This window comes from Cotesia glomerata, linkage group LG4, assembly GCF_020080835.1.
Source record: "Cotesia glomerata isolate CgM1 linkage group LG4, MPM_Cglom_v2.3, whole genome shotgun sequence".
NCBI classification, from domain to species: Eukaryota; Metazoa; Arthropoda; class Insecta; order Hymenoptera; family Braconidae; genus Cotesia; species Cotesia glomerata.
This window is the reverse complement of record NC_058161.1, coordinates 27,489,754-27,553,478: the sequence shown is the minus strand read 5'-3', so window position 1 is coordinate 27,553,478 and position 63,725 is coordinate 27,489,754. Positions and strand designations below refer to the sequence as shown.

Below are 63,725 nucleotides of genomic sequence, written 5' to 3'. Positions count from 1 at the left end.
CCCATTTACTTGTGTACTTAGGATTTTAATCTTCAAAGAACTTAAGTCTGCCCAATGACGGGAAATTTTTCGGCGAGACCGGACGAGATACTTAATGCGTTTCTCATTATCAGTGTCTGCTGTAAATTTTATTTCTTTTAAAAATATATTTTAAAAGAATAAAATTATATTATTCAGACAAATAAAATAATGTTAAAATAAGACCACGATGTAACAACATACCTGTTTGTTACACAAAGGTGGTGATCCTAGATTTTTGTACTCCCTCATACTCATTAACGTTAAATCGCTACCAGTGTCTACTAATGCTAAAATCTTACTGTCTTTAATCTTAATTTCCTTCTGGTATTTTTCCTTAGCAGGACGCGACACTAAATACACTTCCTTCGACTTCGGTGGACTCTCGGAGGCTATATGCCCAAATTCTCCGCACTTAAAACACTTTTTCCCTTTTTCTTTTTCGGGACACATCACACTCACGTGGTCTTCTCCGCCGCAGTTGTAACACTTTGTACTCGTCTTCTTTCCTGAGGTTGAAACTGCACCTCCTGGACTTCCTTTTCTTCCTTGGTTGTAGCTCTGCGGTCGTCCTGTCTTCTCCAACTTCTTCTCCGGTGGTCGTGCTTTTGATTTGGACATCTCTTGTTTCATTTTCTCATACTGTCCAAATTTCTCTTTAAGCTGTTTAAAATCTTTAGCTCCATATAGCACAGCTTTATTTACGACATCATCAGGAATACCTTCTATTATGTATTGTATCACATCTTGTATCTCTAGCTTCGCTGGTGATGCAATCTGCAACATTTTATATGCGTATTCCTGCAGAGTTTCCTCACTCTTCTTCTTTCTCTTGCTCAGCTCTCGATGAATTTTCAAACAATCGACAGCTTCCTCGAACTCTTCTTTCATAGATTCTTTCAGCTTCTTCCACGTTTTCGCACACTTTTCGTAGTTCACGACATTTTTGCTGATCCGTCTAATAACCTTTTGGCGTATGTAATCTTCAGGGTTTCGTCCCACTTGCAAAGCTCTGCCATTTCTTCAAAATCATCCAACCACTGCTGGACATTTGTGTGGTCATCCCCACTGAATTTCTCTAACGCACCTTCAACGTCTTTAAAGGTAAGTAATCTTTGTGATTCTTCACGTCTATTTGCGCCATCGTCGTCTTCGTCGTTGTATCCTCGGCCATCATTCACAGGATTTCGTATACGTATATCATGGTTTCCTCTTCCTGGGAGTCCCTCAACATTGACAGCTCGAGCGTCTTCAAAGTCGTCTTCTTCTTCGTCGTCTACAAGGTCTGCAATATTTTCTTCATCATCGTCGGCTACATGATCCCGTTCCACCAACAGTGCAGCTCTTAGCCTCGCTAACAACTCTGGTTTTCGACCTGTCACCCGGAGGTTCCGGCGCCTTAGCTCCTCTCTGAGCTGTGGGACTCTCAGTCGCGGAAGTTGGTCGTCTTCCAAATCCGCCGCGGCAACACCTGTTGCAACCTGGTCAATTAAATCGTCCATGGCTTACTAACTCGCGCACTTATATGAACTTTCACACAACACCGACACGTCTCTTACACACTTTTTATTTTCCGATTTTCCGTGGTCCCGGACGAGCCCCCAAATGTGGTATCGGGTTTTATAGGATAGGATACTAAATGTTTATTAAGTTGTTATTATTAAGGTATCACGGGGCGGTTAATTTAAAGTGAGTATTTATTAGAAAAAATTGACAGAGTTAAAGGACAGAGGTCTGTCGTACATCGAAGTTAAGTAGGAACTGCCTCTTCGAGTCCCATACAATTAGATCTTACTTACTACCTGGGTTTCTCACCCCCGCATCAGTCATACTTCGTTCTTACACTCTCGGTACTTATAATGTACATTTTTGCCACGAGACAAATCTATACTTCCGTTCCCACGCATACAAATATTTTCTAAACTATCTTAACTAAACATCTGTTATTTGGGAATTTTTCTTAATCCCTTTATTTACAACCTTTTAAAAAAAATACTTACTGCTAAGTACAAAGGTGCAATAAAACAATAAAATAGAAAAACTTAAATCTAAAAATGACCATTCCACATCTATGTTCTCACTGCTGATGCTGAGAAAATGTATCGACAGGTACGTGTCAATACTGAAGATACTCCATATCAAAAAATTCTTTATCGGCGAAATACCTCTGAACCTATTCAGATATATACACTTGAAACTACCACGTATGGTACATCTTCCGCTTCGTATTTAGCAATCAAAATATTATATAAACTTGCCGATGATGAGGAGGAGAATTTTCCAATTGCAGCCCAAATACTATGTAGAGATTTTTATGTCGATGATGTGCTCACAGGTGCACAAACAATCTCTGAAGCAATTATCCTACGTGATCAACTTATATCTTTATTAAAAAAGGGTGGATTCTGTTTAAGAAAATGGGCTGCGAATCATCCATCTCTGCTTATTGAGGATCAAGAGCATCCTGATAGTGCACATATGTCGTTAGATCCTGACTCATCTATAAAAATATTAGGTATTCGATGGAATTCCCGTGAAGATTATTTCTTTTATGTTGTAAATCTTTCGGTATCCAAGTCCATTACAAAAAGGACTGTTTTATCTCAAATTGCAAAATTATTTGATCCTCTTGATCTCCTAGGTCCAATCATCGTGCACGCAAAAATTATCATGCAGCTCCTGTGGAAAGCCGGGGTAGCGTGGGATGAACCTATTCCTGTTGAGATTCATTCGTCTTGGTCCGCTTATTTGGACCAGCTATCATTAATCGAAAATTTACGCTTTCCTCGTGGAATTACCATACCTGATTCTGTTAAAGTACAATTACATGGTTTTTGCGACTCTAGTGAAAAGGCCTATGGCGCCTGTTTGTACTTGCGTTCAGTTAATTGTCAGGGTCAGGTATATATACGCCTTATTTCCTCTAAGTCTCGAGTGGCTCCTGTCAAACCATTGACATTACCAAGATTAGAGCTCTGCGCTGCAATACTACTTGCTCGTCTTTATCATATTGTAAAGCCAACTATTTTGACAAACATTCATGAATCATATCTTTGGTCTGATTCTACGATTGTTTTACATTGGATAAATACGCCAGCTCATCGCTTAAAAACTTTCGTATCGAATCGCGTGTCAGAAATTCAAACTATCACTGAGTCTTGCCATTGGCGGCACGTTTTATCACAAGATAATCCTGCAGATCTTATATTTCGAGAACAGCTTCCGTCAGATTTTATTGAAAGTTCCATTTGGATTGATGGGCCTTCATGGTTGACTCAGGAAAGCTCAGCATGGCCGAAAGGAGTTCTTACTCCTATAGATATTCCTGATTTAAAACCTCTTATTCCTAAAATTGCATGTTTGAAAATTGAGATAAAAGAGTATAACATCATCGAAAGATTTAGTTCTTTTAGTAGGATGCAGCGAGTTATAGCATGCATTCTACGTTTTATTCACAATGTTAAAAAACCCAGTAGTGAACGTAAATTTGGTCCACTACTTAGTACAGAATTAGCAATATCTCATGACTTGATTATACGTTTAGTTCAATCCAGTTGCTTTAAAAAAGAAATAGAATCAATTAAAGCTGGGGAATCACTTCCTTCATGTAGCAAATTAATTCCATTAAATCCGATCATAAACGAAGACGACATTTTACGTGTTGGAGGTAGACTTGCTCATTCTTCTATTGCTGAAGAACAATGTCACCCAATCTTATTACCTGCTCAGCATCACGTGACTAAATTAATTATCAAAGCCGAACATTTTCGACTTAAACATGCAGGTATGCAAGCAACGCTATACTCAGTTCGCCAAAATTATTGGACGTTAAATGGACGCAGCGTCACACGTAGCTGATTCGTAAATGCATACCTTGTTTTCGCGCAAAACCGCGTCTTGCTAATCACCCGATGGGAACTCTTCCCACTCAGCGGGTCACATCTTCGCGTCCTTTCTTACGCGTAGGAGTTGATTATTGTGGACCCTTTTATATAAAAGAAAAACGTCATCGTAATCGCGACCGCGTAAAGGTTTACGTGGCAGTATACATTTGCATGTGCACAAAGGCTGTTCATTTGGAACTTGTCAGTGACCTTACCATGAAACACTAAATTTTTGGTTAATTTAAAAATTTAATTATTTAGATCATTAAACCTCGCGGATAAGAAATAATCGCCTAAACTTCTAAAAATTAGGATTCGCTGCTCTGGGATATTCCGCTCCCGTGAACCAATGAGTGTCTTTGTCTTTAGATGATTTTATTAGTTTGAGACAGAAGTTCTCACGCGTGCCAGTTAATTTATTTTACTTACTTACAAATTTTAACTGCAACGATGACCCTTCGTCTTTGATTGACCCTTTGGCAGGTTGTAGATAGATAGTCGTAGTAAATAGATAGGTGAATAGTGGTAGTTTAGTAATAGTGTATAGCGGTGATAACAATAAACTTAACTTTATTACACAAAATAAGCACTTTTAATATAAACTTGTGGTATTTCGGTTACTACGTAATTTAACCGAAATATTTATAGGGATAGAATAATTAAACTTAGTGTTATAAATAATTGAACAATAGTAATAAACGTGGTGAATAATCACCTAATGCAAAAATAATAAAATTAATAGAAGTAATATAAAATATTTCTGATAATTAGTATTAAACTATTAATAGAATTTTAGTAGGTTTTAGTAGTAAGTTTTATAAATTTTGGTGAGTAATCACCTAATAGTGATAATAGTGGTATAGTAGTAAATTGACTAAGAAATATCAAACGTGGTGGTTGACACCGGGGGATAGATCGAAGTGTCGATCAATGCTCAAGGTTTGAGGTTCGTAACCGTTTTTTCCCCTCCTCGTGTCGTCCTGTGACGTCACGGGAGCTACACATTAATTTAGCGAGCGTCGGTAACGAAAATTTCGGGTGGTAGTTCGCCAGGCTGATAAAATCGGAACATTTGTAGTGTCTCAACCACTGAAGCATTTTTAGCCAGCCTCAAGCGACTTTTTTCAAGACGAGGAAAAGCAATAGAAATTCACTCCGATAACGCTACTAACTTTGTCGGAGCTAAAAACGAGCTAAATGAGCTCTATGATTTATTTAATTCGAAAGCGCATCAAAATATAATAACTGAATTTTGTAACGCAGAAAAGATTGATTGGCACTATCCCCCCTAGAGCTCCGCACTTTGGTGGAATCTGGGAAGTCGCGGTGAAATCATTTAAGCATCATTTAATTAGAACCGTGGGTGATACCTTACTTACTTTTGAGCAATTAGAAACATATATCATTGAGATAGAAGCTATCCTAAATTTAAGGCCAATTTCTCCTATGTCATCCGATCCTAATGACCTTCTTCCCTTGACTCCATCTCACTTCCTCATAGGTAGTCCGTTGACCGCTTTTTCACAGGTTGATTTCACAGATACTCCAATCAACTGCCTATCTGCTTGGCAACATACTCAACAGCTCAAGCAGCATTTTTGGATACGCTGGCACAAGGAATATCTTCATCAACTGATTAAATTTAGTGGATCTCCGTGCAAATCAGTTAATATCAAGGTTGGAACCTTGGTACTTATCTTTGAAGAAAATTTGCCTCCTTTACAATGGGTCCTCGGGCGCATCACCGCTGTTCATCCTGGAAAGGATGGCATCGTCAGAGTGGTCACCCTTAGGACAAAAACGGGCACATACGACCGTTGCGTTAAGAAGCTTTGTCCACTTCCCATCGATGAAGAGGATGACGACTTCACCGAATCTGCTTGAACTAGATGGTTCAAGGGGAGCGGCATGTTCCGTCGTACGATTAGTTTTATTAGAAAATTTTAAATTTTTTAAATAATTTTATATTTTTTATTTGTATATTCGAAAATTATTATTTAAATCTGTAAATAATATAAATACTATATTTTATTTTAAATTCAAACCCATATTTTTAAGTATTTCATGTTATCTAGAAAAAGATTTATTCATTTGTTTAATTTTATTTATGGCTGTAAATTTCCCAGCCTAGGTATTGCAATAGCAGTCTAGACAATTTTTTTTTGCTTTTTTATATTTTAGTTATTTTCTAGATTTAGAATAGAAAATGAATTTTTAATGGTAATTTTTAGGATATTTTCTTAAATAGTTTTTAATCTGCTTATGGTCATAAATTTGATACCTGGGTTATATTACTTTGATTTTTTACTTTGGTAAATTTCGTATTTTTAATCTTTTAATTGCTAACTAAGTTTAGAAATATTTTTGTTAACGTATCGCCTATCCAGGTAAAAATCTTAGCATCCGTATTCCCTTTCCTGCTTATTTTTCCAAACTGCATAGCTTGCAATTATCCCGCCTCCAAATTATTTCCTGGTTAACTATTCGTTGCCAAATATTCCTACTCCTAATTTTTCCTGCTTGTAATTGTAACGCCTAGTTCTTACTTACCTTGTAACAATTTTTGTATTTTCTCTAAATTAGTTATTCTTACATACTTTGTAGCGCACAGTCGCATTTCTTTACTTTAAATAAATTAAAGTTAAACTCAACCTCATGGTTTTTACTTAGTGCAGCATCTATTATTAGTCTTGCATTTATTAATTGTGAACTAAACGTTTTATTCACAATTTATTTGAGTAACTCATTTACTTGGTATAAAATATAAGCTTTAATTTTATACGTAAAATTTTATATACTTGCGGTAAACCAATCGCGAGTCAAAACAAGTAGATGACATATGTTTAATACCAAAACCAAATAGAATACCACTACGACTGATCTCCTTAGCTTCATTCATGCTTAAGGTATTCGACAGAGTCTTCCTCAACCTCATGGAATACTTCATGGAGACAGAAGAACTCATTCCAAACACACAATATGGATTTCGAAAAGGTAAATCATCCAAGACAATATAGCCATGCTAATAACAGAAGCTTACAACGCATTCGCTAAAAAGAAAATGATAGGTCTACTGCTCATAGACTTCGAAGAAGCATATATGACAACGTAAATCCACAGGTACTGATCGACATTATAGGAAAACTGAGATTATCTCTAAAAATAGTGAAACTAATTTCCAACCAACAGGTGAAAGAATAGTAAACTTCTACCGAAATGGAAAATTAATAGATAAAAAGAAAATAAAAAAAGGAATAGCGCAAGGAAGAGCATCAAGCCTCATAATTTTCAACACCTATATGATAGACATCGATAATCATCACATATGACAAAAATGCAACATAGGCATGTACGCGGATGACGCAGGTCTCTTCACTGTTGCAGATAACGAACTAGAATGCATCAACAACTTGGAAGATGTTATCAGACACCTTCAACCTTGTTTAGAAAAAATGAACCCCATAATATCGAAAATAAAAACGAAATTTATAATTCTGAGTAAAAAGAAAAGACTCCAAAGCGATTTAAAGTTAAAATCGACAATGTAGCAATAGGAAGGTCTGACACGGCAAGGTTTTTAGGAGTAACACTAGATACTAAGATAAAGTGGAAACCTTTCATTCAAGAAGTAAAACGTAATATCAATAGGAGTATCGACATAATGAAAGCTCTAACCAGGAAAGCATGGGGAGCACACCCATCTGATCTACTACAAGTATATAAAGGACTCACTAAAGCAAGAGCAGACTGGGCATACTTTTGTACTCAAACCGCATGTCACACACTTAGGAAGGAAGTAGAAAGAAGCCAGAATGCAGCACTCAGAGTTGTCTTAGGCTGCTACCCAGCAACACCAAACGTAGTTCTACGTGATCTAGTCAACCAAACATCTCCTGAAACTAGAGGAAAAATCCTGACAAGCAGATACCTAGCTAGAACATATTGCTCTAAATCACACCCTTTAAATCAAAAACTACAAGAAGCTGAAAACCTCAGAGAAAGAAAACTTATGACAAAAACTGGCATATCCTTCCTCCACACAGTCTGGAATGAAGAAAAAACAAAACATATACAGTCTCGAAAGATACGACAAACTACCTTGCTTCAAAGTACCACTGAAACCCTAACTAGAACACATAGAACAGAACATAGAAATAGGCAAAAAAATAAAGAAGGAGAGACCTCCAGGAGAGTTTACAAGAGAAATAACCAAAAACAGATCAAACTGGACTGTAATCTGCACCGACACATCCAAATCAAAAGAAAACACCCATATTGGCATCGTCTTCACTTGCGAAGACTCGAGAATGAATAAAAAACTCAAAGTATCAGACAAATTTAGGATAGCAGAAGGTAAAATCCCATAGATTCCAATAAAAAAAAAGCGTGTGGGAACCTGATGTGTATTTGTCGCTGCAAATCAATATACATACTCATGCAAGTTAATAACTGAAAAATTCCGATAAAGTTTATTGTAATTTATCTGTTATAGGGAACTTATTTGGATTTACAATAATTTACTTAACCTAGTAGTTTGTATGAGCATATTCACATACATAGCGTTAAGGCAACAGTAGTATTCTACTGGCATATCCAATCGGGATTCGGGATTAACAAGATTCACCGTTGTAAGGAACTTAATTGTGAATCCAGATTAAATTAACATTGTTTTTAATAGTTATTCATTCGGAATAACCGTTAGTAATACAATAGTAGCAGTACGTGTTTATATTGGATTATCCAGCCTCATGAAAAAAGTCATTTTACACGTTTTTATTTGTAAACAACTATTAAGACTATATTGAAAAAATATGGAATCAAATCGAATGTCCAGATCAAACATGATGAGAAATCTTACGGTATTTAGCTGGAAGTTCGCAAATAAAACGCTATTTTAGCAGTAGTTTTTTATTGGAGTATCCAGCTGAAGTACTAAACTAATTCTATCTGTTTTTATCTGTAAATAACTTTAGAAACCACCTACATATATTATGGAATAAAACTGAATATCCGGATCAAATATTATCTTATATTTAATAGTCTGTAGCTGGAAGATCGCAGATAAAACGCCATTTTCGCAGTAGTTTTCTATTGGAGTATCCAGTTGAAGGACTAAACTAATTCTATCTTTTTTTATCTGTAAATAACTCTAGAAACTACTTACATACAATATGAATTAAAACTGAATATCCAGATCAAATATTATCTTAGATTTAATAGTCTGTAGCTGGAAGTTCGCAGATAAAACGCCATTTTCGCAGTAGTTTTCTATTGGAGTATCCAGTTGAAGGACTAAATTAATTCTATCTTTTTTTATCTGTAAATAACTCTAGAAACTACTTACATACAATATGAATTAAAACTGAATGTCCAGATCAAATATTATCTTAGATTTAATAGTCTGTAGCTGGAAGTTCGCAGGTAAAACGCCATTTTAGCAGTAGTTTTCATTTGGAGTATCCGGCTGATGGACTAAACAAATCCTATTTGTTTTTATTTGTAAATAAGTATCAAGTATCTTAAATTCGTATCGAACTAAACAGAATGCCTAGATAAAATAAAATCGTAGATTTAATGATATTTACCTGGTAATTTCCAAGTAAAATATCATGGTAGCAGTAGGTTTATAGTAGAGTAACCAGCGACAAATAGAATATAAATTCATATATTTTTAGTTGAGAATAATATTTAAATGTTCTTCAAAGCAGTGAACTTCAACTGACAGTAATTATATAGAGTAAAAAGTAAGTTTTGATTAAGTCGATATATAAAGTTTACAGTTATTATAAGAGTTAACACAAGTTAAATTTAAAGAAATTAAGTTTTTTTTAGAATTAAGTATTAAACTGTTTTAAACACTTGGAGTTGTATTATCTTTTTTTTGGTTTGACGGTTTGATGGTTCTTCTTCACTGTCGTCGCTGCAGCTGCCGTTGCCGCTGTCGCTGCCACTGTCGCTGCCGCTGTCGCTGCCACTGCCGCTACCGCTGCTGCTAGATTGAGTTTTATTATCCTTTCCTATAAAAAATGATATAAACTTCAAGATTCTTTATGAGACTTATGAAACTGCGTCGAATGCCGCCAACCACGTGAAAATTGGTTCATTCATTCAAAAGTTATTGTGGTTTGAAAATTCTAACAAGTGTTTTATTAAACTTCTATCAAACTTTTGAGCTTGGAGAGCTCAAAATGACACGAAAATTATATTTTTGAGCTCGAAGAGCTCAAAAACGTAGTAAGTGCAACTTTGAGCTTAAGTATAGAATTAGCGGGAAGTTGCAGGGATGGCCTTTTGGGTCAACTGTCTTTCTAATTTTTTTTTTTTTTCATAGTCAATGATAGGTAATATTCATTTGCTAAAAATGAAGAGTCAAAGCAGCATTTTCTTAATGTCATTCCATTCAAATCACTTGAATTCAATAATAATATTGAATTGACCGCTAACGTAGGTTTAAAAAATATTTTAAATAATATTGAAAAACATTTTTCACAGTCATTCAAATATATTGAAACTGTATGTTTATTGATAAAAATATCACAATTTCCGCGAGATGTTATTCAAGGTTGGTAGGTAACCTTACTAAAATAATGAATTGAATATTTGTTCTGTGTATAAGGTGAATGATACGGGCGCTCAGGAATATTTAAAGAAATCAAGGATAGCAATAAACAAATAGCGAGTAACATACTATGAATTGTAGAAAAAATACTATTTTTATCTTAATTCTTTAATTAAACTATTATTTTCTTAATGAATGTATCTACTGCATAAAATAATCTTATAAAATCTAGTATGATCAGATATGACAACATTTTTAGTATGAACTGTTCAGTGGTTGATAAAAATGTACAATCAATACACAAATTCAATCATAAAGTTATAAAAGGTTATATCGGTTGGGAAATTTCAAACATAATTATTAAATAGATGTGAGTGTGTGTACGTGCATAAAGCAATGAATTTTTAATTTTAAATAACCATAAAATAAAGTTGGAAGCTGATTGTTGATTGACAAACATGAAGATGAAATAAATATATCGAGTTTGCATCTCATTGTTATAAAATAGAATTTGAAAAAAGTAGAAAATTCTACTACGTACTATATATTTAAGGAAAAATAAATCTTACCAGTAACTCTTTTTGCTTCGCTGCTAATTTTTCCTGGAGAATAGTCTGGACGCCACTATCTCCAATATTTTTTTGATCAATATTTTTCTTAATCTTGTCTACGTCACTTTCTTCCGTACAAGATATTAATAAAGACGATGGAGGAACTTTAGTTCGTTGACTATTTATTATTTCTACCAGTTCTCTGGTTTCTGTAAATGAACGAAAGATAATTATGATAAGAATTATTAATTTATGTACATTCCCGAGTCGAAATTTAAATCCGAAATAGAGCTTCCTAGTCCGGAATAGAACCCATTTAGAGCCCAGTAGTCCGAATAGCACCGACATTGGACCCACAGGTCCGACATTTAAATCGAGAGGTCCGATTTTAAACCCCGAAGTCCGATACAGAATTGAAATCATTATTTTTACCATTTATTTATTTATCAGTGAACTTGTTAAATAATTTTTTTTTTTATTTAGACAACATATACGAGAGAATTTTTTTAAGTTGTGTCGTAAAGGAGAATCTAATCAATCGTAATTTATTTATTTATTAAGATTTGTACCCGTTAATTAATGAAAATTCGTATTTTCAAACTGACAGCTCTCAGAGGTATATCAGCGAATAAATTCATTACTTATATTTTTCCAGAGACGTACATAAAATTTTTAGAAATTACATATGAAAATTTGTCATTGAAAAAAAAAAATTTATTTTCAAATTAATATTATTAATTTTAATAATATTAATAATTTTTGTATTTTTTAGTATAGGCGATCCAGTCCATAAACAAATTACTAATGAATATTATACAACACTCATGATCCTGCTGCGATAGTTGTATGCAAACCTTACAACGTTATACTTGAAAGTAAAGAGATTTTAGAAAATTTTTTAAATATTTTGTAAAATTCTTTATAAAGCTTTTTAAAATGTTGAAAATTTAGTAATTATATAGAAGTGGGGCTCGCATGTTTTTTGAGGATAAAAAATCGAAAAATTAATATTTTTCGGAATTTTTTTTTCTTCAAATTGTTTATCTCCGCGGCGGATTTATGATAAAAATTTAACTTTAGCTCAAAATCATCCCTTAAGCTAAGGTAATTGCATTTGAAAAGTAAAAAATAAAAATTTTGACTTTTGATCAAGAATTTGATGGTCAAACACTAAAATTTCGTTGAATTTGAACTTTGCATCTTGTTACGCATTAAAAACTAAACAATTAAAAAAAAAATTTCCAAAAATAATAATTTCATTTTTTTTTTAAATTATTCCATTTTCGATGAAATTTAAGAAAAAAAATAAATCATTTGGTTGAAAACAATTTTTCATAGTGATTGCATAATTTGAAAAAACCTGAGTCCCACTTCTATATAATTACGGAAAATTTTTGAAAATTCTTTAAAGTATTTAAAAATTTTTAAAAATTCTTTAAAGCTCTTTAAAATTTAAGAAAATATTTTTAAATCTTATTTAAAATTTTTTACAGCTTTTTAAAATGTTTAAAAATTTTTGAAAATTCTTTAAACATTTTAAAAAGCCGAAAAGGTGCATTTGGATTTTGTAAAAATTAATAAATAATTATTTCAATTTTTACGAAATATTTTTAACTTCTCGATTTTCGAAAATTTTCAATTTTCTTAGCGGGAAGTTAAAAAAAATTCTTTTGAATTTAATTAATTATAGTACGTAGCTTTACTAGTATAGTAGTAATGATGATTGACAACATTTCTAACTTGTCACCTATATTTCAATACAGTCAATAATTCATATTCAAACAAAATTAATTCACGTACTATCGTTCGTAGTAGCGTAATCGGTCAAGCATCAGCTTCGCGTCTGTAGGGTCGTTTGTTCTGAATTGTTAGGGCGTATTTAATTTATTTCTTCTGGCTAGGTAGGCGAGTGTTTAAGTTTAGACTAACGTATGTTATATCTGGTAAATTTCTGAGTCCAAAATGCACTTTGAACTAAAAACTATAAAAGTTCTCTTCTATTAATTTTTTATTCAAAATATTTTTATAGTTAATAACAAAAATTGTGGATCATAGGGGCCTGGTGTGCGCAAAATAAATTTTGCATGCGTTATAGTAATCCTGTCGGACTTCTGGGCTCTAAGTAGGTTCTGTGCACGTCTTAAATTAGGTTCGACTTTAGACACTAAAGTGGTAAAACGGAAATTTGTACCACTTTGGGGTCTAAAGTTGAACTTAATTTAACATGAGAATAGATCCGACTTAGAGCCCAGAGGTCCGACCGGAGTCCCACCTTAGGAGGCTCTATTTGGGCTCTAAACTTCGACTCGGGTTATCAACAAAATTAGTTTAAATAAGCTATTCTTGCGATTTAGTTTAGAATTACAGAATGGCATATTGTACACTGTTCAAACTATTGCATCTATTAGTAAATATTATGATTATAAATTTTATAAAGAATAACTTACCCGCAGTGTAAATAATAAAAGCCTTTTTGATAATGTTATTGTCACATTGGACTTTAAACTTCTTCGTTTTAGAGAAGGGAAATTTAAATTTCGCTATTTGCGTTGTAGCCACAATAGAAAAATTATTGTCTGGAGAGGTAAACTTGACGTATGCAAACATCGATATTTTTATGAAAAATATGAGCGAACAAGTTTAAACAAAATCTCTGTAACAAACATATAAATTTGAATGAAGTGAAATGACAGTAAATTACTAAAAAATAAGATAAAAAAAAAAAGCGGAAAAGAGGCGTGTAAAATAAAGTTCCGAAATTATAAAAATACATAAGCATCAAATTCAACAGTAGTCCTACCAAAACTGTATATTACGATTTTCCATAAAAACTAAAAAAAATATATAATATATTCTCTTAAGATATTATGAAAGTGCACATAAAATTACAGAGTAAAACTTATATGTATTGCTAAAAAAATTTTAAGTTGAAATTTTAATACCCAGGTAAAAAAATTAACTTGACCCAAGAAAATAATATCTTGAGCGCAAAGAGCTCGAACTTCGTGATAAAAAAAAATCATTGCGCTTTTTGTTAGTTTTTAGCGGAAAGTTGCAGGGATGATCTGTTAGGTTAATCCTCTTACCAATTTTGTTTCTTGTGTTACGAAAAAAAATTAATTAGTTGTTAATTTTTCATCTGTATGGAAATAATATTTAAGATCGAAAATTAATTTTGCTTAATAAAAAATTAACTACTCGTAGCAAAAACTGTGCACCCTTAAGATTCTGTCAGTTCTTTACACATGTAAAATTTCTTATAAAGTTTGGAATTTTTTTCAATTTCAAGTTACAATATATTTGCGATATACATTTATTTATTGAGATATTTTTAAAAATTGGAAAAATCATAAAAACACGTTGTTACGTTAATTTAGTACAATCAAAGAAAATTACAAGTTAACCTTTAGATAAGTTTTATGTGTAGTTTTATTTCAAGTAAAAAGAAATAATTGAATAAAATTATGAAAAAATGCAAATTTAATTCTTACAATATAATTGGGTGAATTCATGACAATAATTTTGGATATTTCGTAAAAATAGATGGGATTTTATGAAATCGTATAAGGCACGTGTACATTGCATATAGAAACCATAACAATCCAATAAGTCCGCGTTATCTTTTCAATTAGCTTCCAAAGTAATTTTCGATGAAAACACTTAGTCTAATAGAAATTAAAAGAAAAAATATTTAGCTTATAAATAAAATGTATTTAAACCGCTCGTATTTTCAAAATTGTGTTTAAAAATTAAAGTTATTAGTGAAAATCATAGAAAAGAAACAAAAAAGAAATTTACAGTGATTTTTGGGTGAATTTATGACGAAAATTATAAATATTTCGTTAAAGTTGATGGGATTTTATGAAATCGTACAAGACTCGTGTACATTGCATATAGAAACCATAACAATCCAATAAGTCCGCGTTATCTTCTAAATTAGCTTTCAAAGTAATTTTCGATGAAAACACTTAGTCTAATAGAAATGAAAAAAAAAAAAGAAATATTTAGCTTATAAATAAAATGTATTTAAACTGTTCGTATTTTCAAAACTGTTTGTAAAAATTAAAGTTATTAGTAAAAATTATCAAAAAGAAACGCAATACGTACAGTCAACGCTCTCTGTATTTGACTCACCCGTACAGGACCATTCTCTGTATTTGACTCGTCCTTGTCCATAAGAGCTGTGTAAAATCGTCAAATACAGAGGAAGAATGTGGTCAAATACAGAGAGCGGTCAAATATAGAGAGGTCCAATACAGAGAGCGTCGACTGTAAAGCACTGTAAGCTAGATGTGTGATGTATAAAAGTAGTAGTGTGACAGTGAGTACGATTGTTAGTGCCGTAGCTAAATGAATGTATACAGATAAAAATTTGGTCAATTTTTATACTTTATATTACGTGCCTATCGCGCGCGTTACCATAAAACGTGTGTTAATTAACTTTAAAGTGTTAACCCAACGAATTAATATAAGGGCTTGATTTTTTTTATGGCTTTTAATATTGCATTTTGTAAAATATTGTCAATAAATTCATTTATAACTTATTTCGTTTTTAATAAAATTTTTTCAAAGAAACCTGTTGAAAATACATACTACGGTTATAAATTGTTTTACAAATTCCTGTAATTAACAAAATATTTTAAAATTTATGTAATGAACGTAAATTTATTTCGTAGGTAGATATATCAGTAGGAACTTACCATTTTATCTGAGAATTTCCAGCTAAATACCAACAAATCCGAAATAATATTTGATGTGGACATTCGATTTGATTCCATATAAAAATATAAATCAGTTTCAATAGTGATTGACAAACCAAAACGTATAGAATTTTTTTATTCATACATCTGGATACTCCAATAGGAATCACCTGCTATAATTGTGTTCTGCTGCGGATTTCTTTATAAATACTTTTAAATGTAAAATTGTATGTAATCTGGACTTTCTCTTTAATTTAATATTGTTTTAAAATTGATTGAAGAGTTATTTGCAGATAAAACCGTGTAGAATTATTTAATTTGTGAACGTGGATAGTCCAATAAGAATCGACTATTACCTTTGTACTGTACCTGCGTATGTCCATATAAATAACATTAGATCTAAAATAATTTTTGATCTGGATATTCCATAAGATACCATACATTTTATTTTACAGCTCATATAGGTAGTAACAAATAAACACATAGAATTAAATGAATCTTAATGCTGGTTACACCAATAAAAGTCTATAAATTAATTAGTACTGAAGTTAGCCGTCAACTGTCAATTTAAAAAAATTTTTACCAATTCAATTACAATAAAAAATTTTTCTAACAATTTTCACTTCTAATTTTTATTAATTTTCACATGTGGAAATTTTTAATTAAATTTTTTTATAATAATTTAATTGCTATAAAATTCTAAAAAAATTTTTATTATCTGTCAACTTCAGTCCATATCAATTATCTAAAGTTTCAAGTTTATGGAAGTCAACCTAGAAACTTTCAACGTAAGACTTTAATTTAATCTGAGTTTTCCATTTGAAATTTTCAAACTTTTATGTCACATGTATAACGGGGTTTTGCCTGACCCGGGGATTTACCAAGCCAGGCTCACCGTTTATATTGGAAATTTTTGGCTTACTAAAAAAAAGAATTATTATAAAAAAAAAAAAGGGCGCCAGGAGAATGATCTCCAATTAATTACTACTGCGACTTCGGCTAGCTCTTACCTCTTCCTCAGGGTGGCGGGCCATGCTGAAATACTCGTCGTTAAAAAAATAGGACAGCAAATTAAGCGAAAATTCTTAAAATTACTCGAAATAAATTTAGAAGAATTTAACAGAAAAAAATAACAATTTATTTAACAAAATATACGTCGGAGGTCGATATTAACTTTTAACAAAATTATTAAAACGTCGTAACTTAACGTTTCTCTTAATTTTAAACCAAATTTAAAAACGTCGTCACCTCAATTTTATTTCTCACACTCGCATTCATACATCGGCAATCACACGATGTAATAACAGCATTACAAAAAAAAATAATCGTAAAGCGTTGAATCCTCGCGTATTATTTTGTTAATAAAAATATTTTACAAAATTACAACGTGGACTCGAAACGCTGGATTCAACACTGAACAAGAACGTCGGCTTACCAAGCAATTGAGCGTCGTCCTCATCGCAGCAGCTCGGAAAAGCTTCATGCGGTCGACTCGATAAATAAATTATTTAAAAAAAATAAATACTTCAATACAATTTATCAATTAATTTCAAGTGAACCAAATCGCGACAATACTTCGAAATTAACTTTAGGTTGCGGAACGCGCAAAAGCGCGTCCGAATCCGTCAACAGTCCAGCCTCGAATCCCCTTCCTCATAGAGAAGTACCCGCTTCTTCCTTCGTTGAAGTTGGTGGCGCTAGTCTTCATTTCTATTGGAATTGATACTCATCGATAGTTGATTTAGGTCCGTATAACAGTCAACGGGCCTTCACGACAGTTTGAGTCACCTCTGCTCCAGCAGTACTGACTAGCCAACTGTCATCGATGGTGATCGTCATAGTGGAAAAATGCAGCAATGCAGCGTCGAGTATTTTGACAAAATAAATTCATACAAATTAGTAAAATCTTCATTCATTCACACATAACATTCACGATGTTGGATTCGAGCCTGGAAAGTAAATATACCCCAAGTATTGGGTGTCGAATAAAAATCTACCACGTTACACATGTTATAGGTAATTACATATAAAGCCTTTTAGAATTTTCGCTTGTTTGGTGCTGCATTCTCCTATATCTAAGATGTTTTCTAGTGTGTTTTTGTCATAGCAATTCCAAAACTATTCTCATAGATAAGCTACTACATTATAATTGTATTTTACTATACAATCATATAGATCAAATTTCATGTTACTGGTGTTTACAGATAAATTATTCATGAGCAGCTTGTCTGGAATTACTTATAAATTCAATTAAGTTTGGAATGGGTGTTACAAGTAAGGAAATATTGAACTGACTGATTATGGAAAAACCATTAAAAACGTGGTATGATCTGTATCAGGAAGTACGTATAGGTTCTATAATTATATAGGACTCACCGCCAAAACATATATACAATCCAAAGAGTACATGCATAAAAAATCCATATAAAATACGGTTACCATTAAAAACCCATAAATTCCAATAAAGAAAACCTGGTACATTGGACTTCCATACAGATTCCGATAAATTCAAAATTTCTTTCTATCGGAGGAAATTTTCATTCCAGTTAGGTTACATGCAAAACTTGACAGTTTCTATAGTTATGTATGGGACTGTATGGGATGTTTTCAATAGGGAAAGCTATAGCAATACTTCAAGCTCTAAAAACAGTAAAAAACATGAACACCAACAATCTCCTCATATGTACAGACTCTGCGAGCACACTATCTTGCTCAAAACTACGTGGGCGTCTCTCGTAAAATCAATCCAATTATCCTTGAAATAAAATCCCTGGTCAGAAGACTCAAAGCATCTGACAGGGAAACAGAATTCTTGTGGTGCCTAAGTCATATAGGCATTAATGAAATTATTTTTTCTGATGCAGGCATTTCCAATAATTTGGGCACTGTCGTCGGATTACACATCTGCAACTGTTGGGTCAATAGTTTATGAGATCCACAGTATTCTCACAAGTTTAAACGCTGCATTTGGAAAGATCTACACTGATTGCTTCTATGATTTAGCAGAAGCAGTCGATCAGAAGTTTTCTGGAAAATACGAAAAGTCTTTCGACAGTTACTGTCAAGTAAGTGAAAAAAGATATAACTATTTTTCTGCCCTCCGGTTACTTTCGTATGGCACGTTTGGCACTTGTGCTATCCGTGGTACTAAATATCATAAAAAATTTTATTGAGAGTAGTTATTTTTTTCTTATCGTTTAAATCGGAAGTTATCAAAAAATTTATTAACATATTATTTTTAAGGTTTTGCATGCGGTTGCCGATAAAATCGTCAATGAAAAAACGATTGAAACTGATGGAGCGTTGAAAAAAATAATGACGTTCTCTTTACTTCCGCATAATCAAATTGAACCTGAATTTAAGAAATTTAAGGAAGATTTAACGGAAGAACTGAAGAATAATTTGGAAGAATTGCTCACCTATTATGAATCCAAATAGATCACAGATTTCAAGCCAGCAAACTTCAGCCTATCCGGAGACATTGATGCAATTACCCGTGTAAAAAAAATTTGTTCCTAAGGAATGCCTCAGGAATCCCGCATCAGGAACGTCCCGCTCGTGAGACGGACAGGAACTATGAGCGGACGATTGACGGGACATATTAAAATATCGGAAGTAGCCGAAAAAGCCTTGAAAACCTGAAAATGATCTACGAGATAATTCAGGGTAGTTTCAGGTTTTTCTTCAGAATATAAAAAATTATAAAAGTGCCGCGGAAATTCTTGCAAATAACCTGAGGTTGAGTTTAGGATAGTTTAAAATAATTTTGCAGAATACAAAATTAATAATAGCACCGCTGAAATCCCTGTAAATGACCAAAGGACTAATTCGAGGTAGTTTCAGGTTCTTTTGCGAGATACAAAAACGATAAAAGTACCGCTGAAAGTCCTGCAAATGACCTGTGGAATAATTAAAGGAAGTTTCAGGTTCTTGTTCGGAATATAAGAAATTATAGAAGTACCGCTGAAAGTCCTGTAAATGACCTGAAGAAAAATTCAGGATAGTTGCCGGTTCATCTGTAGTATAAAAAAAATAAGTAAAGTACCGCTACCATTCTTGCAGATGATCTCGGGGATAATTTAGGGGAGTTTCAGGTTCTTTTGCGGGATACAAAAATGATAAAAGTACCGTTGAAAAACCTGGAAATGACCTGTGGGATAATTTAAAGGAGTTTCGGGTTTTTCTTCGGACTATAAAAAATTATAAAAGTGTCGCTAAAATTATAACTTAAGTTATTTTTATTTATACCAGAGATGAACCGGTAACTATCCTCAATTTTACTTAGAGTTATTTGTAGGAATTTCAGCGGCACTTCTATAATTTTTTATATTCTGAAAAAGAACCTGAAACACCATTTGCAGGACTTGAATTAGCCCTTAGGCCATTTATAGGGATTTCAGTGGTGCTATTATTACTTTTGTATTCCGCAAAAGTACTTAAAACTATCCTAAACTTAGCCTCAGGTTATTTGCAGGAATTTCCGCGGCACTTTTATAATTTTTTATATTCCGAAAAAACACCTGAAACTACTCTGAATTTTCTCGTAGATCATTTTCAGGTTTTCAAGACTCGTTCGACTACTTTCAATATTTTAATATGTCCCGTCAATCTTCCGTTCATAGTTCCTGTCCGTCTCACGAGCGGGACGTTCCTGATGCGGGATTCCTGAGGCATCCCTTAGGAACAAATTTTTTTTACACGGGTAATGACGTCAGCGAAATCCACCAAAGGATTTTACTGAACAAACTACAAAGTAATAATCCGAACTTCTGGAAATTCATAGGTATTAATGATTTACAGACTATTTTTTATTAATTAAAGTTTTTTTCAGCACTATATTATTTCTAACAGTTTTATTTAGCTGTTGGTAATTATTTTTCAATACTTCTTCGAATTATAAAATAAATTTAGTTTATAGTACACATAAGTGTCCCATCAAAAGTAAAAATGTTGTGGCAACAGTTAGCTGAGAATAGCATCAACACGAACGAATTTTTAGAAAGAGGATTGAATGTAATGACCGGATATTACTGATATTACATTGATTTGTTTTACAACGGTTACGTCTTACTAGCAGAATTGCTCGTAGTAAGCTACGACGCAGACAAAATTCGTAAGAATAATAATTATTTTTTTTTAATATTATTGTTGAATTATAATCTTTGTATAATTGCTCATTTTTATTTTTTTTTATTTTTTAGTCAATCGACATCTTAATTCTCCCTCCATTCGTGATCCAATTGGTTATGGCGAAGATGACATCAAAGTGCAGCCTATCGCAATGCGCAGCCGTTCAGTTTTAGATGAAATCGACCAGATCGTGAATGAACTGAAGCCAATAGATGAGAACAGCGAAGTTGTTGATGGTAAGAAGTCCTAAATTGTGTTCCGTATGCCAGGAAATTATTGCTAGGACCGAACGCATCTTTTTACCAAGTGACGTTGAAGGTGATTAAAAATTTTATCTTTGAAAACTTTTCGTCTTTAATTTATTTTAAGTTAATTTGTTTTCTGTTGTATAGGTGATGCCTACAGTTTAAATTGCGAAATTTGCGAGGAGAAACCGGTGAGCATTATGTGGGCTGCATGTAACCAGGACTTGACGTGCAAGAGGTGTGCCGTCCGGATCGTTACAACACAAAATCAGTCTACGATAACTACAAAAACAAAAATACAATGCTCCTATTGCAATATTGAAACGAATGGGATGATCGAGTTTGAGTTAAGGGAAAAAAATAATAATTAATGACACACTTATTGTTATTGCATGATTATAAACTATATAGTTTCTTATAAAACCACCGATCTATATGCATAGTAATTTATAATAATCAGATATACTTAAACATATAATTATACATTACTTATTATAATTTCTTCAATTATTGTTATTGAACTGGAACAAATCAATAAATTTGATAACAATTTTTTTATTAATATGATTTAATTTAATTATTTAAGAAATTACAGTTTAATAAATAGTAATAAGAACAATATAATTAAAATATATACAAGTAACATTTACTGTAAAAATTAAAAAAAAAACATTAAATATAATTTGATAACAATTAGCAAAACATTTAAATAATATTGCAAAAAGGTTAATGTTTGTTTTTCAAAAAAGTAAGTACTAATATTTTTGCTAATGGCTTTTTCCAATATTTCTAATGAAAGACCAGAATTGGCCATTTTTGTAATAAAAATACCAGATACTTCAGGTTTTAATTTAATTAAACTTGACGATTCGAATTTTGTCTTTTCGGTTTAATAATTTTCTGATAAACAAAATTTATTAGAATTGTCAATATTTTTTTCGGAATGTGTCCAATCGAAATTTGTCTCTTCGCATCGTTACCAGTCGAAAAAAAAAAATTTCGATAGGTGACAGCATGGTTTAGGTCTTTCCGGAGATATTAGTTTTCGGAAAGTTTCGTTTATAACAAACTCAGGGTAGCCTTTTACGTAAAATTGTAAAATACATAAAAACTGCCCGTTACGCGTAAGTGCGCACTCTTACTCGATTGGAATGCTATCCACTATTATTATCTTACACCCCTGCACCACATTTTTATAGTGAATATGTCACTAACTTTTATTTCCGATTGTACCGACAATTCATCCTTAAAAGAATCAAAACATGCCTGAAATTCAATGATTCAAAATTCAACTCTACAATTGATGAACAAATCTCCCTGATTTTGAATAAATATTTTAAAACAATTAAAGCTCACCAAAGTACTAATTATTTATGACCGTTTACGAACATGTTGTTAAGCAAAGGGAGTTCGTTTTTTTTTCAGTAACGTTGAGTATATTATAACTATGATTAATGCAAATATCAATCAATTTTAAGTGTTAATCACTCAAATCGGTTAGTGAAAAAATCAAGACATAACAAGTGCTTCAGTTTTTATCAAATTCACAATAAATTACGACGTTCCTAAGTTAAACGTTCATACATGTTATGAACAAGTCTACTGAATTCAAAGGTGTAAATGCGTATAATTAATACAATTGATTGTTTAAATACTTTTATCGGTGCTCGTACTTTATGATTAATTTTGCAAATTTTGATACATAATTCAATAATAAAACACGCAAATCCACAAAACAAACCAAGAGCCAGCAGAACAAATGCAAAATTCACATCCGTGAATTGAACAGGTCGATAACGGTCAAGAGTTCTTTCTTGCAATATCCCAGAAGTCTTCTTAGTCTCTTTCGTTACCAAATTGAACCACCGCTCCATGATACCAGATTGAATTGCCCACATTATAATATTGTTAAAACGTTCTTTCAACGCCCAATTGTGTCTCATAAGCAATGAACCGTAGCCGAAGTTGAGGATATTATTTGAACATTGGAAATCGTACTTAACCGTTAACTCAACTACATAGGGTTTATCAAAGATGACAGCGATAGAATCCATTTGCTCTTTACTTCCAAGAGGTAATATAACACCAAATTTCGTTTTGTTTAAGAGCAAAGGATCTTTCATGTAATTTCTGACTGCCTCATGCCCATAAATTGTAGTGTAACTTGGGTCTCTGAGATCTTCCAAAGTCTGGGGACTTTTCCTGAACTCAGGTTTCGTCAAAAACGCGGCTAAGTGCCCTGAAAAAGTTGCCTGGATCACCAAAAAATACCAAAATATTCCGAAGAAAAATGCCCGCATCTTGAACGTTTCCATCGGCGTGCAAATTGAATTATTTGTGATCAACTTTAAGCACTCAAAAACGGTGAATGACAATCGAGAATTTTTTTTACTGTTAGACATGTAAATGACAATTGATGTCATCAACAGAATAATTAGAGTCGCGATGATGGTCAGCCAGCCGTAGAAGTTGAAAATTTTTTCCAAAGGTGTAAAAAATCCGCGGTTGTGGGTAAATATGAAGTCATAGTAGAAACGAATTGTATGTGAGATATAATATACATTTGCTAACACCGAATCATCTTTGTCTAACATTAACTGGGTAGGTCTTAGTAATACATCTATTAAATGATTATTAAACATCTTTCCGATCAGGATGGTATATTTATAGTTCAATTCTGGAAATCCGTAGGTTATATTCACTGATATGTTCAAGTATTTGGCTAACATCGAAGCTATGAACCACTCATCTTCGCACATACTATTATTCAAATCTCGGTAGAGAGAATCCTTAGTTATTAATGTGTTGGATACTTCAAACTCGGTAGTATAGGAATTGAGATGCTTTATTGTGTTGATTGTGTAGCCGTTAAGATTTTTCGTGCGATCAAATATTACATTTTTGCATAGTTCCGTACCTGTTTTCAATACAAAGAATTGTATTATTAATCATTAATCATAGTCTTAAAAAGAAATACTTAATTCACGAAAAACTTTTTGTTGAAATTTTACTCTTGTTGTGACGAGTACTTTTATACTACTTTTACCTCCGGCTCGATGTAAAGCTCGCCGGAGTCCACGGTTCTCACGAGGGTAAATTTTAAACTAAGTCAACTTTAGATTTTAATAATAATAATAATAAAACCTCTTTAGTCCAATAAACATTAATAATTCTTTCAAACGTACAAAACGGCGACTAAACAAACAAAACCACACATAAATGGCGTATACAAATTTTTACCGTAGTCGGTAATATCATTCGTTCGTCAATTCAGCAATGCGCGTGGCTAATTTTTTACCAATCTTTAATTCCCAGTCTCTGACGGGTAGTTCTTGCCGCCCTGCAGGCCCTATTCCGCGATACCCAAGGGGAAACTGAATAATATCCACTTTGCTCCCACCTACCACCCTTAGACTGAAGGCCTTCAGGTGGGGAGTCGCCTTCTCTACGTGTGTGAAAATGTTTACTTACCTGCGTTGTAGTAACACGAGGTAGAGTGGACCCTTTTGAATTTCTCGGCTAGAGATCTTCGGTCGAGAAATTCACCCAGAGAAAGGTTGATTACCGGGGTTTTTCCGACGGAATTTAACGGTGATCTGAACCCGCGTAGACAGGAAAAGTTTTTCTGTCATGGCTCTCTGTCGGGGCTCGCCGATCGACGGTTTTTTTCTAAATTTTTAATCATTGAAAAAAAATATTTTCGTCGTGTCGCTCGAAATTTTTCTAAGTCTCAATCGCTATTCTTTCATTTTCTTTCTATTCGGTCGGTCAAATTCTAAGTATTTTAATTTATTTCAAAATTATTTTCCCTTTCTTCATTAAGCTCGCTCGGGACTTGAAATAATTTTCACACTCTTCATACTAATAATTTTGTCGTCAAAATTGTAAAAATAATAAAATAATAACCAAAAATGCCGTTTAAAAAATCAAAATCGATTCGTTCGTTCGGGAGATATCGTTGACGAAAAATATCGAAGAAAGTGATGTCAAATAACTTCAAAATTTTTTATCGGAACGTTTCCGATGTAAGATAATAACTATTAGTACTTAAAAAATTGCATTGGATACCGCCAATCTCGTCAAAATCGGCTAAATCGTTTCTGAGATAATTCGTTTTTAAAAATTTCAAAAAAGTTTTTTCTTAACATAACTTCAAAATTTTACGTCAAATCGTTTCATCGGTAATGAAAAATCTTTTTATGCTTGAAAAACTGCGTCGAATGCTGTAAGCCTCATCAAAAATGACTGATTCGATCGGAAGATATCGTAATTGAAAATTTTCAAAAAAGCATGTTTTTAATAACCATTAGATTTTTGAGCTTGAAAAAGTATAACAGTTGTATTTTTGAGCTCGAAAAGCTCAAAACGTCGGAATAGATGATTTCTCGAGCGTTTTGAACTCGTACATAGCGGGAAGTTCCAGGGATGGCCTGTAGGATCAACCGTTTTCCAGATTTTTTTTTTAATTCAAGACATCATCTGTTGAATTAATAAATTAAAACTCTAAGAACAACAGAAAGTTTTCCAGAAAAATTTGACTAATAAATTCAACAGTTTATCTCTTGAATTGAGTTAATTTTTTTCAGTGTGTATTTGATAGTACTAACCATAATAACGTCTAGTTTCTTCAGAATATTGAGCTTTAAACCCAGTCCAAACTTTACCATCTTTAGTAATAATTTGATCATGTTTTTTCCAAAATTCCGGCGCGTAGTCTGAGTATGTATTTATAGTTTGTATATCAATCGATCTTTGTCCGGGAGATTTGCAACAATAATAAATTTTCGAACTTTCAAATAAAAATTGAAACGATTCATATTCAATTATCACTTTGGTACAATCATCTTTTACATATAGAAACATGGTTTCTATTTGAATCGTCGATGTATTCGTTGATAAAACAATCGAGGGCACTACCATGTTACGTTTAATAACTGTTATAAAAAATTTCATTCTTCGAACAGACGCTTCATAAAATAATGTAGAGTTATTCAGCAGAACAATATCAGCATCGGTTTCGTCATCTAGTTTTCGAAAAATTTCATCGTCCCCCCAGAATCCGATGGTTCCAAATTCGGCTGCGCAATTGTTGAACAAATCTCCCTAATTTTGAACAAAATTAATTAAAATTAACCATCAGGTATTCGTTATTTATGATAATTGATGAAGATAATTTACCAGCATGTTGTTAAACAAAGTTAATCCATCTTTAGATGCGACCTCTATTTTTGCAATCGCTAAATTTTGAATCAGCACAGCGACGACTACTATAAGTGTTTTCATTATAACAATTATTCTTGTTAACACTTGCACAGACAAAGTTCAATTGATGATTGAATTCAGAATATTTTCTTATCAGTAAATATTGTATTACTTTGTATTATGTTGTGTTTATATTTACTACTAAATACTGTATTTACTCAACCAGCGTCGAACTTTTTTATTATTTATAAAAAAGAATACGGAAGTGGTTCGCTATCTAGTTTCAAAGTGACAGTTTTCTATTCAAAGTTTTTCGATAATTCCTGACTACGTTCCCTATCAAACAGGACATCGACTAAGCTGTCATTATAAAACGCAATCACAATCATTTCACACAATTGTAATCAAATAGTCTGCCTACGATCAAACAACATGTTGATATTTATATTTTGACATAAATAAATATAAAATTATAGACATTATTTTATGTGATTGAGTTACTCTACAGTTTTTTTTTTTAAATATGTTAATAATTTTCAATAGAACCATACTTTTTTTTAATAAAAAAAACACTAGTTTTTTATGAACAATATATCGCATTACTAATGCCAAAAGTGCGTTTCTCAAAATATACTTCCTTTTGGCATGCAGAACGTCATAAGTGCAATTTTAAGCGCTTAGGTATGGAATTACCGGGAAGTTGCAGGGATGGCCTTTAGGGTCAACCGTTTTTTTAATTTTTTCATATGAAATTTTTTTTTATAATAATTTAGTAGTCAAAGATATCAAAAATTGTCAGTGTTAATTTTTGTATCATTATAAAAAATTGGATATGGTGACAAGTAAATTAAAAGAACAATTTTTCTTTTATTTAAAAAAATCATTTTTAATTTTAAAAAGTTATTGTTTTATTTTATTTACAAAACGTCTTACAGTTAATTAGAACATGATCATTTAACGCTAACAGTTACAACAACAACAATAAATAATAGAATCTGCAATAATCTTTTTAACGTTTTAGTTGAGCAATACTAATTAAGCATTTGATAAATAAATAGATAATAAATAATAATCATAATAATAACGAATAAATACCACATGAAAAGAATAATTTCAAATGGCATAATACATAATAACCATTAAAACAATACAATTTACATTAGTCATATTTATTCCACCGGTACTAGCTACTCTATCACCATTATTTTGATTATCAACCGATCTCTGCGTTCGTAGATGATTGGGGTTAGAATTTCCATAGCTCTTGGCCGAGTAGCCTTGATTATTCTGCTGGGTATTCCCAGGAACTGTATTGCTGAGAAACGGCGGGAATTTTTTGAAATTTGAATTTGAATTCTGTTTTTCATTGTGGTATCGTTTATTATTACTATTATTACTATTACTATTCAATTTACCATTAGCTTTCTTAACAAATTTATCTCCATCAAAACTGTCCTTAATAATAGGCTTAAATCCACCTTCAATAATAATAGAATCAGGATTAAAACCCTTTTTACCACCAAAATTCTCACTAGTATCGTGGCGTCTCTTTTCTTCAAATTTTCTATTAATATTATTATTGTTGTAAAAATCATAACTATGCTGTTTGTACACTTGATTTGGATTTCTCGGTATCGTTAATTTTATGTTTTGGTTATAGATTCCACCACGTGTATCTGGAAGTAATTGATACGGATTATAAGAGGGTGGCATTGGGTTCGTGATTTTCATTAATGACTGCTCTTGATGTTTTAGCTCATCCTCCTGATAATTGTTACGTTGCAGCGATAATGGCGATGGAATTAATGATGTTGATGATGATGAAGATGGTAGCGGCGATTGCCAGCGCATTGGGATATCATGACCATTGCGATATTGATGAGGTTGATGAAGTTGATAATGTTGGTATTGGTTCAAAGGGTATTGATGATATGATTGGTGGATTTGAGTTTGTTGCGGTTGATACACTTGCTTATTGTGATGCGATTGGTAATAGTTTGGATAGGGCAAATTTGGCGGGAACATTTTCAACTGCGTTTTTGAAGTAAGTGGCATTGCTACTGGGTAATTGTTGTTAGTAATTATTTCATTGTTTATTGCATTGATAGGATAGCGTTGACTTCCTGGATCATGATGATGAAGCTGATGATGATGTTTAGAATCTTGATATTGGAACATGGGTTTAAATTCTTGATGAAGGAATTGTGGTTTAGATTCTTGATGATGTAATTGTGGTTTAGATTCTTGATGAAGGAATTGTGGTTTAGATTCTTGATGAAGGAATTGTGGCTTAGATTCTTGATGAAGGTATTGTGGTTTAGATTCTTGATGAAGGAATTGTGGTTTAGATTCTTGATGAAGGAATTGTGGTTTAGATTCTTGATGAAGGAATTGTGGCTTAGATTCTTGATGAAGGAATTGTGGTTTTGATTCTTGATGATGGTACTTAGGTTTAGATTGATAAGATTGATGATCATGATGATTTTCAGGATTACCTTGATATGAAAGAGCTTGGGATTCAAATTGATGACTTTTAGTTTTATGGTTATGATATTGCGGGTTAGTTTGATGTTGATAAAGCTGATGCTGAGGTTGATGTTGATGTTGATAAAGCTGCGGCTTATAATGATGAGGTTGGAGCTGATGTTGAGATTTATGCTGATGAGGTTTAGGTTGGGGTTGATAACTAGTTGCTATTACCTTAGTAGGTGTTGGGACGCTTTCATCAACTTGAGAATCGGGTAGCACGTAAGATTGGTGGGTTTGGGATGCTGATCCTTCGGGTTCATCACAGCTGTCGAGGACGTTGATTTTCCAACCTAGGTAACGATGAGTGAAGCACTGGGAAGAAATATTTCAATGTTATCAAGATTTTTGATTGGAATTTAGAACTTAGTTTTAGGAAGTAAAGAAGTGGTTACTCACCTGATAATAAACAGTGTTTGGAGTGTCTTTATCGGGAGTCCATCTGATGAAGCCGGGAGTACCCGGTTCGCAGATAAGTGTTAAAGAACGTTGGAATGCACCGAAAGAAGCATAACTATCAGCTTCCGGTGCGTTGGGGTCATGGACCCAACTGCAATACTGCCCAACACCGGTTGGTACTAAGTTAGAACCTCGACGTTCAACTCCAGCAAATATTTTGACCTTAGCACGTTCTTCGGGACTCTTGTGCATGTAACCACCAACTGAATCGTCGGTTATGTAGAATGGATGGTACTTGGCGGGTATATCGGGGTCATCTCCAGCTTCTATTACGAAGGTATATTCACGACCACGAACTACGTTTATTTCGGGTATTAATAAACCGTTTATGTACCAAGAAACTCCCCAACCAACGTGACCTGGAAAATCAATAGAATATAATTGAAGTTTACAATGTTAAATTTTTTATAAGTTTGCCCTTAAATAGATTTTAAAGAAGTAAAATTATAAAAAAATTATGAGAAACTTTTTTGTAGAGCGTTTAATTCCCTACAAAAATATATTTTGGTTATACTTTTATGACAATCTGTTTATGAGTTAAAAAATTACAAAGTTTAAAAAGAAAATTTTCCCATGTTAATCAAACTGGAAATAAAAAATCGCTATGAGCAACCTCTTAATATTTAAATTAAGAACTGCCGTTTTCATAGGATCATTTTTTCAACGTTTTGAACAATATTTTTCGAGTAATTTAAAAAAAAATAGTCGAATTTTTGATACAGTCTATTACGTGTCCAATAGTAAAATTTCATCAAATAATCATTAATGTGTCGGTAATCTTCGTTCAAAAATAAAAAAAAGACATGAAAATTGAAGCTTATTTTATGATATTTAAGATGCGTTTTGTTGAAATTCTTTAAATTATTGCATTCAGAAGTTATTTTCGGAAGAACTTATAAAAATAAGTTTTTTTGAAATTTCCAAAATTTTTGAATTTGTCATTTCTAAACGACTTAAGCGTCAGAAAAAAAATCTGGAAAACAGTTGACCCTAAAAGCCATCCCTGCAACTTCCCGCTAATTCTATAAATAAGCTCTTAAAATTGCACATGACGTTTTTGAGCTCTTCGAGCTCAAAAATATAATTTATATGTTATTTTGAGATCTCTGAGCTCATAGAGTAAGCTGTCCTAAGCTTTCTGACCCCGATATACCTGTCTGATAGCGGTTTAATAAAGCAGTATTTTTTGAATTTTCAAACTGCAATAATTTCTGAATGAATGAATCGATTTTCACGCTGTTGGCAATATTCCACCCAGTTTTTCAGAATCTATAATATACTTTTGAACACAAACTGATCGAACCGGAAATCTTAGAGAAATTTCAAAAATTCACTTTTTCCGAATTTTTTTGACAACGATAACTCACGAACCAATAAAGCGAATTTCACCTTCTTGGTGGCGATCGACGTGATTTTTTAGGATCTAATAATTATTTCATTTCATTAAAAACGATCCGAAAAGAAATGTCGAAGTTATGTAAAAAAAACACTTGTGTCGAAATTTTTCGTTTTCGATAACTCCCGAACGAATCAACCGATTTTGACGGGACTTGTGGCAATCGACGTGGTTTTTCAAACTTAAAAGCTGAATAGTTTTTGGAATTGATCGGTGAAGCCGTTTAGAAGTTATTGCAAAAAAATGATTTTTTGAAAATTTTATTTTTGAGATTTCTCAAAATCTAGCGAACCGAATCGATTCAAATTTTCACGAAATTTTATGGAAATAATACTCTTTAGATCGCCACCTATTTCGATCCGATCGGCCGAGCCGTTCAAAAGTTATAAGAGGTTTACACACACACAAACACACACACATACACACACACACACACACACACGCACAGCCGCACGGGCACCATCGCGAGAATAGTCAGGGAAGCTTCCTGTGACCTTGAAACGTCGAGATCTGATGAAAACTCGATTTTCGCAAAACGGGGTAAAACCGATAACTTCCCGATTTTCGAAAATTTTCAATTTTCTTAGCGGGAAGTTAAAAATATTTTAGTAGATTTTACTCAAAAAGAAGTCAAAAATTAATAATGGTCAACTTAAACTCAATAAAACATTAATAAAAAATAATTTGTACCGCTTGGGTACCCTGATAGCCAGCGCTTCCTCAGAAAGTAGTTGACTTTCATTAGTTACGATTAACTTAGCATCAAGTTTACGGTAGTTCTTCACTGAATAATAGTTGTAAAAAAATTGACGAAAATCTATGGCTGCAATTCAAATGCAAATTAATAATGAAACTTACAGTTAAGTTTTCTTTCAACTTTACTACAACTTGACTGAAATACCTGCACAGAAGTCTTGACATCAAATTGCAAAGTAACTTATAGGCAACTTAACTGAATCCGTTCGCTTTTCTAACTCTTTCCATTAAGTTGGTTTCAAATTTCAGACGTATATTGACAGCAAGTTTCAGTTAAGGAGGCTATCAGGGTAACTACGTATCTATACACTGATAAAAAATTTAACTTGATTCAAGAAAAAACATTTTGAACCAAGAGTACCATTTTGAAGGGAATCAATTTCTTGAGTCAAGAGAAAAAATTCTTAAGTCGAGAAATTATTCTCAATTCAAGAATTTTTCCTCTTGACTCAAGAAAATTATTTTTTTCAAAACGGTATTCTTGATTCAAGATTTTTTCTCTTGAATCAAGTTAAATTTTTTATCAGTATAATAATAAATGGAGAGCTGGTTTTTTTATTCGGTTATACTACGAAAACTACTGAACCGATCGAAATAATACTTATACCATAAGATGCAGCGTGTTTCGGAGAAGGTTTTAATATATGATAGGCCGGTGATTACTTATCCGGAACCTATATTTTTAACTTCCCGCTAAGAAAATCGAAGATTTTCAAAAATCGGGAAGTTATTGTTTTCACCCCGTTTTGCAAAAATCGAGTTTTCATCAGATCTCGACGTTTGAAGGTCACAGGAAGCTTCCCTGACTATCCCCGCGAGGTTGTCACGGTGTCTGTATGTGTGTGTGTGTGTGTGTGTGTGTGTGTGTGTGTGTGTGTGCGTGCGTGCGTGCGTGTATGTGTGTGTGTGTGTGTGTGTGTGTGTGTGTGTGTGTGTGTGTGTGTGTGTGTGTGTGTGTGTGTGTGTGTGTGAAAGTATGTGAACCGCTTATAACTTTTGAACGGCTTGACCGATTTCATCGCGGTTGGTGCCATTCGAAAAAACTTGACCAAACTTAGATTTTGAAAACTATTTGGACCGATTCAGATCAATAGATTTTGAGAAATCTTCAAAAAACTGAAAAAAAAATTTTTTTCAAATGTGGTTTTTTTGGAATAACTTTTAAACGGCTTAAAGGTTCAATTCCAAAAACTAATCAGCTCTTAACCTTGAAAAACCACGTTGATCGCCATCAGTCCGGTCAAAATCGGTTGATTCGTTCGAGAGATATCGTGAACGAAAGAAAACCGAAAAAAGTGTTTTTTCGGAATAACTCCAAAATTCCTAGCGCGATCAATTCAAAATTTAAGATTCTTTGTGAGGCTTGAAAAACTGCGTTTGCTTCTAACCGTGTAAAAATCGGTTTATTCATTCAAAAGTTATTGCGGTTTAAAAATTCAAAAAATAGTGTCTTATCAAATCTCTATCAGACTTTTGAGCTCGAAGAGCTTTAAAGCATAGGAAAGTAATCTCTTTGAGCTCGGACAGCTCAAAATAACCCATAAATTGTATTTTTGAGCTCGAAGAGCTCAAAAACGTCATTGGTGCAATTTTAAGCGCCTAAGTATGGAATTAGCGGGAAGTTGCAGGGATGGCCTTCAGGGTCAACCGTTTTCCTAATTTTTTTGACTTAGAAATAATGAGTTTTTATTGTAACTAAATTTATTCTATTCGATTGTCATTTGTTTAAAATAAATTTTTCAATTCTATTGGTTATGTTTATATACTAGGCAGATTTCTTCACTTATGAGACCTGCAGTTTATTTAACTGAAACTTTCAATGCTCATTACAAATTTTTTTTTTCATATCAATTACTATTCATTTTTGTAATAAAGACACGGGAATGTTATAATGATTGCAGATTGAAAGTTACAATGAATATTAGCTAGAATAATTACATGGACAAAAGGTACATGCCAATTCGATAGAATTTGAAATCTGTGCAATTCAAAATTATACTCTAATTAAATTTCAAGTCTAGATCTAAAAATGCAATTCTATAAAGCGTTCAGCGGAGCAGGCGAGTAACAGCTAGTAAATATATATATTTCCACTGAGTGAGAGTCGATAAAGAGCAAAATTTTTAAAAAGTTCCGCCAAATGCAATAGTTAGATTTCTATAAAATCAGCTAAAAATAAAAAGTACCTGTTATTGCCGGGTAACCATGTTTACCACCAGTAGGACCTAGCTGCGCATAAAAGTTACCATCTTCTGGTTCATAACACTGAATGGGCGGAATTTCCCACGCATTGGCAGTCGATGCGGGTGCTGGAGTAGCTGTATAAGTTCTAGGTCGGGAAGTTGGCCGACGAGTGGTTGGCTTTACTGGAATATCTTCTTCAACATTTTGCTTGTGATTGCTGTTACCGGTGGTGTTGGTAAAACTGCTGATATCTTCGGTCGGTCTCGGACTGTTCTTATTTCTATTATTACGATCATGACTATGATTACGGTTATGATTATTGTTGGTGTTACTGGCTTGAGTATCAGTGGTTGGTTTCTTCGGAAGACTAGAGAAGTCTTCTTCATATTGATCGTCATCGGTCTCAGGCATTGGGCAATTCCAGGCGGCAGGTCGTCCAAATTCAATTAATTTGTCGCTCTTGAGATAGTGAGTGTGGAAGCTGACCTCATTTCTTTCATTTAATGGACCAATACCCCAAATAATTGCTTGGGAACGGTTTGTTTTTATCTCGAGATCCAATTCATCGGACGCTTTTAATGGTCTTTGGTATGTTATTATGCTGTAGCCATTTACCATTGCAGCGTTTAGTAAACGTATTGAATTTGTTGAGTCCTTTAAACGGAAAATTAATTGAGTTAGCTTTTTTATTTGACTTTTGTTTATTTATTTTTTTTTTAGCTAGTTTTTTTTGTTTGCTCTGTTTAATTTGTTCTGCTGGGGATTATTTGCGGATTTTTTTAGGATGTGAATAAATTATTCGAGAAGTAATAGGATGTTAATACTCTCGAAAGAGTGAACGAAATAATCCATGGAAATTTAATGGTTGGAAAAAAATAAACTGTACAATTTCATTTATTTAGAAACAGTTTAATTATTTATTGGTTTAAAAAAAAGCTAAAACTTTTGATGAATATTTTATGGGAAGAAAAGTATATTTATTAATCGTTAATAAATTAAATTTAATAAGCGATTTATTGACTGTTAATAAATTATATTCTTCAGCTGTTAATAAAAATTTATCGATTTTTAATAAATTGTATTGAAGAAATAATTGAATCTAACTGACTGTTTATTAACTGTTAATAAATACTTATTAAATGTAATGTTTTGACAGTAAATAAAGCTTGTTAAATATTAACAAATTCTTCTATTACATTAAAAGAAAAAAAAATTTATTTTTAATAATTATTAAGAATATATTTTGTAAGGATTTTGTGAGGTATTTTCTAATGTATTTTGTAAGGATAATTAGTTGAATTGATAAAAGTAATTCTTATTGAATTCAAGTTAAACTATTCGTTCACCTATTTTAAAATAAAGGTTAATATTTTATAATAAAGATCGAATGTTTATATTCTTCCTTTTAAAAATTAATGAATTTGAATGGTTCATTTCAATAAATTCTTGAAATAAGATATTATTTTCTGGATAACAATTTTTCTTCTCAGTGTAGTTTACTTCGAAAATTAATATTATTTACTTTAAAGTCTTTTTTTTTTTTAAATTGAAAATAAGAAAAAAATTATCACCAGCCACAAAATTACAAATAAAAAATCTAATTAATTCAAAAAAAGTATTTTCTTAACAATTTCAATTTTTTAGATATTTAGATTTTTTCTTTCATATTAAATTTTAATAAATCATAATAAAAAAAGAGCAGAAAATTTTAATTCCGTTACTTTTTAATAAAAAAAGTCTCAAATACGTTGAAGTAAAAATTTGGCTTTTTAAAAATTTTTTTTTGGTATTTTGAATGAAGAAATATTTTCTTGAACAAATAATAAAAATTTCTTAGAAGACCACAAAATTATTGCTATTTTTGAAGACTTGTTCGAGGATAAAGAATTTTAGAAGTTTCTATATCGATCCAAAATAATATACTCTTGAATCAAATGACAATAGTTGTCGACTGAAGATATTGACCTCTTAACCAAGAAGACAAGATTCAAGACAAGACATCTTGAAAGTCTTTTTATCTATTTATTTATTTATTTATTTTATCTATCTATTTATTTTTATCTATTTAAATTAAAAGCTTTTTATCAACATTTTATCCAGAAATTTACTCATCTCATGACAATACTTATCAATTACGAATGCAACATCCCAATTAAGCTCAATTATGCCAATGATCAGCATTAGAATTCTCATCAATATTAATTACGGCCGTTAGTAGTATAACTGCGCTCATTAGAATATTTCACTAGTTACGGGTACTAAAAAATTTTTATTTGTATCACTTATCATTTCTTCATTTTTTAAAAGTAGAAATTCAAATTATTTTAGATGTTTTTTTTAATTTGAAAAAATTTTTTCTTCTTTTTTTTCAAAAAAATTATTTATTATTAAAATAAGTATATGAGAATTTTTCGAATATTAAATTTATCAAATAAAATTAAAACTCGATAAGTAATTTTTGATTTTTTTTAAAAACTTAAATTTTTTTTTTTTTTTTTTTTCTAACAAACAGCTTTTTAGTGACACAAAGCTTGTAAATTAATATTTTCTTTTCTATTTATTAATAAATTTTGAGATTAATTAGGGCTAAGTTTTTTTTTTTTGCAAAATTAAAACTTTTTTCGTTGCGTGAAAAAAAAAAATTGAAATGTTCATTTTCTTTAAATATAACAACTCTTTTCAATCTATAATCTCGGAACAAGTAATAAAAAAAGTTTTGTCACAGAGCCCATATTTAATACTGGTATTTTTGCCAAAACAGAGAAACAAAAAGAAGTGAAACTCCCAAAAATAATAACAATAATAATAAAAATAAATCAAAAGAAGAAAATACCTGTATACGAGTATCCGGACAACTACCACGTTTACCAGAACATTGTGATTTACCGTCTAGTATATAATCAATCGCGTACCCTTGCAATGTCTCTTTGTCAACCCAGGCCACTACAACATCACCGCCCACCATCAGACTACGCTCTGGATTAGCTGACAACCCGAATGACATGTAATTATTGTCATCTAAAAAAGTAACAACATTAACATTAATATCTTGATAATTAAATTCATTTTGTAGCATTACAATTTCGTTCATTTGCAGAATGAAGAAGAAATAATAATAATTTAAATTTAAATTGCCATAATTACCTAAACGTGAGACAAGTTGTATAACTATACTTTCACCAGCAACGGCCCATCTTACCTCAAATGTTAAATTATCGTCGAGTACTTCACAATTTAATTTCGACTGAAAAATAAAGTTGGTGAGAAATTAACACATTTTTCGGAAAAAAAGTTTATATCTGATCATCTTCCAATTGAGAAGAAATTTTTCTATCACGTATAAAGAATATTCAGCTTAAATTTTTAAATTTTTCAATCATAATATCTACAGAAGAAATATTAATGAATAAATTAAAAAAATTTTAAGTATAAAAAGAAGAAATATCGTAGACTATCAATTGAATTTTCTTCTTACATTTAACGTTTAAAATTCAATATTAAATACAATCCAAACGGCTATATAAAATTGGTATTTGTTTTCTACAGAATTAGTCAATTAATTTACCGAAAAAAAAAAATTTTTTAAGTTTGGAGAATCCTAAAGCGCACGCCTCATAATCTTATTTTTCATAATGAAATTGATTAAAATAAAAATACTTTTAAATCTTTCGCGCCATTGTCCACCCAGAAAAGAAAGGTACTGCGCATGTGTGGTAAACAAAGCTTATTTACATAGAAATAGATATACAAACGATAAGTGGATTTTAGATTATTGCTAATTATAATTAAACTACATTGAATTAGACCGTGATCTTCGAAAAGACTCAGTTTTAGATAATACTGGAGCGTTTAAAAAAAAATGGACTTGATCAGTCAAGTTTTTCGGCAGTTATCGTGACAACACCAGTTTCCATACATACATTTGACACACGGACGTCCACGGAGCATTTTTTTTTTTATTTATTTAAAAAGTAAAATGTCTTTTAAAAATGTTATGTGTTGAAACTAGTGTTTTTCCATGATATTTATATCTAAATATTGTTCTACAAGTGCGATAGAAAATAAATAGAGACAATTTTAGTTCAAGAAATCGCTTGATTTTTGTAAAGCGAGTGTAGAGCTCAACTTCATCCGCTTCGCTTATGAGGCGTGCAATTCTAAGCTGGTGGACAAATATTTATGCTTTGTCTTGACATAAAATTTTTATAAATTTTTTTCTTAATGAATTGAAAATAAATTCTTCAAAGATAATTACAAAGACAGTAAAATATTGTTAAGATGAGTATATTTTGGCTGTACACTTTATACTAATTTTTCTTTGCGATACGGTCTATAGCTAATTTAGTTGTGGAGTGTTTCTTTACGATAAATCGTCAAAATTACGATCGTAGAATTTATTTCAGGCGTTGATGAATTTCTTAAAATTACTATTATTACGAATGATGAAAAATTAAATTTTATTAAAATTAAAGAATCAAGTAACATGAAGCTAACTTTTATAAAATTCAAATCCGTGTTCATAATTAATAAAATAATTTGAAATGTGTCAAATTATTTTTGATAAAACTTAATTAGTGATTTATAAAATTTTTTAAACGTATTTTTAGTTCATGCAATTCAAGTATAATTTCCCGTGAAATAATTTTATCATTATTATTAATTATATAATGGTGATATATTGATAGATTTCATAATTACCCTGACGGATCCAAAGTGCGGTAGAGTACGGTAATGTACGGCAAATTTACGGTAGGGTACGGTAGAGTACGGTACGTACAGTGATTTTCCGTAATACAGTATGAGACCGTGAATTACGGAGATTGTACGGCAAAGTACCGTGATTATACAGTAATTTACCGTTATTGTACGGTAAGATACCGTGATTGTACGGTAAAATACCGTAATTTTTAGTAAAATACTATGATTATCCGGTAAAAAAAGTATTGTTTTTGTACGCTGAAGTACCATAATTGTACGGTAATGTACCGTAATTGTACGGTAACTTATCGCTAAAATAAGGTATATTTGACGGTAGGTTACCATTGGAATACGGTAGTGCGGAAAGTTCAGAAGTATATATTCTACCGTATTTTCACCGTACGCTACCGTAATTGTACCGTAATTTTACCGTTCTATACCGTAATTTCACCTTCTTTACTGTACGCTACGGTATTTTACGGTTTCTACCGTGCAAATAGAATGCTACAGTAATCTACGGTGGCCATACGGTATATCGACCGTATTTTTACCGTATAATATCGTAATTCTACGGTATTTTAGATCCGCCAGGGTAAATTAGAATTGTGGAAGCATTTTATTAATAGAAAATTTAATCAATGTATTATTTGAAAAATTAAACGTATTAATAATAAAATTTATGCATTTTTCAAAAAGTAATCATTTTAAATTTTATCGACTCTTTGGTAAATTTTTTTTATAAATTCAAAGTACGAAAAAAATTTAAGGAAAGAAAAAACCAAACATAAGTAATTAACATTTTTTTTTTTAACGAATTAATAATTAATTATTAATTTTTAATGCAATATGCATTACTAGTTTCTTCAATGGAGGATTCAAATAATAATTACAATTATTATAATTGTATTTTACCTAAAAAGTACAAATTTTTTAGGGCCAGTTTTTCAATCAAGAATAAAATTTCATCCAATGATAAAATATATCTATATATTTCATATATATAAATATACTGGCAATAATAATTTTATCCTGGATAAAATTTTATCTTGGATTGAAAAACTGGCCCTTAAATTTAATAATTCGCGACCCTGAATCAGCTAATTGTTAGTCCTAAAAAATTAAAAACGTTTCTATAAAAGGCAAAATTGTGCATAATCTGCGATTTCCTATCCGATGAGAATTCATCGAATAGCTACTTTAGCTAATACAGATCCTTGCGTTGACAAAATAGTTGCCTCTACTAAGTAAACTGCGTTTGCTTATACGAGCGCCATTCGTTGTATGTTTGAGCTTAACAAATGAATCCAGAAATCAAATAACCGAATCGTAATTCTGACTAAATATTGTTGGAAGATATTCTAGCTCACCATTCTGACAATATTTTTTTCTTTTTTTACGGTTTTAAGGTATTACCCTCAGTTAGAGATTTACCGTTTAAAATTTGATGAAATTTGACGTATTAGTAAATTAAAGTAAGATAATAAGCCATCTAAATTTTTGAAAAGCACAAGAGAACAGTAGAAAATATTGAGCTTTTAAAGTTGTAGAATTAAAAATTGAGTCTTATGAGAAATGACAGTTTTTATTTTATTTTACAAAAAGTGACGTTTAGATCTTAATAAAAATTTAGGTGATAAAAAGAAATAACATATTGAATATTTTGCGTAATTAAAAGTACATATTCAGAGCATGGGATAGTAATAACCTAATAACTAATAAAAAAAACTTTCAGAAGTTATTTTTGTCTTTCTTCGTCTAATGCAACTTTGTATACACTAATAAAAATATGACTTGATTCAAGAAAAACTTTTTCTTCAAAATGTCATTCTTGTTTTAAGTAATTCAATTCTCTTAACTTAAAAAATTGATTCTCGAATCAAGAAACTTGGTTGTTTTAAAATAAGATATATACAACTTCACCCAAAAATTTCTTTCTCTTGGATTAAGTTTGACGGTAACATTGGTTCAAGATATTACCGACTTGTTCTAAGTATGGCGCAACTCTAGAATTAAGATATTAATTTATTTGTTTTAAGGAGGTTCGAGCGAATCTAATATAAAAAATAATTTCCAACTTTAAGCTTTGAAATTAAGTATACGTATAAATAAATACGTCATTTATCTAATCACAAAATTTTAAAAAGATTCACCGTTTAGTTACTTAGATATTAAATTTAAAAAATCACATATTTTATCTCCTTATATACGAGCTCTTATGGCGGAAAAACTTTTGTCAAGACTTTAATTATTTTTTTCAATATTAACCTCCCAAATTTAACGGATAAAAAACTATGCACAAGAAACTTGGATTATTGCAAAATATAAAAACAATTTAATAATAATACATTACCGATATAATTTTTGAAATATTTAAAGTCAAATTTTATGTTTGTAACTCGTTTATCGTCAGCTATTTATTCGAATAAAGATTTGACAACATCGCGTCAACAGCTGAGAAAAAAGAAAATGATAGAAATATAGTTAGAGAGAGAGAGAGAGAGAAATGTTTAACTCACACTCTCATGCACGTCTCTGTAATGGGTATAATCAAACGCGCTATTGCCAAATCTGTTTATTTAAATCCGGCGAGTAATAAGTACGAAAGTCATTTTATTACTTTACTTTATTAAATAAGTAAAAATTATCAATTATTAAATTGTTTAAATTATTTTAAATTAAAATAAAGAATTTTGACAAATATTAGGAAGACTAAAATTAAAAAAAAATTTTAACATTATTTTGACTCATTAGTTACGCTCGAACTTCCTCAAGCATATAAATTTTTGTATTTTTTCTATTCTCTATGAAATAATAAAATTATTCTTTCTTGAAGAAAAAAATCATTTTCTTGGAGCAAGAATATTTTTCTTGAATGAAGATATTTTTTTTATCAGTGTCGAAAAATTAACTATGTAAAGCAAATAAAGCTTTGTGTGGAATATTTGACACTTGTGGTCTCTGTGATACTACCTTAAGAAGTTACACTAAAATTCTTTTGATTGAATAATAACTAATTTCAATAATTCATTAAACTCACTTACTTGAATTGTTTTAATTAGACGCAAGTTACGAAAAATTCATGTTAAAAACTGATGTAGTTATACTGATTATAGTTAATATTCGAAAGAAAAACCCAATTTTAGGATCATCATTTAAATGTTCAGCAGTTGAGTATATCTCTTTTTTAACCAGTGTCGGGATTGAACCTGGTTTTTTTGCGTACAAATCTGGCGATTTCTAACTTTTCCAAACTACTTAAAAAATTCATGTTTTTCTACTTAAATTTTTATTGTATTCATTTTTATTTGTATAAATTACACGTGATAACATTAAATATAATTTATTTAGTAGTAACAAAAATAAAAATATAGTAATAAATAATTAATTAATTAAGGAGAATAAGAAACATATGATTCAAGACGTTGGTTACCATGAAAATTTCTCAAATGTGCGTAAGAACCTCTTTGACTATTATTATTGTTGTTTTTGTTGTTATTATGGGGGTATTGAAATTCGGCGGAGGGTAAAGCAGATTGAATAGTTGATAAGTCAGAACTTTTCCCAGGGGTGCGATCAATTGATTGGTGGTAGTGTTGGTTGTGAATTATTTGGACGTGAGGATGAAAAGCTGCTCGACGATTATTCGATAGCAGACTAGTAGGAGGACGATAGGTCGTTGGACGTTGAAACTCATTTATCAGCAAAGAAGCAGTGTCAAACGTAGGGTGGTGTTGGTGGTCGGATATGTGGGAAGAAGTAGTAGAATCAGAGTCAGAAGAAACAGAAGCAGAAGAAGAGGCAGAAGAAGAAGAAGAAGATTGCGTCAAATACAGCTCGTGAGGTTGATTATACGGTCCAATCTGACCCTGCACCTGTTCTAAATTCTGTAACAGGACAGAGACAGTTTACCGATAAAACTTTTTTCTCATTTTTTCATCGATATAACATTTTAAATCCAATTGTCAAGGTGATTTTCCAATTAGCTTTTTATACTTCGCTTCACTTTCAAGATACTTTTTATCAGGATGAAGTTTTTTTTTTCAATGCCGGGTGTTTTTATTTGAAAAATGATTCGTTTTTCATCGATACTAATTTTCGAACGATTATTTGAAGATTTTTATTTTTTTTTTAATAAACTACTTGATTCAAGAAGAATATTTTCTCCGGAAAGTTTATTTTTAATTCAAGGAATTAAATCTTTATTAGATTAGAAATTATTTTAGTTTTGGAAAACTGTTTTTTGGTTGAAGAATTTTCTGTATCGACCAAAGATAATATACTCAAGAATCAAGTAGTAATAGTTATCGATCGAAATTAATGGTCTCTTGATTCGAGATGACGAAATTCAAGACAAGAAATTCTTGAAGACAACCAGTTGCCTTCAAAATAAGTTTCTTGGAAGAATTATTTCTCTAGAATCAAGGTAATTTTTCTATTAAAGTAGAGTCATTTGTTTCTTTAAAAAGGTAAGGAATCATAGTTACTCGCTTTTATAGTTTCATATAATATGACATAAATAACAATATTCTTTATGGCAGCTAAAATTTAGCTTAATTTACTAAAAAAACATCTGATGTAACTGAATTTAATTAACATAAATTCATTTTTGTTCTAAGTATCTCTATTATGTTTCCTCATCTCCGTCATTAAAGTAAGTGGCTGAAATTCTTTCAGTATTACATATCATCTTTTAGAATATTAACTTTTATGTTAATAAATTGAAACGTTTTCAAAAACTAGGTCGCTTCGGTTTAGTAAGGTCCGATTTTTTTCGGATACTAAGTAAAAAATTTCACTCTTCTTTCAAAATATTTCGTTTTCTTAATTCAAAAAATTATTTATTCGATAATTCAATAATTCGGAACCTAAGAGAATTTTCGAAGCCTGCCAGTTTTCATGAAAATATTTCAATTGTTTCATTATTCTTCTTTTCAATCAAGTTTGTTATTAAATTAGTGTGAAGAATAATCTAAAGTTTACGAACTATATTGAAAATTTTGAACTCAGAACTTCATTCGGTTCTTTTTTGTTTAATATTTCTTCCGCGATTGATCCATCTAAATTCTAAAACGGTCTTATCATCAAAAAGTTAAGCGCAGCGTAATAAAATTGTCGTTTAATAAAGGTCCTGTATTATTGTTATGTATATATTAAAAATCGATAATAATAAAGGAAGCTGTCGTCGCTTAATATCACGAAGTATTCAAGTATATATAGTTATGTACCTGAGGTGAAATGCCAAGCATCTTGAGTGACGGTGGTACATTGAGGTTGGAAGGAATTTGTATATGACCGAAGTCTACGGTAAATGCCTCACACCAAATACCAAAATGGCCCAATTGATGAATAGTAATATCTCCGGGTAGCGTGAGTACTATTGTTTTGCGATCAAAAGCACGCAATGGTGATTCTCTGCCATTTTCATCCGGTAATCGAATCCCGTTTGATGATGGATGGGCTCCGGAACCAACCCAAAATTTTGCATCTAGCGCATTTCAATATTATCCATTATATATTTGCTATTCACTCAAAAATTGTTTTTTTTTTTAACAGTATATTTATTCAACACATGCATGGTTTTCCGTTTTTAGAAACATAAGATACTACAGATCTCTTCTTTACCATTTAAATGGCGGCCATGTCATGAAACAGCTGATTGTTTCATATCTTTAGTAAAAACCATTCATGCGATGAATGCACAGACGTAAGAGCCGTCATAATTTGTCAAACGTACCTACGACTCTTACTAAAAACATTCGGCCGGAGAAAAAATGATTATAGCATACTCATTGCAAAAAATAGTTGTTTACTCACCTGGAGCTTCTCCGTCGTATGAAAAAGAAGGTACCAATAATGTTTGAGCATCAACAACAACAACTGGATCGGAACGAACACCATGAACGCCGTTCAATCCTGCCAATTTTTGGGGTTTTGGAAAATCAAAACCTCGAGGTATTCTTACATCACCGAAGTTAACCTTTAATTGTAAAGTCAACGAATTGATTATTTTAAAACAGTGATACAATTTTCAAGAAATCGATTTTTTTTTTATAATTCGAAAAAATATTATGTTAAGAATATTCTGGCAAGAGCAAATATATTACAGTCGACCCTGTCTAAAGGAACGTTCCAGGTCGGGACAGAACCATTCGTTAAAGGTTCCCTCCCCACCAACAGCACTTCCCCTACAATATATTAAAAAGTTATTCTCCTTAGATGCCAAGGTGCCTGCTAAAACGAAAACATAGTGCAGTAAACATAACCTCAAAAAAAACATAGCATCAAAAAACTGAATTGTGATTTGTCGAAATTTCAGAAAACTTTTATATGCATTATTATTGAACGGATGTAAGGGAAGATGGCCTAAAGCGGGTAAACTAACATTAAAGGTCTGAAAATTTTAACTTTTGTTTGACTATAATCACTAATTCGGTACTATAAGGTAGGAGAGTTATTGAACTTCGAAATTAAACAGCAATATTATTTTATTTTGTTTTAAACAATTATTAATTATTTAAAAATAAAAACTTTTCAAAAACCTATTTTGCCCTTACCCCATAGCCTAAAACGATAAGTATGTGAACCATTAAAAACTCAAGAACATAAAAAATTAGGCCGATCAACAGACTCGATAGAGTCTGGCGCCAAGTTCCGTTCTCAAGCCAGACTACCGAGTGTGTATATACCGTAAGCAGAACGGTTTTTTGAGGTTACAAATTTTTTTTCAAATTTATTTTGATTTTTTTTTCATATGATATTTTATAATAGTAGTTCATGCTTTTTATTACGCGTATTACTTGATTATTATCAATTATCTTTATAATTTCTATTTAAAATTATTAAAAATAATCAGTACAAACTATAGCGACCCAGATTTTTAGATTTTAACTTTTTTCTTATGTAAAAAGCGGACGGCCAGAGACCAAATAATATAAGGATGCATGCTAATCTTATAATAGATGGGAAACTACAGTGAAAAAAAGATATTTGACAGCTTGCAATTACACACGCCAGGCGGCGCAAGAATAACTTTTGCATGAACTATAGCTTAAAGGGGATAGTTTGCCACCGGAAATGTATTAAATTAAAATTGTCAATTTTTATTATAATTACAAAAAATAATGAAATCCGAGCAAAAAAAAAAAATTTTATTTCTTTACAAAAAGATATAAAATAAAAAATTAAAAAATCCAAGATACCGATATGGTTTTATATGATTTTCGGAAATTAAAAAAAATTTTTTTGTAAATTTAAAAATTAAAAGAAACCAATTTTGGAACGTACTTGGTGTGCATGATTGTGTACTTTAATTTTTTTTAAAAGTCCTAGTAGATAGATTTTACGAATTTCATAAAAAGTGAAATATTTTGTAACCATGCACACTAAATACGTTCCAAAATTGTTTCTTTTAATTTTTAAATTTACAAAAAATTTTTTTTTAATTTCCGAAAATCATATACAACTATATCGGTATCTTGGATTTTTTAATTTTTTAATTTTATATCTTTTTGTAAAGAAATAAAATTTTTTTTTCTTAATAGTCTTATGAACGTGGATTTGGCGCGATTTTTTTACAGTGAAACTGTTTTTGCTTGGATCCTTTTATCTTGTTTTGGAGTTAAATAGTATCGAAATTATATATTATTATAGGGCCAGGAAGTTGGCGTTTTTTATTTATTCAAATTTCAGGTTAAACATATGAATGCTCATTTAAACAACTGCGAAAGTCCTGGACCTAATTATTACTAACAATATAATTTACGAACAAGTTTTTGACTTATTGTAAGGTACATTCTTTCTGCGATTTTTGCAGATTCATAAATTTTCTTATATTTTACCAAATGACCTCATATTGCAACTCCCGTGCTTGATTAGAACTCACTAAAACTCGAATGTGTACAGACAACCTTGCCATATGCTCATATTGATATTCGCGTTTAATTAAACAATATACGAGTGCATACCCGCTTTAGGAAGAATACCCGCTTTGAGCTACCTTTCCCGACCAAAAGCTTTTGAAAAGTTCGCGAAAATAATAAACTTTTAGAGGTTAAAATTGTTGAAAAAAAAAAATTTAATGTTTCAATATGTTATTCCCTCGCAGTTTAGCAACCACGGTGGATCCACGATGGAACCACGGTAGTAGTGGACTTACTGTGGAACCACGATGGAACCACGGTGGATCCATTGTGGATTTTGTGTCATTTTGCCATTGCAATTCCACCGTGGTTCAACAGCGGTCTTACAGTGGATTAACTGTGAATCTATTGTGGTTCGATCGTGGTTCCACCTACGGTTTTATAGTGGAATTGTCGTGACTCTGCCGTGGTTCCACAGTGGTTTTACTGTGATTCAACCGTAAGTTAATTTGTGGTTTTGTTGTGGATTCATCGTGGATCCATCGTGATTTGGTGGTGATTCTACTGTGGTTCCACTCGTGGCTAAAAATTTAACTATACACTCTTGAAATATGTATAAATAAATAGTAAAAAGTTGAAAGTTCTATCTCCTCATTGGTCTTTATAAAAAAATCCTAAAAAAATGCTCAAAAATCAGGGAGTCAAACCAGAAGACCCCCTTGAATTTGTAAAGGTGACAGATGAATTCTACATGCACTGTCAGATAACAAATTTTCAACTTTTCTTATTAAATAAATAATACCATGAAACCGAGTGGGTGAGTGTGCCTAAAACAAAAGTAGTGAAATTAGAAAATATCTGTATTCAGCAATTGCAAAAATGGCGTTGTTTTTTAAGGTAAAAAAATAATTAGTTTTTGGAATCGATTAATACTCTTGGTCAAAGGTTTTTTATTTTTTGCCGAATTCTTTAAGATTTCTAGCTGATAAAATTTCGGAATCGCTCGGAACAATCACTTCAAACAAATTTTCATGAAAAGTTGACATTTAAAAATAAAAAATAAATAAGTAAATAAATAAATAAAAATAAAAAAAACTACCAGAGAAAAGGAATTTTTTTTTTCAAAAATTTGAATTTTGAAAAAAATGATTCTATGTTAAATTCAACTTAGTTCACACATTTTCACTGCAAAAGTTTTGAAATATATAAGAATCGCAGGTAATTGTTTAGTTTCACGTTTTTAAAAGTAAACTATAGTTGTCGCAATTGAAATGTTAACTTAAATTTTTTCTCTGATAGAAAATCATCAATAAAATTCATCCACTTGGTCTATCAATTTTTGGTGATTTGTTTCGTATTCTATTTCACAAGTAGAAAAAAAAATTCTTCAAAAATATTAATTTTTAGATATTTTGCTAAAACTTTTTTTTAACCCAAAATTTGACATTTTTTATAATTTGTTTCTAGTTAAAAAATTGACATGTTTCATAATTTTTCTTATCCCAAAAATTAACATTTTTGAAAAAAAAATTTTGAAAAATTTTTCTATTTTAGGTTTATTCTAAAAAAAAAATTAGAAAAACGGTAGACCCTGAAGGCCATCCGTGCGACTTCCCGCTCATTTCATACCTAGGTGCTTAAAATTGCACTAATGATGTTTTGAGCTCTCCGAGTTCAAAAATACTATTTATGTGTTATTTTGAGCTCTCTGACAAAGAGATAATTTTATGCTTTTGACCTCTTCGAACTAAAAGGTCTGATAGAAGTTTGATAAAACACAATTTTCAAATTTTTAAACCGCAATAACTTTTGAATGAATGAACCGATTTTTACGCGTTTGGAGGCGATCGACGTGGTTTTACGTTCAGAGCTGATTGATTTTGGGATTGATCGGTAGAGTCGTTTAAAAGTTATTCCAAAAATGTCGGAGTTACGTTGAAAAACCCTTGTTTCCAAATATTTCGTCGAGGATATCTCTCGAACCAATCAACCGATTTCTACATTCTTGGTGGCGATCGACGCGGTTTTTTAAGCTCTAAAAATTATTATTTATCATCAAAAACGATCCGAGAAGAAATGACGAAGTTATGTCAAAAAAACACTTTTTTTGGTTTTCTTTCGTTTACGATATCTCTCGAACGAGAAGAATATATGGCGAGGCTTTCGCCTACCTCCGAAGAGGCCGTCTCCTGGGCTCAAAAGAGCTATATACGCACGTATATCTATCCTACCCTCACATAGAAAATACACAGCCAAGTTTGCTGGCAAGGAAAAACCCTGCCCTCAAGCATTTACGCTATCATAGGACAGATGTGAATTGAGTTGAATTTAATGTCAATCTGTCCTCGTACTCAGTTAACTGAATCAACCCATTCAACGACTGCGTTAGCCTGATCGGTAATATAATGACAACTCGACCAGTTACCAGCATTATGTATGTAATAATTATTTAAAACAATATTTGACTAACCTAATATTTAAATACATAATAGATATGATAATGCTAAGTGCGCAGGCCCTAGAAAAAAAAGTGGCGGAGTCACCGTGGGCATAATCCAAATTTTAACCGAGCATAATTTAATTTACACGAAATAATTTTTCAGATTATATCCCGTGAAGTTTTACGTGATATAACCAGAAAAATTAATCGATTAAATCGGAGACTTCACTGAGTACAGTCCAAAAATAATTTAGTATACTTTGAAGGATATTGACTATAGTCTGAAATTTTTTTTCACTGCAAATACCACGGAGTATACTATACGAGGATGTAGAGTGGGTTATTGTTCTTTCCGTGTAGATATAATTATTATTATTCATTTAATTTCTTCGTAAAGTTCCTTTTCAGATTCCACTTAGAACTTAGTCATTTGAAGACGCGTCATTTAAAAAGTTTATGTGACTACTGAGATTCAACTTTTTTCAGTCGGCCGTGTAGCGATGCGGGTAGCGCGTAAGTCTGGCGAGCGATAGGTTCCGAGTTCGGTTCTCGGTTAGGGCAAGGCGATTTTTATTTATTTCCTTATTTACGGGGTGTATTAAGTTAATTTAGCATAAGTAATCCTCTTCTCCTACCTCCTTACTCCTTAGCTGTACAAACTGGACAGTAAATAATCCCTGTTCGTAAAAAAATACTCTCCCAAATTGGGGAAATCATTAATTTTTGTTTTTTTGTTAAAAAATTAATTTATATACTTTTTTGTGTTCATAAACGATTTTTATAGTAGTAATTGTAATAATTGTTAATTACAAATTTTTATGTTAATAACAATTATTATTAATTACTACTACTAATTTTTTATAACAATAATAATTATTATTCATAATAAAAAAATTACGGTTAAAACAGAACTCGAATTTCGACTCAGGACCCACAATGGAACCATTGCAAATTCACAATGGAACCATTGTGGAGCCACAGTAGGAACACCGCTAAACCACCATTGAACCACAGTCAAACCACAATAGATTCACAAGAAAGCCTTTGCTTAACCACGGTGGAGCCACGATGGCAAAACGTCACAAAATCCACAGTGGATCCACTGTCGTTCCACAGTACATCCCGTGTAGCTCCTCAGTGGACCCTTCATGTACCCACCATGGATCCTTAGTGATTTCAAGACCACGAGGGTTGAGGATTTTACTTTATTTGTAATTTTATAATTTTATAGGTTCATCTTTCCCCTGCGCATGTTAAAAATTGTAATAAATTTTTTGTCTTTATTAACTTTTTAAAGTTATCTTTGAAAACATTTGCAAAAGAATCATCTTTAGGTTATTAGCGTAAGTATTTTATGTATACTACGTGCGTGCGCGTTATGACGTCATCAGTCACGAGGCATGCTCAGGCTAGCAAGAGAATTAGCGCGAAAAATTTGAAATAAGAATTACGTAACAATTTGTCTTCTTTTAAAAAAAATTACTTAATATTTCCTCGAACTTATCGATCAATTCATGACTACGCTCGATGTGTTTAACACAAAACGATGATTGAACTCTTTCTACCGGAAGTTATGTAACCATGTCAGCAGTTATAACAATAAAAAGAAATTAACCAGGCGAAATGAAAATGATGATAGTTAGCGGCATTGCATATGAAGTCATTAACTCTGTCCTTGGATTTAGAACCAATAGATAGCTTGTGTATTGTAATTTTCTCCATTCGTTGAGTACTAAATAATATCTTCAGTACATTGAGACTTTTATTTTCTTGCTGAAAGGCATTTAAGTGAATGAAAGTTGGTGTAATATATCACAAATGGCATTGAGACCGAGACTAACTGGCGTTTTATACTCGACGCTCTACTTTGTCATTGAATAACGGAGCAAGAAATATGCGTGAAAGTCGCATCATTGTCATACATATGTATGTAATGGAGATGTTGTTAGATACACTGGGTTATATAGAATAAGATAAAGATAATAAATATATTACTCACTGAGTAGGCGTCGCAATATACGGAAAACCATTTGATGTCTTTCAAGGTCTTTCCTTCCGGTAATGTCAGAGTAATTTTCTTCTTTCGATATTGTTTCAATGGTCCGGTATTACCTTTTTCATCACGGATTCTAAATCCATTTATTATCGGCGCTCGAGAATTTCCGGCATAAAAATAGGCGGCTGTAAAGAAGATATATTTTTATTTATTGAAAACAATTTTATTTCTTCGGGAAGAAATAAAAAAAAATTAGCCGGAAAAATTTATTAAATTTCGGACAGAATATTCTATCGATCAAACGTCAAATGAATTTTGAAAGCTTTAAAATTTAAAAGATAAAATACTCACCAGGACCTTCACCATCGTAGTTGAAATCCTTGATAAACAATGTCCTGGCATCGACCGCATAAACTTCACCGCTTAGACCATGATTTAACTCCGATAATTTGCCAATTAACTTGCCGTAGTAATCCTCACCATCACAACAATCTATTATATAAAATAGGAAATGAAATTTAATTATAAAAACTTTTCAATTCAAGAGTTCATTCTGGTTTATAACTTTCAAAAAAAATTTTTTTTTACATTTTTCAAAAGTACATATATCTAAAAGTATTATGTTAAAATTTCCAAGTGATCGGACTACTGTTACATTATTTTACGATGGTCATGTAGATGTACGATTAGAGAAAAATCAAATTTTTTATAAGGCTAGCGGGAATTCGTATGGTGCCGGCATCGCTGATTGACTTTAGGTAAGATATTTTTCAATTAAAAAAACTTTAAATCCGTTTATTTCAGAAATATGTTTTCCTGGTTGATGTACATGATATCTCCGAAATCACTGACACAATTCTAATGAAATTTAATCCACATATTCTACACAGTACTAGCTATTGCATCAGCAATAAGCATTTCAAAATTTTGATTTTTACTATTTTTTTAGGAGTAAAAACTGTGAAGAAAAGTCTCATTTTTCAGCTTTTTTTCAATGTCTGTCATTTTGTCATTTATCAATAAATATTAATCTCCGTAACTGATGCAATAACCACTTATATATCAAAGGTAAATAATATTGGTTTTTGTGTTTTAGATGATCCGTTATCAAGTTATCATATACATCAGTGACATACCAACTTTCGGAGGAGCTCCATTCATCCGTTGTTTATTTATATAAAAAATAAAAAAAAATCAATTGAGATATTTTTTGTGTTAGTCAAGAGTGTATTCGTTGAGCTGAATCAACTTTATATTAACATTTACAATAGTTTCTGTGCAAAAAAATATTGATTTTTTTTTGAGCGCCGGAACCAAAATGATCCCTTAAACGAAGAATTGTTTCATAAATTTTGAATTACTCTACTTTAAAAAATTGCCATACATTCTAACTCTAACATATCTGGAACCTTGATAAGTCGGCAGAACAATCGCATCAGAATTTAGCGAAATCGTTAACCATTGGTTGGCATTATCAGCAATAATGGGGAACGAATACTCAGATGAAACGATTCTCAGTAGACGCGAATGAACGCTCGAAGCATTACACATACATATAATAGTGAATGCTGTACTATAATAAATTTCAATTGCAAGCCAAACTAAACGAGACTTGGTTGGTCTTGTTAAAGAGAGAATGCGCACATCCATGGATGTCGTTAAAATCGATTCGACGGTTAACGGTACGACTGAGACTTTGGACTACTAGAGACTAAACTACTACAACTACAAATACCTTGTTGTGTTCTTGCTCGCAATTGATGCAGAAAAAATACATCAGGACAAAAAAAGGAGGAAAAAATACATCAGGACTCTTCTAGTCTGTGTAAAAACAGTATGTTATTTAAATTCAATGCCATTCACTACACTTCTTCTAACAAGCTTATATGTCTAATGGAATTTTAAAAAGATCACATGTGTGACGCTCGAACTCTTATTTTGCTTTTATTTGTTATTATTCTTATTAGAGTGACATTCAACGGTCGTATACATGTTTATTTATTAAACAGTCTTTATTGTGCTAGACTATTTTATCAAGACTTTATTTATGTGTCGCTGTTTGCTGTAATGGAATTATATACTTTTTAGATTGAGTATATTTCTTCTTTGTTATTTCAAGAACTAATATTTTTTTCAAGTTTCGATCTTTTGACAGTCGTTCAATTATTGACACCCTATTTTGTTAAAAGATTTATTTAATTACGATCGTAATTTTTTATGCAATCTTTATAATTTAAAGAACTAAAAGAAACGAATAACTGCAAAGAATATAAAATATTAATTAATAAAAAAAAGTTCACTCAAGTCTATTGCGACTGAAACATTTCTTAATTATTTTGAAGACAAGCGCTCGAATAAAAAGCTCACTTTCAATTATTTTTTTAATTAATACTTGAGTTGGATTTAGTTTAGAAAATTAAAGACTTTTAATTTTTTCAGGCTGTCAATAATTGGTGTGTCCAAAAGATCGACTTTGTCATTGACGTAAATAAATAAAGTACATGAATTCACTAACCAAAAGACTAATGAAACTTTAAAAAAATTTAACAAACTTGATTTTAACTCGCAAACTACAGTCACTATGCGACTGTTGAGATTTATAGATTATGAACAAAAAAACTTTGGTTTGATGATTTTTAGATATTTTTAATAACATTACACATACACTAAAAGAAATTTTCTTTAAAAATTACTGTTAAATTCACGGTAATCGTAGGACGAATGGCACGACCTAATCATTTTTCGGTAAGTGAGATAATTTTTAACTTTTTTTCAGCAAATTTTACCGAAGTCTTCTGTAAATTTTATTAGGTTTTCCGTAAATTTTATGAAGTCTACCACAAAGTAAATCAATTTTTTCGTAGTTTTTATTTCAAAAATGGTAATAAATAAAAGAGCAACATTATGTCACACGATTACAGTGAATTTAACGGTACTTTTTGAAGAAAATTTCTTTCAGTGTAGTTTAGGTACTTTTGAAATAAATTTGAAAAATAAAAGTGCTATGACAGAATCAATTACAAATTATTTAATGGAAAAATGTGACGGAAAAAATTTATAGAACCAAAAACTATTCAAAACTCGTTCAAAAAACTTAACATGCACAAAAAAAAAACTAACTTGAATCAAGTGAAAAATTCTTGAACCAAGAAAATAATTTTGGAAAATTTAATTGTCTTGAATCAAGACGAAAAATTCTTGAATCAAGTAAAATTTACTTAAAAACGAAGAAAAATTTCTTAATTTAAAAATTTTTCTAAAATCAAGAAAATGAAGTTCTTCAAAATTATTTACTTGATTCAAGTCAATTTTTTTTTTCTGTGTAGAAAATTGACTATTACTGAAAAATATATAGAACCGTGAAAAGGCACAAATTCTTAGCAAGACCTTTCTGATGATACCAAATTTGACCATAAAAATTTCTTTTAAAATAATAATATGCTCGTCACAAAATTTTCTTTACTTTCTCAATTATTTAAATCACAAATAACAATCGCTGAAAAAATATCAAAACCAACTTACGATAAAGATATACCGGTTACAAAATTTTTCTTAGTCTCTTAATTGAATAAATTAATTTTTTAAATATAACCACTTTCACATGTACAAAATAAAATCAATAAATAAACGAATGATGTTTATCGCGAAATTCGAATCTATTTAGAACTACTTCGAAAAGTTATCATAATAAATTAACTATTGCTAAAACGCATATGAAACATTAAAAAGGCACAAATTCAGGTCAAGAGTTTCCAATGATACTAAATTTAATTTAATAAACTCATTTTATCTTATAAATACGCTGGAGACAAAATTTTTCTTATTTTCTTCATTATAAAAAAAAAAATTGTAATCCAAACTATGTTTCTTATAAAAATTCTTGAACCAAGAATTTCACTTTCAAAAGTTTGATCATTTTGAATCAAATAAAAAAATTCTCGAGCTCAAAAGTTTTTCTTGGTTCATATAAATTTTAATTTATGAATTTTTTTGCTTAATCCAGAATGATCAAATTCTTCAAAATGATATTCTTGGCGCAAGAATTTTTCTCTTAAATCAAGTTAGTTTTTTCATCAGTATTGTGTTAACAAATCAATCTTTTATACGACTATACTGTTTAATAAAACAATGATTCCTTATTAAATAAATATATTTAATTGTAAATAAATAGAAAAATAGTGTCAATAATTAATTAAATTAAAACAGATCTTCAATACTTAGAACTTTCTCTGCATTCTATGGAGAGCTTAAAAAAAATTTCCTGATGCTAAGTAACGCAAGGTCTTGTACGAAAGGAATGTAAATACAATTTTACAAGTATAAGTAAGTGACATCTGTTATTCAGAACTCCTGTAAGTCCTGGTCGGATGATCGTCATTCTTGAAACTTATTTTTTAATTTCTTGCAATAAAAAGAAACTAACAACGTACAAAGTAGTATAAAAGGGCGTGCTTACATATTCACCAGTAATATAAAATAAAAAAAAATAAGAGGAAAAATTTCACATGAGCTACGGAGACACTTAAAAACGATGAAAGTCGTTTACGTATACATGTATACATGCATATATAAATGAAGAGTCAGCAAACCGTTTCAGCAAGTTAGCTCGCGTACAAAACGTGAGTTCAAATGAGAATAAACGTGAGTTATAAATCGTGACAATCGTAAATTAAAATCTTTAAATAGAAACAAAAATAATTAAATGTACTATTTTATTAATTTTTTGTGTAATGACTTAATGAGGATAACTAATGATGTATTAAATGTTATAAAACTAATTCATTTTTTAAAAATGTCTTGTAGAACAATCAAATAAAAAATTTCATTTCAAATTACAATTAAAAATTTTTAAATTAAAAAAATTTTCTTAAAAATCAAAATATTTAAAAATAATAAATTAGGTCATACTTTTTTAACTTCCCGCTAAGAAAATCGAAGATTTTCAAAAATCGGGAAGTTATTGTTTTCACCCCGTTTTGCAAAAATCGAGTTTTAGATCAGATCTCGACGTTTTAAGGTCATAGGAAGCTTCCCTGACTACCCCCGCGATGTTGTCACTGTGTGTGTGTGTGTGTGTGTGTGTGTGTGTGTGTGTGTGTGACTCGCTTATAACTTTTGAACAACTGAACCGATCGGAATCTACTAAACGGCGTTCTAAAGAGTTCTCTCAAACTTAGATTCCCTGTGAATTTGAATCGATTCGGACCGATAGATTTTGAGAAATTTTGAAAAATCTCCAAAAAAATAAGAAAAAAATTTTTTTTGAAAGTGGTTTTTTTGGAATAACTTTTAAACGGCTTTATCGATCAACTTCAAAAACTTAACCGCCTTTAAGCTTGAAAAACCACGTCGATCGCCACCAAGCCGGTCAAAATCGGTTGATTTGTTCGAGAGATATCGTGAACGAAAGAAAACCGAAAAAAGTGTTTTTTCGGGATTACTCCGAAATTTTTGGTTCGATCAATTAAAACCTGAAAATAACTTATGAGGATGATAAAACTGCGTCGAATGCCGCCAACCGCGTGAAAATTCGTTGATCCATACGGTTTGAAAATTCCAAAAATAGTGTTCTATGAAACTTCTATCAGGCTTTTGAGCTGGGAGAGCTCAAATGCCTAGAAATATTATTTCTTGAACTCAGCGAGCTCAAAATATCACATAAATTATATTTTGAGCTCAAAAATCTCAAAAATGTCATAAGTACAATTTTAAGCGCCCAGAAATGGAATTAGCGGGAAGTTGCAGGGATGGCCTTTAGGGTGAACCGTTTTTCTAATTTTTTTATTTTATTTTAAATACTAAGTCAATATAAATTAAATTTTCATCCAGAAATTTAATTCAATACCTAAATTTCTATAATAATTATAACTACAATTATTATAAATAATTAACATTAAAGAATGAAAAAAAAGTAATCAAGAAATCATAAATAACACTAGAAAAAGGAGTCATCAAGAGGCAATAATAGAGAGATAATGAATAAAAATAAGAGTCAAGGTATTGAAACAGGTAGATGTACTTTATATGAACGTAAATATATATATATAAATAGTGATCGTCTGACATTTACAGGAGGAGAAAGCAAGACAAATGTCTGGATTGGTAAATAAACGTATGTCGTAACAAATATATACAGACATATATGCTTCTTTATGTTATAAATGTATGCGCATTACTTTCATCTATTTTATCTCCTATTCAATCATATTTGTCCCCTCTCTTTCTGCTCTGAAAGGACTGATTTTATTTATGACTAAAAATTTCGAATTTGGGATAATTTAGAGACTCATCTTTCGTAAATTATAATTTATGATAATTTTTTAGCGACAGTATTTAAAACAGAAAAAAAATTAAGTTTTTTTATTTAATTTACGCAGAAAAAAGTTGAAATTTAAATTAGATCGCATGCTAATCTGGAGAAATTATCGTATGTTAAGTCATTTATAATTTATTTATTAAACAGAGCAAGAAAAATTTCTAATCCGTAATTTATTGTTTAATTATTAGTATTAGTGTTAATATTACAATTATAGTTCATAATTGAAGGATAAAGTGAATTCGGGAAAATTTTCATTTTTTTATAGAATTTATATTTTTTTAGATTGTTATTAAATTTCTGATAAATTTGATAAAAGACAAATTATTATAGATCGAAAATTATTTAGAGGAAAACAAATTTTCATGAATATAGCCTCTTGACTTCTAGAGTCTTGTATTAAGACGTTTATATCTATGGTCAGTAATTATTGTCACTTTATTCGAGAGCATGTGATTTTCAAACTATAAAATTTAATTTTTCAATTAAAATTTTTATTTTCTTTTAAGAATTTTTTTTTTTTATTTCAAGGAGTGATTTCTTCACTTAAAGCGTTAACAATTAATAAGAAATGAAATTTCCATTCAAAGAAATGGATGCTAGGTAACTATTATCACTTTGTTTAGAATTTTGTAATCTTCATTCAATAGAGTCAAATTTACAAGAGCATAACAAGTCTTAAAAACTAAAAATGAACTTCTTTTCTTTTAAAAAATTCATAACTATAGTTAAAATTTTAAGTAATCCTTTCTTTGTAAAAAGTAGCAGAAAAATTTTTAAAAATCGAAAACCGAAAATTTTGGAACAAGAACGAAATTTTGAAAGAAGTAATTTTTGGAATTTTTTTTTACAAATTTTATACACAAAAAAGTTTATTCAAGTGAAGAAAATTGTTTCAGAGCAAGAACAAAATTTATTTGAATGAAAACATTTTTTTTTGGCTCAAAAAAATTTTACTTCAAACAAGATAATTTAGTTTTTTTTAAATCACTCGTTTTTTCGAAAATTTTGTTTTTCAAAAATAAAAAATTTCTGTTTAAGCAATCCAACTTCTCGATAATACAAATGATTGAAAACAAAAATATAAAAAAGTTTACAACCCACTGTTAAGTGAAAATTAAAGCATAATAAATTTGTCTTCTTCATTTTCCAGAAATAGAAAAAAAAAACCACTTATCGGAATCACAAAAAAAAAAACTGAAATCTGTGATAATAAAAAGAAGAAAAAACGAAATAAAACTTACGTGCAATTAAGAAAAATAAAAACACAAAAGATTTGTAGGAAGATAAATAGTAAGGTGTCTTCATGATGTCTTGATGTAAACTGCGTTGTTGAAAGTGTTCTCGAGATCTCTCAGTAAATATTTTTTTCTCTCTTTCTTCTCTTTCCTTTTTTTTTTATTCAGGTACCTTTTGCCGATGGTTGATCCCACTCTCGAGTCAACTCTTTAGAACTGTATACCAACAAACATCACCAGGAGCACATCACATCATCATTACAAAGTAAGAGTAAAAGACCAAGAGTAGACAACACAAACAACACACACAGTCTGTGCCGGCAGTCAGGTATATAATACCATACCATACCAGTTACACCGACTAGTTACATTACAAGATACTCAACAGCTTCTGACAATGCATTACCTCTCTCTTTTCCCGTATAAAAGTTTAATTAAACACCCATACGCCCGCACGAGCACGCAAGAGATCTATAAACACTCGAGGTGCAGATTTAAGTTTTTTTTCTTTTTGATAAAAACTTTTTATTGATCATCATCACGATCATGATTATTATCATTATGATGATTATTATTACATATATGGTAATTATAAAAATATATCACGAAAAGAGGTAGACGCTCAAGATGTAGCTACTCTCTACTCTCAAGATCTTTTTGCTTCGAGAGATTTTCTCTTGCCGCACTCTTTCACTCCTAAGGCTAATGGCCTTTTTTAACACGCGATATAATACTTTTGTAATAAGAGAAAATTACTTATTATTTTATTTAAATTTTCATTTGTTATTAGTTGTAATTATAATTACAATTCCGGATATTAAGAACGCCGACAGAAAGACGTTACAATGTGCATATATATTCATTTATTTATACTATTGTTATTACAAGAGAAGTCAAGATAGAAGAAGAAATACAACAGTAGGTTGCTCAATCGGTAAATTTTAGTAATTGAGATTACAGAACCTGTTATGAAAGTAATTGAGATTAGCTATTACTGCTTTTTCTAGGCTGTTTTTGTGGTAATACATTAGCTTGGCAATTTTAATGACACTATTGAAGTGCATGAGAATATTTCATTCGTCTCTGAAGAGGTTCGATACTAATTTTCGAAATAATATCAAAAGTTTTTATTTTTTTTTATCGATTTATAAATAATTAAGATTTATAAATAAAATAATCACTGTTAAAATTTCAAATTGATTGACTACATCATTTTAGAGAAGTAAACTCTCAAAATTCATTCTTATACACAGGCGTAAATAGAAATTATTTTTTAAAGTACTATAGTTTTTGCTACCAGAATACTATCACTAAAAACTATTCAGTATCAAAGAATTAAACATTTCTGAACACATGAAATTTTTTTTTTACTTCAATAATGGCTTCATTATTTAATTACTAACAAAATAAGAGGTAACTTTTTATTAATAACGTCATATGTATCGTGAAGTTAAGAAAAGACGGCAATAGCGTAAAATTATACAACGGCGGGAAATTTGACTAACTAATAATCATTTATATGATCGTTCATTATGATCTAATTCATCTCTCCACTATTTTCTTTTTTGCACGCCTCATGCTTCAAGCGGATGAGATAGTGCTCTACTCTCGCCTTACAAAAATCAATCAATTTTTTTAACTAAAATTGTCTCTATTTATTTTTTATCGCACTTGCAGAATAATATTTACATATAAATGTCATGGGAAAACACTAGTTTCAACACTTATGACATTTTTAAAAGACATTTTGCTTTTTAAATAAATAAAAAAAAAAATACTTCGTGGACGTCCGTATGTGTCAAATGTATGTATGGAAACTGGCGTGGTCACGATAACTGCCGAAAAACTTTACTGATCAAGTCCATTTTTTTATACGCTTCAATATTATCCAAAACTAAGTCCTTTCGAAGATCACGGTCTAATTCAATGTAGTTTAATTATAATTAGCAATAAACTAAAATCCAATTATCGTTTGTATATCTATATCGTCGAAATAAGGTTCATTTACAACACATGCGCAGTACCTTTCTTTTCTGAGTGAACAATGGCGCGAAAGATTTAAAAGTATTTGTATTTTATTTTAATCAATTTTATTATGAAAAATGAGATTAGGAGGAGTGTACTTTTGAATTTTCCAAACTTTTTTTTTTTAATATTACTCTTTCATAATTATTAAAAACAAAAATTACTTGACATTATTTTCTGTTGACGTTGCTTTTACTTACTAATACACACTACCACACAGGACTTGTGTTGGATCTGAGACCTGACCTCGGACTTTTGTTTCTTGAAATTAAATGAGCGTTAGGAGGCGTGGATTTTTAGATTTTTCAAACTTTCTTTGGTTATAACTTGTTCTACTAATGAAATTTTGGTGTGTAGGAGATGCAATCTTGCAAAAATAAAATAGAAAATTCGCAAGATCCCCTAAAGAGGTAATTGGTATTAAACGTTCTTAAAAATATTTAGTTTTTGTTTAAGAAATGAATCTTTCAATAATGTAAATCTCTTGAAAAGGCAGAAGAATTTTACTCTATTGGTGTTTTACTTTTTTCTTACTTAAAAATTAAAACATGCGGTAACGTTAGTTACCGTCCTGTTTCAAGTTGCCGTTAAAACTTAAAATTTTCTCCCCTGATCATATGTCCTCATCTAAACATACTGAAGCCACGTACTGTAATACTTTTGCAAGACCAATCAATCATGAATTTCCGAAGGATGTTTAATTTCATGCGAAAGTGTATCGAAATTATAATAGATGATTATCAATTATTATTAAATTTTCTCTTCGAATTCAGTAATGTGTAGCCAAAAAATTTCATAACATATGTAAATAGCTATTAATTTTAAATTACTACATTGTTCAGCATTTGCAATCTTGAAAACCGGAACTTTTTCCCCGAGTCTATCTGATAGTATATGAAAATAATGATGAAGATGATGATGATGATAATGATAGTGGCGATGGTTGTTAAAGCAGCGACTCTAACTAATGACCTGGAAATATAATTGATGTAACCATACCTTCTTTATAAGTATCACTTAAATTCAGTTCGTTAGTTAGTGAATCAATTAAAGACGGCTGGATGAATTTGAATATTTTTTTCTTTAAATCTTCATAATAATCCAAATGAAGTTTTTTTTTATAAAAAAAAAAATGTAAAAGTTGTTCGGAATATTAATAAATTTGGTACAGAACTTAAAGTTTTTCACAATGGGATTTTTGTATAAACTGAAGAACAATAATCATGATTAAAAAAATGAATTTGCAACTCTTTATTTATTTTGTTTTATATCTTCCTAAAAATAATTTCGAGAAAAAAATTTTACAATTAAGAAAAAAAGTTATACAAATTCCGACAAGCTGTTAAAATTGTAAATTTTATATATTTTTTTTTTTTTTTCAATTAGGAAAAAAAAATTTCGATAGATTTGAAAAAAATCTGGATCAACAACCCCTGGTAAAAAACATCTGTAAAGCTGGCACTGACTATCAGTATCTCGATCATGATTGAAGCAACAAAATTTATTTGTGGTGATAAATTTGTTGCTTTTTTGGTGCTAATTAGTTGCTCTAATTAGCATTTTGTTACTTAATTAAATGCCGAGCAATTATTGATTATGTCGATCAATGCTAGATTGTATCAGTGCTAACTTTATAGACGTTCGTAAGAAGACATTCTACTTAAAAATTAATCCTTAAATAGCACACGGGGTACGAGGTACCGAAAGGTGAGTCAATATTTGGGCGATATTTTTTTCATTTTTTCGGTAGTATCTACAACAATCTTTTCTTCACCAATCGATTCATTAAATAATGAAATAAATATGTACACTAGGGTGAGCCAAAAAAACTAACCTATCGCATTTATGGGTTAAAATGAACCTATATATCGAAAAAAAAATTTCCCTGCAAGGCAGGATTTTTAGCTCAATTTTGAAAGGTGTCGGTGAGCATTCAAAGTTTCCCATTTAAATAACACGTAAAAAAATCTTTTTTCATTAAAATAAAATAACTTTTGAACCGCTTGCGATAAAAATTTTTTGACGTCGGATTCTTGAAAGGCATTAAATTTTCTATAAAATCATGCCTAGTTCCATTTTTTAAAGTCAAAAATTCATATATTTACTGGTCATGAAAATTAAACAAAAAATCAAAATAAACAATTTTAGGCATTTATTGTTAGAAATTTTTATATTTAAGGAAATAAATATCTTTAAAATGAGATAAGAAGGGGGGGGGGGGTATACAAATATTATTTGTGTAAAAGCGTGGTTTAAAGCTCCTTGTCCGATAAGCGCTCCAGCTCAAGACTTAGATTTCTTGAAAAAGTTAATTAATTATAAAAATATTAATAAAAAATTAGAAAAACGGTAGACCCTGAAGGCCATCCGTGTAACTTCCCGCTAATTCCATTACTAGGTGCATAAAACTGCACTAATGATGTTTTTGAGCTCTCCTAGCTTAAAAATACAATTTATGTGTTATTTTAAGCTCTTCGAGCTTAAAAAGATAGCTTTTCTATGCTTTTGAGCTCTTCGAGCTCAAAAGTCTGATAGAAGTTTACCCGAGTCGAAATTTTAAAACTCTAGTTCAACCTAGTAGAGCCTGATTCCTTTGACGTAGACATATGCCGCTCTGATTTAAGAACCTTTTTCAACCTAACTCGTCTTATGTCAGGGTGAGGAGGATTGAGTTGGGGTTTAGTTTAAATTTTAAGAATCTGTTTCAACCTAACTCGTCTTGCGATCAGGGTGAAGAGTATTGAGTCGGGGTTTAGTTTAAATTTTAAGATTTTGTTTAAACCTTATACGTCTAAAATCAGGTTGTAGAAGAATGAGCTGGGGTTTAATGAGAATTTTATCGCGTAGGCTTTCTAGGGTGAAACGGAGAGACAAATACAAATAAATCATTTTAAATATTAAGAAATATTTGTTTAATATTAAAAGTGGTCTCTAATAAATGATTTGTTAACTATTAACAAATATTTTTAATACAAATAAATCCTTCTATCAGTGCACAAAAAAACGCTTTTAACTTAGATTCGTAAATTGATGAGCTAAAGTGTATAAAAATACCAACATAAGTTACGACGCAAAGGTAAAGAAAAATAATTTAACTCATCATCTAATTTTTTTTCTAGGATTCATCAGAATTAGTTAAAATCAATTGTTTAATAAACGATATCATTTAAAAAACAATTGTCTTTATTCGCATTCAAACGTCAATACATAGTTTGAATAAATCATTGTGAATTTGCGCTTGCTAAAATTAATGTAATGTAGTAAACTTCAAAGTAGTTTTTCTGTGATCTAAATTTTTTTTTTTCTTGAATTAAGATAATGTTCTTATCAATAGAAATTTTTATCGCAAATATTTTTAAGCTGATTGTTGAAAACAAATTTTCTTTACATGTCTTTATTTTTGCAGAACTAAAAAGATATACAATTTTAGAGTTACCCTTTCAGCTTTTATAAAACAACACACAAAAATGATCAAAAGATATTTGAACGTATTTACAACAACTTATTCTAAAAAGTGAGTATTCATGTAGTTTCAAGAATCAA

General features: G+C 30.9%; 3 protein-coding genes and 1 long non-coding RNA gene across 5 annotated transcripts; 2 read left to right on the top strand and 2 right to left on the bottom strand.

The window, feature by feature from the left end:
* The first annotated feature begins 2,115 nt into the window (after nucleotides 1-2,115).
* On the top strand, nucleotides 2,116-5,786 carry LOC123264040. The gene is made up of 2 exons (XM_044727084.1): nucleotides 2,116-3,825; nucleotides 5,166-5,786. The coding sequence occupies exons 1-2, from the start codon at nucleotides 2,116-2,118 to the stop codon at nucleotides 5,784-5,786; spliced, it is 2,331 nt and encodes a 776-aa protein (XP_044583019.1).
* A 19,629-nt stretch (nucleotides 5,787-25,415) lies between these two features.
* On the bottom strand, nucleotides 25,416-26,484 carry LOC123262488. The gene is made up of 2 exons (XM_044724729.1): nucleotides 26,266-26,484; nucleotides 25,416-26,190 (listed from the first exon to the last, which is right to left on the bottom strand). The coding sequence occupies exons 1-2, from the start codon at nucleotides 26,368-26,370 to the stop codon at nucleotides 25,690-25,692; spliced, it is 606 nt and encodes a 201-aa protein (XP_044580664.1). The 5' UTR covers nucleotides 26,371-26,484; the 3' UTR covers nucleotides 25,416-25,689.
* A 1,423-nt stretch (nucleotides 26,485-27,907) lies between these two features.
* LOC123262422 (protein Skeletor, isoforms B/C) lies at nucleotides 27,908-58,515 on the bottom strand. 2 transcript variants are annotated; one of them, XM_044724619.1, is made up of 11 exons: nucleotides 58,164-58,501; nucleotides 50,955-51,095; nucleotides 50,607-50,788; nucleotides 44,123-44,285; nucleotides 43,534-43,793; nucleotides 36,755-36,854; nucleotides 36,444-36,628; nucleotides 33,613-34,264; nucleotides 29,215-29,633; nucleotides 28,990-29,130; nucleotides 27,908-27,965 (listed from the first exon to the last, which is right to left on the bottom strand). In XM_044724619.1, exons 1-11 carry the CDS (start codon nucleotides 58,225-58,227, stop codon nucleotides 27,933-27,935), a joined length of 2,340 nt encoding a protein of 779 aa, XP_044580554.1. In that variant the 5' UTR covers nucleotides 58,228-58,501; the 3' UTR covers nucleotides 27,908-27,932. The 2 variants fall into 2 exon arrangements, with proteins under 2 accessions (XP_044580554.1, XP_044580555.1); XM_044724620.1 differs by lacking the exons at nucleotides 27,908-27,965; nucleotides 28,990-29,130; nucleotides 29,215-29,633; ... (1 more) ...; nucleotides 36,444-36,628; nucleotides 36,755-36,854 and adding an exon at nucleotides 41,683-42,192 and having other exon boundaries at nucleotides 58,164-58,515.
* Nucleotides 46,518-49,688, top strand: LOC123262551. The gene is made up of 3 exons (XR_006508988.1): nucleotides 46,518-46,666; nucleotides 46,982-46,984; nucleotides 49,636-49,688. It is a non-coding gene; the product is annotated as an uncharacterized LOC123262551 (long non-coding RNA).
* Nucleotides 58,516-63,725: the final 5,210 nt, after the last annotated feature.

Coding starts and splice junctions, on each gene's coding strand:
- LOC123262422 (XM_044724619.1), bottom strand. CDS start 58,227: ATGAAGACACCTTACTATTTATCTTCCTACAAATCTTTTGTGTTTTTA. Junction 36,855..43,533: donor TGCTTGGCATTTCACCTCAG/GTACATAACTAT, acceptor TTTATTTTTCAG/TCGAAATTAAATTGTGAAGT. Junction 36,629..36,754: donor ACAACTTGTCTCACGTTTAG/GTAATTATGGCA, acceptor TTACTTTTTTAG/ATGACAATAATTACATGTCA.
- LOC123262488 (XM_044724729.1), bottom strand. CDS start 26,370: ATGAAAACACTTATAGTAGTCGTCGCTGTGCTGATTCAAAATTTAGCG. Junction 26,191..26,265: donor CTTTGTTTAACAACATGCTG/GTAAATTATCTT, acceptor GTTCAAAATTAG/GGAGATTTGTTCAACAATTG.
- LOC123264040 (XM_044727084.1), top strand. CDS start 2,116: ATGTATCGACAGGTACGTGTCAATACTGAAGATACTCCATATCAAAAA. Junction 3,826..5,165: donor TGCAAGCAACGCTATACTCA/GTTCGCCAAAAT, acceptor TTTGTAACGCAG/AAAAGATTGATTGGCACTAT.